The sequence below is a fragment of the Schistocerca americana genome, chromosome 1 (assembly GCF_021461395.2).
Source record: "Schistocerca americana isolate TAMUIC-IGC-003095 chromosome 1, iqSchAmer2.1, whole genome shotgun sequence".
NCBI classification, from domain to species: domain Eukaryota; kingdom Metazoa; phylum Arthropoda; class Insecta; order Orthoptera; family Acrididae; genus Schistocerca; species Schistocerca americana.
In genome coordinates, this window is record NC_060119.1 from 406,652,212 (window position 1) to 406,724,300 (window position 72,089).

General features: G+C 40.6%; 1 protein-coding gene across 1 annotated transcript; it reads left to right on the plus strand.

The window, feature by feature from the left end:
* Positions 1–2,005: 2,005 nt before the first annotated feature.
* On the plus strand, positions 2,006–56,755 carry LOC124623160 (scaffold protein salvador). The gene is made up of 11 exons (XM_047148955.1): positions 2,006–2,089; positions 3,292–3,478; positions 3,558–3,631; positions 21,907–22,025; positions 35,841–36,000; positions 36,704–36,859; positions 38,354–38,489; positions 50,897–51,083; positions 53,710–53,882; positions 56,120–56,285; positions 56,379–56,755. Exons 2-11 carry the CDS (start codon positions 3,388–3,390, stop codon positions 56,494–56,496), a joined length of 1,380 nt encoding a protein of 459 aa, XP_047004911.1. The 5' UTR covers positions 2,006–2,089; positions 3,292–3,387; the 3' UTR covers positions 56,497–56,755.
* The last annotated feature ends 15,334 nt before the right edge of the window (positions 56,756–72,089 follow it).

Below are 72,089 nucleotides of genomic sequence, written 5' to 3' on the forward strand. Positions count from 1 at the left end.
CTCCCCACAACAGATCATGAGAGTAGTGGAAGCAGCCATAGAGGGCTTCAACCACAGAGACTACTGTGGGATAGTGCTACTTGATGTAGCCAAAGCCTTCAACTCGGTATGATATAAAGGGCTACTACACAAGTTATACACACAAGGGCTCTCCAGGAGCATAGTCAGGTTAATCCAAAGCTATCTCACGAATAGAACCTTCTCTGTCAAGGGAGAAACAGCCACCTCCACCAAAAGGCGTATTCATGCTGGGGTGCCACAGGGCTTGATCCTGGGGTCCATTTTGTATAGTTTGCACACTGCGGGCACTCCCATGGCCCCCGTGGTGCACACTGCACAGCACGCTGACGACACCGCCTTTTACACTTGTACTGCGAATAAGGACCTGATCATTCATAGGCTACAAAGGGTTTTAGCTAACACAGAAACCTGGGCCCATCGCTGGCGCATCACCATCAATCCTGAAAAGCCACAGGCTATGCTGATCACCCAGAGACACGGGAGATGTGGACCCCCTCAAACGCCCCCCCCCCCCCCCTTCACCTGCACCTACATGGATCCCGACTCCCCTGGCGCAGATTCGCCAAGTATCTCGGTGTAACCTGGGACTCGAGACTAACGTGGAAACCCCATATAGACGAGATCCACAGGAAGGTCTGTGGCAGAATGTCCATCCTATACCCAGTCCTCAATACAACCAGCTCCCTTCCCTGCTCTGTTGGACTAAACATCTATCAGGCCCTCATATGGCCAGTAATGGAGTATATGTGTCCTGTCTGGGGATACACGGTGAAGCAACACCTGGACAAACTCCAGAGGCTGCAGAACTGCACCCTCAGGAGGGCACTGCCCCTACCCATGGGCTTCCCCATCGATGATCTGCACGCTGCTTCCGAAATCCCACTCCTTGAAGAAAGATTCCAAGATCTGGCAAGGGCTTTCTATGAGACCTCTTCCAGATCTGGAAATAATCTCATCCACTCCTTAGGTCGGTATGACATGTCCCGCGATAAACACAAACGCCCCATCACGATCTTCGACGACTAAGTCGAAGAGAAAAATCCCAAAAATCTCCAAATCCTAATACCAATTCTTAATCAAAAAAATGGTTCAAATGGCTCTGAGCACTATGGGAGTTAACATCTATGGGCATCAGTCCCCTAGAACTTAGAACTACGTAAACCTAACTAACCGAAGGACATCACACAACACCCAGTCATCACGAATTCTTAATCCTTAAAATACCCAACATCTCATCAACCTCAGGCAAGTACTAGACACCACCAGAACACCAACACAACACAACACACAGACAGCCAAAACAGTCAAAGACAATCACATACTCACAACGCAAACTGTGGAGTAAAAGCCTACAGGCTATAAACTCCTCCATACACTTCTCCAAGGAGGGTAAAGTAAAAGGTGAGAGGGAGATATCCCGACACTTCGCCTGAAGATCATGGAGACGCATTCAAACGTTGCTACGAGACGACGGCGCTACTCAGCTGACAACCCGTGAAGACTTCATATATGAAATTCACATGAGTTATCATTTGTTTTTGTGCATCTTTGTTGTAGTCACCTGGTGATAAGAGTACTTAAATAACTCAGGATTCAAATATAAGAAAGTAAATATATATATAAATTCTACCATATTTGCCAGATTTATATTTTAAGCTGTAATATGTATTTTAGATGGTTTAAGGCATTAGATTAAGCTGACTATTCCTATGCTGCAAGTCCACAAACTGTACATATTGTAGTCGAAGGTGATCAAATATAAATTTATCACTTTATCAGTACACTAGTTTTATCTCTTTTTCATACATAAGCAGATTTCCATTCAGAAATTTGATAAAGTAGTGGGAAAATTTGACATATGTTATTAATGTTTCTCGATCTAGGAATTCAATAAAATTTTGTACATGTTTGAAAGTCAAATTTCAGCTTGGTCTTTTATATTGTACCTTTGGTTGCTGAAGTTCACCTTTGATGTAGTTGTATTGATTGACAGATGTTTTATAGGCCATAAAAATTTGAGGTTGGAATTCGTGAGGAGATGAGAGAAGTGTTATTCATTGTCTTAACAGTGAGTTAATTGTTCATAATTGTTATGTGTACCGTCGCGCAAGCCTACCAGAAATTGTCTTTTGGAAAAATCCCCTATTCTTCAGTGCGATGTGTATGTTCCTAATTCGGAAAGGAAAGTGCTGTTGTATATTCCGTGAATTTACCAGATGTTTGACAAGTGTCATTAAAGGTGTAGAAACGTCTTGCTCACGTATGAGAGTACAGCGAGAGCCGCGCAAAAACGAATTGTCATATGGATGTCAGTGATGCATTAACCGAACTGTTAATGGAATGTTTGTGTGCATGTCTTCCATTGGGTCTGTTTAGTTGATTTAATGCATTTTGTTCTTCGTTTGACGTAGCTTAACCTGAACGAAATGGTAAGCAGCAGCTCTTTTTATTATTATTACTTATTTTGCGGTATCTTTTACCTTGAGACACATTGGTTTGTGTTGTGATCGAAGGTTGACATATCGTTAGCTGAGGACATGGAAGCATTACGTGACTAGTGTGGCCTGTACGCCTCCCCGAACTCCAGTTGGTACATGTGAGAGTAATATGAAATTTATCTTGCTGTCAGGCAATTACGAGTACGTAAGTTTAGTGTATGCGAAAACTGCAGGGCGTGTCATGGTTCAAATTAACGGCAGATGTCTATGTAATTGGCAGGGTAACAATGCTTTCATGTCAGAAGAAGATACGGACTTTCTAAGTTCCTTTAAGATCAGGCATGGAAGGTAAAGTTAAACATGTTTTGTACCAGACGTCGAGATGTGTTGCTAGCGCTCTCCATGCATTTTCGTAGTGCAGGTTGCGTTACTAAAACGAACGGTGCCATCTACTTGAGAGTATACGTTATAACATGACTATAAAGATCTTAACTTTGTGAAACATTTCCTCAGATACGTCCAAGGGGAAACAGTAGATATATTTGATGCGGTCACTTGAGTATGGAATGGCGTGCCACAAGAGGAAGCACTCTAATGTTTGGCATTTGCTGTAGGTCCTATATGATATGCTCTAAACTTGCATTATGGAATGTTGTGATAATGTGTAGTGAGAGAGCTTTTTGTGCAGCATAAACACCAAATTATTCATGTATGCAGTGTAATCATGATCCTTGTTTTCTCCTACTCTCATCCCCCTTCATCCCCCACACTCCGCTGTATATATCACATAATGTCATTTGCTCTCTATAACATTTTTAACTGTCTGTTGCAGGTATTCAACAATTAAAGAATGGTTAAGTGATAGTAGTGAATCACAGCTTCACACTAAGATTTTAACAGAAATATTTACAAATAATTAAATGTTAAAATGCTCTCGAGGAAAAACAGAGATTTGAGAACTATCAAGGAAGGTGTAGTTGGAAAATATGTCAAGAAAGAAACACCTCCAGAAATGCCCAGTGAGTAAATACCAATATGCACTTTCTTTGTACGTTTGTTTGTTGAGCTATAAGTGTGAAATATGTGGTTTGTTTGCAGTAATCAATGTATGGACGACGGAGCCCACCAAGAAGTCACATAGACGGATTAACCAGAGTCCTTCACCAACCACAGTAAGCAGACACTTTTGTATGAGCAAATTGTTTGCTAGCAATAGAAGCCTAAGTTTGTTCTGTATGAGGCTGCTTAAAAAATGTTTTTTTTTTAAATACTGCTTGTGGCACTTTTTACATTTCTTCTATTTTATGTGAAACAGTGTTGATTTGCACAGTGCACTTTCAAGATAGTTGTAGAAAAAATAAACTATACTCATAAATGTCTATGAGCGAAGGATAAGGAGAGCGTAGCACGCAGATGTTCAGAAAAGTAAATTGGAGATCATAAAACAGGAACAATAGAATACTTGCTTTTTCAAGACCAATCTGGATATGTGGTGGAGCTGTGATAATCACCAGAAGAGTATAAAAAAAAATTGAAATCTGTAACCAGTTGTAAATTATAGTCACATGACACATTTAAAGGATTAACTGCTCATTGTTAAGTACTATTTGTATACCTGAGGGTAAGACATTAAACATGTGATATTTTGTTTGTTCCTGTTAAGTTATTTGTAACTGGTTACAGATCCATTTTGTAAAACTGATGAAAACATTGTCTTGCCTGCAGGTAAAAGAGAGAAGCTCCAGCTTCTGCTTTTACAGTTATAAATTCTATTTTTTCCGTCCTCTTCCAAAATACTAGGGTGGAATGCCTGTGTGGTTACACACGTTTCATCAAGGAAAAAAATCATTGTCTGTGTACTATGGGTATTTCATTTTTCCTTTTTGGAAAAATGATCTCCATTTTGGTGTTTTTTTTTTTCCTGTGAGGAGAAGATGGAGAGAGTTATTCTTTTGTCCTTTTCTTCTTCTTCTTCTTCTTCTTCTTCTTCTTCTTCTTCTGTACAGCCAGTAATTCACACAGTTTCCTTCTATTTTTGTTTTTGGTGTCAGTGCCTTTGTACACAACAGTGTGTGTGTGTGTGTGTGTGTGTGTGTGTGTGTGTGTGTGTGTTTGTACGAAGGTAGTGTTTTTGTGTGTGTGTACGAAATTGATACCGCCATTTATATATTTTGAAGGGGTGCATGAAATACCAGAAACAGGTGTGGAGCAACAATTTTTTATTATTAACTTTAGCATATCATGTGAAATTCTAATTGTGCATACAGGACTGCACAGTCCCTCACTGTGATGGAACATTTTGTTGTGGCTACAAGCACTGGTCACTCTGTCAATTATGGTCATTAGTAATATGCATCATGGAAGGAAATGAGGCACCTGTAACCTCTCCCTTCACATTTCTTTTGTGAGTAGGTATGTGGTCACCATGGGGCCTCCAACCCATACAGCACTAATTTCCTACCCATGCTGTGAGTCTATCCTTCTACTATTCTTTTTTCCTCTCTGTCTTTTCATTGGATGGTCTTCTAGGTACCAATTGTGCTTGGATCTGGTTTGTGATTTAGGCACTGTTTTCTTCCCTCCGGCATTCTACATCTGTTGAACTACGTGGTCCCCTTGTTGAGTCTGACATGCTACTCCTCTCCGAAATTTTACAGAAATGCTGACCATGCAGAGAAGAGGGCCCTAGGATAATCATATTGATACAGGCGCCTCTACCTTAGCCTTTGAAGCGAATATCCTCCCGGAGACAGTTAACATCATAGTGTACAAATTGACATGAAACTGTTTTTCTCACAGCCTATGAGGTACTTCAGGCATTAAGACGTTGGGCATATGTCATTCTGCTGCACAACAGACCCTTAATGCTGCAGCTGTGAGTGAACACTCCAGAAAGATAGTCCTTGTGAACATCGGCTTTTGTGTGTCAACTGTGTGGGACATCACCCTCCACATATGCAAATTTGCCCATTTTTCAAGAAAGAACAGAAATTCCAGGAATACAGATATGTTGATCATCTGAGGCATGGAAGAACCATGAATGCCTAGACCCTGTGGATATGACGATCAATTATGCTAACATCATTACATCACCCCAATCTCAACCGTCCCCAAACCACATCTCCCACCACCCTCCCCTCTCATGGTTCCCACAGTACCTTCTGTGGGGATCGCTTTCCACACCCGGCTGAAGAAGCATCCTCCTTTGGCATTTATCGGTGACAGGGCTGCTCCTTGGATCCCTGTCCCCAGCAACACCTCAACTGGAGGCCTGACGACAAACAATGGCTGAAGGAGCCATGTCCTGTGAGTCCCAGCTCTGTCCACTCTTAACTTGTCGCTCCGCTTAATGCAGATAGTCCCTTGAATGAACTTTACCCTTCAAAGGTCAGGCCATCAAAGTTTACAAAGGAAGAGAATAAGAAATGATACAAAGGTCCTCCAGTGCCCCCAGAGGTTCCACATCCTCCCACATGGTCAGATTCTTAGCCCGTGTTTGTGGATGTGTTTTCATCTCCACTGGTGACAGGCAGTGATTCTACAGCACGATCAGTCCTCCTGGCCCTTTCACACCTAACCCGGCCACCGGTAACATGATCATTCGGTGGAATTGTAGTGGGTACTGCTGTCACCTGCTGGAGCTACACTACCTTTATTTCCTCGTCTTCTGTAGCTTGTATTGCTCTCCATGTAACATACTTCACTGATGACCATTATCCAACACTCCATGGTTATTGTGCACACTATCTGAACCATGCAGATCCCAAGGTGTTCTGTACTTTGGTTCGTAAAGATGTTGTCAGTGAATGGATTCTCCTTTGCATCTTGTTGGAGGCAGTAGTAGTGGGGGTGCAAACCACCTCAGCAATTACCATTTACAGTGTTTACCTATCTCCAGGCAGAGCACATACTTGTGTTTTTGAATTGACCACATTAATTCAAAATCTTACCATCCTTCTCCCCCCACCCCTGCCTCCACCCCTGTTCTCCTGCTTGGGGACTTTAATGCGAACCACTTCCTGTGGTGGAGTACCACTTCGCCTGCTTGGGCCGTCTAATTGACCAGCTTCTCATAGACCGTGGTCGTGTTGCCTCAGTTATGGTTTTCCTACTCACTTCAGTGCCGTGCATGACACATTTTCAGCTATCAATCTGATGATCTCTTCCCCTAATCTTGTTGGTTTGCTATATTGGTCACTACACGACAACCTTTGAGACAATGACAACTTTCCGCTGATCCTGTCTATTCCTTGCCATCACAAGAAAGATCGACTACCACATTGGGCACGTTACAGAGCCAACTGGCCTTTGTATGCCTCTGATGTTAAATTTGCTCTCTCTGTCATATTGCATTGATAAGCTTGTGCAAGGCATCTCAGATGTGATTATGGATGCCACTGGAACTGCTATTCCCTTTTCTACAGGGGATTGAGGATCTCCAGCTGTATGCTAAGTCTTGGGGTTCCTCAACCCTACCTCCTTGTCGAGGGTACTCTTGGATCCCTCTTCAATTGCTTTTATATTCAGTTTGCCTCCTTTCTGCTAAACCCAGTTTTCTATTTTGGGTGTCACACTTTGTTGAATAGTGGACACTCTTGACTGTAATGGATCAGAAATGGGACAGCTGTGGGTGAGACATTTCCTGCAGCATGCAGAGCCCTGGTAACATCCACATGCTGACTTCCCTATCTCCTCCATCTTACTTTGACTTATTGACAGTACAAACTATGTCCATTACATTTTTAGCATTCTTGCTTTTACTGTTACAGATATCCTGACTAGATCAGAAAACATTCTTGGTGGACATGTCTACTTCTGGGTGCACCACTCTTGGATTGAGAGACTGATGAGCTTCTTGTTTGGTTCCTTATCCTCCCTCCACCAACCAGCCAACCAACCATTTGGTTTAATAGTACCTGTTCATAGAAGCTTGGGGAAACAGTTTGTTACACTCTTGCTTCAAAAGAGAATGTAAGGAAATTAATAGAGGAAAGCTGACAACTTGTGCATACATAACAATGACTGTGTGTGGTATTATATCCGTAAGTAAATTGTAGGAAGTTCTGATTCTACATAAAGAGAATGGATTGATACAAATTTTCCATCTAGTTTGCCATTAGTCATTGTGATGAATGAAATTGAAGGCAACAGACAGAAACCAGAAATATTAAATACCAAATTTAAAATGCATACAGTTCTAAGACTCTTACTTGTAATTCACACATTGCCAAATGAGTGGTTTTGAAGCGTGCACTCCCAGTTTTGAAAAATAGTTGAGACTATTCAGAGAGAGAATGAGTTGTCAATTCCCTGTGGAATCCCTATTACATTATACAGTGAATGTCCCACTGAATTACCCATTTCCTGCTAAAAACTTATTTGGAAACTTGCATAGTGCAATTTTTGGTGATGGTAGAACAGGTGTCGGACAATCCCATCAAATATGAGTGATAAAAATACATCCACAGAATTAGCCAATCTTACCTAATATTTACATTTTGAAGAATGACCCATCATACTTTAAGCTCGAATATTGATATTTGTAGAGGAAGAAAAGCTTCACTCCATCAGTACTTTTTTACGAAAATACACTCATGCTCATGAATTAAGGATAATGGCAGATTGTGGTGCCACACAACATTAATAGCATAGGCACATAGGGAACACGCGACACAGTTCTGTAAGTCCATGGTATTGGTGATAAGTTGAGAAAACTGTCCCAAATCACATATGCTACAAAACGCCACTGTTTCCTGTGCATGTACCCCAACAACAATATGGGATATGATCACCGTGCACATGTACACAGGCTGCGCAACGGGTTGGCATACTCTGTATCAGGTGGTCGAGCAGCTGCTGGGGTATAGCCTCCCATTCTTGCACCAGTGCCTGTCAGAGCTCCTGAAGTGTCATAGGGATTTGAAGATGTGCAGCGATACATCGACCAAGAGCATCCCAGGCATGCTCGACGGGGTTTAGGTCTGGAGAACAGGCAGGCCACTCCATTTGCCTGATATCTTCTGTTTCAAGGTACTCCTCCATGATGGCAGCTTGGTGGGGCCGTGCATTATCATCCATCAGGAGGAATGTGGGACCCACTGCACCCCTGAAAAGGCAGACATACTGGTGCAAAATGACGTACCGATACACCTGACCTGTTACATTTCCTCTGCCAAAGACATGTAGGAGTGAATGTGCACCAATCATAATCCCACCCCACACCATCAGATCATGACCTCCATACAGGTCCCTTTCAAGGACGTTAAGGGGTTGGTATCTGGTTCACGCCGGATGAAAACCCGGCAAGAATCACTGTTCAGACTATACCTGGACTGATCCATGAACATAACCTAGGACCACTGTTCCAGTGACCATATACTGTGTTCTTGACACCAGGATTTATGGACTCTCCTGTGACCAGGGGTCAGTGGAATGCACCTTGCAGGTCTCCGGGCGAATAAACCATGTCTGTTCAGTCGTCTGTAGACTGCGTGTCTGGAGACAACTGTTCTAGTGGCTGCGGTAAGGTCCCGAGCAAGGCTACCTGCAGTACTCTGTGACCGTCTGCGGCCACTGATGGTGAGATATCGGTCTCCTTGTGGTGGTGTACACCGTGGACGTCCCATACTGTAGCGCCTGCACACATTTCCTGTCTGCTGGAATCGTTGCCATAATCTTGAGATCATGCTTTGTGACACAGGGAGGGCCTGAGCTACGACCTCCTGTGTTTACTAGGCTCCAGCCGCCCTAGTATTCTACCCCTCATAACATCATCAATATGTGTTCTTTGAGACATTTTCAACACATAGTCACCATTAGTACGTCTGAAAACGTCTGCACGCTTACTATCTGCACTGAACTCTAACATGCACCAACACACCTCTGCATATATGGACTGATGCCAGCGCCCTCGTGAGACGACCGCAGGTCAAATGCACCATATGGTTATACCCCGAGGAGATTTAAACCCACAAACCACGCTCCAGAGCATTGTTTCACCATGTATCAGCATTGCCATTAATTTATGAGTATGAGTGCAAATAGTTTGAAATGCATATGACTTGTCAACAGACGAAATTTTCCAAGTATTTTATGCAAGTGAATGGGGAGTTTGTCAGTCTGATCATACCAAGTTTTTTTTATGAATGTATGAGAGTGCTATACAACATGACAGATTTTCAGTTGAGACAAATAATATTTACTCCAATGGAAACATAGATTGTTCTCAGTATACCTAAATTATTTATCATATAGGGTCAGCAGCTCTGACAATATGTTCAATTATTATTCTGCTGTCTACAAGACAGTGTCGTCGTTGTATGACCCAAAGAGAATGCATGATGACATGGAACATATTTCCACTTGTACTGAATGGCGGTTATTTAAACATGGACCAATGACCATGACAGAGAGAATCCATATTATCCAAATAAATAATCAGTTGTTAAATTCCGGAGCTGGTCTTATCATTCAAATACTTTTGGATAATACAAGGTGTTCTGAAATCTCATGAAACACTTTTATTGGAATTTTTTGGAGATTGTGATGAATCTGTGAAGAAAATCATAAACAGGATGCTAGAAAGATTTATTCTAGGGTACCATAGAAAGATTTACAGCTCTTAGTTAGTAGCTGTGACAGCTGACTTCGAAAAAATTCAGACATTCTGCTAGGATTGTAATGGGTTACGGGGATTGTGGAAAAAATATGGAAGGGCTTTGGGAACTTACATACCAATTGTGGTGGAATGAATCTGCTTTTGAGAAAGACTGTGAAACAGTTCTGCCTTTGTAAATATGGTGCACTTGTGAGGAAAACATGTGGCAGATTAAGGTGCATACTGAAGAATACAGACTGTCATCTTTCCTCTTGCTTCATAGTATAAAATAATGTGGCAGAAAAGTTAAAATTGATATGAAGAACTCTACCACACACTGTACTGTAGCTTGCAGACTTTGTAAACAGTGTTCAGTGGCGATGCATTTTGTGCCCCTGGTAGAATTGTTTGTCTTGCCATGTACATTCCCATGCTTTTATCATTGCTGATTCCTTGGCTTTAGGGACACCACTTACCCAAGGAGCAAGAGTGTTCAAACATTCCTTCTCCAACCACTTTTTTGAAGCCTGTTTACCAAATGAGTAAGATTCCATCTCCTGAAAGTCTTTAAGTTGTCAATATCGTTAATCAAAATTGAATAAGTTAGATTGTAGGAGAATTAGGTTAGTACTAAAAATGCTAACTGCAAGACCATGGTGATAGAACTTGCAAACCATAAGTTTCTGTGTATATGCATAGGAAATACAGTCAGTCTAAGAAAATATTCTCATGTTCACTCAGATGAAAGCATATTATTAGGTTGACGCACAGGTGTGTAGCGTTTTTGTTTTGTTTTTTATGGTATCCCAGTTGCTATGGGTTTGCTTATCAGTTGTCATTTTTTATTTGTAGTTCACTGTTACTGTTTGAGTTTACATATTATCATGTGATGATAGTGATTGGAGTTGTAGTCACTAGAAAATGAGGTGCCAAGTGGAGAAATCTGAACATTTCTGACACATTCTTCTGTTTGAGTTCAACAGAGGGTGACAGCGGCGAAGGCAGCACCGTGTACGAGGATAATGCCATTGGACAGAGCATGGCAAGGAAATGGTTTCCTCTGTTTGAGGAGGGTCTTTTTGACATTAGTGACTCTCCACACTCAGGAAGACCTTCGGGGTTTGATGAATATCGTTTAACTGCGCTAATTCAGAATGATCCACGTCAGTGTGCTAGAGAACTGTCAAATGTGATGAACTGTGATCATTCCATCATTTGTGACACTTGCATGCAGTAGGGAAGGCTCAAAAATTGGGTGTGTGGGTACTGCATGCTCTAAGTCAGAATCACATAAATCAGCAGGTGGGCATATGTGTATCTCTGCTTGCTCGTCATCAGTTGACTCGTGAAAAACACCAACCATTCCAGTCATGTATCATTTTCGGTACTGGTGATGAGAAATGGTGCCTTTATGCTAACATAAGGAAAAGAAAGGAATGGTTGAACTCAAATAAAGAAGTAACTCGCTGTACAAAGGCCTGTGCTCATCCACAAAAGATAATGGTATGCATCTGGTGGAATAGCGACGGTATGCTGTACTATGATTGCTTCCCTGAGGTGTCATCACTGCTGACATTTGTTGTCGACAGCTGGGGTGTCTTGCAGGCACAATCCAAGCACAGTGTTGAAGAAGACTGCGTGAAGTGATGGTACTCCACAATAATGCCTGCCCACATTCTGCTAGACTGACAAAAAACACTATACAGGAGTTGGGTTGGGAATTTTTTCTGTGCCCTCGTTATTCACCTGATCTTGCACTCTGATTTTCACCTTTACCACTCTATCCAACAACCTTCAAGGAACTTCCTTTCTGGATGACAGTGTGCTCCAAACATCACTCAGTGAATTCTTTGCCTCAAAACCATGGGAATAGTTGTAGAATCAGAAAGTAATCCCTGTGTTGGCAGACTGTTGTAAATAGTGAAGGAGAATATATTATTGATGAGTAAAATCTGTTGTGTGTGTCTTTTGCTTTTATTAAACTTAATGGAAACCCCCACCCCCCCCATAAACGTGAACCTTGCCTCCGTGAGGAGGCTTGCGTGCCTCAGTGATACAGATAGCCATACCGAAGGTGCAACCGCAACGGAGGGTATCTGCTGAGAGGCTAGACAAGCGTGTGGTTCCTGAAGAGGGGCAGCAGCAGCCTTTTCAGTAGTTGCAGGGGCAACAGTCTGGATGATTGACTGTTCTGGCCTTGTAACATTCACCAGAACGACCTTGCTGTGATGGTACTGCAAATGGCTGAAAGCAAGGGGAAACTATAGCCATAATTTTTCCCGAGGGCATGTAGCTTTACTGTATGGTTAAATAATTATGGCGTCCTCTTGGGTAAAATATTCCAGAGGTAAAATAGTCCCTCATTTGGATCTCCGGGCAGGGACTCCTCAGGACGATGTTGTTATCAGGAGACAGAAAACTGGTGTTCTGCAGATAGCAGCGTGGAATGTCAGAACCCTTAATTGGGTAGGTAGGTTCGAAAATTTAAAAAGGGAAATATACGGGTTAAAGTTAGATATAGTGGGAATTAGTGAAGTTTGATGGCAGGAGGAACAAGACTTGTGGTCAGGTGAATACAGGGTTATAAATACAAAATCAAATATGGGTAATGCAGGAGTAGGTTTAATAATGAATAAAAAAATTGAAACGCAGGTAAGCTACAATGAACAGCATAGTGAATGCATTGTTGTAGTCAAGATAGATGTGAAGCCCACGCCTACCACAGTAGTAAAAGTTCATATTGCAACTAGCTCCACAGATGATGAAGATATTGAAGAAATGTACAATGGGATAAAAGAAATTATTCAGATACTGAAGGGAGACAAAAATTTAATAGTAATGGGGGACTGGAATTCGATAGTAGGAAAAGGAAGAGAAGGAAAAGTAGTGGGTGAATATGGTTTAATAATCATGAAAGAGGGTTTTAAATGTGAAAGAGGCATGGAGATACTGGAAGGTTTCAGATAGATTGCATAATGGCAAGACAGAGATTTAGGAACCAGATTATAAACAGTAAGACATTTCCAGGGCCAGATGTGGGCTCTGATCACAATCTGTTGGTTATGAGCTGTAGATTAAAACTGAAGAAACTGAAAAAAGGTGGGAATTTTAGGAGATAGGACCTGGATAAACTGAAAGAACCAGAGGTTGTAGAGTGTTTCAGAGAGAGAATTAGGGAAGACTTGACAAGTATGGGAGAAAGAAATACAGTAGAAGAAGAGTGCGTAAGCTTTGAGAGATGAAATAGTGAAGGCAGCAGAGGCTCAAATAGGTAAAAAGACAAGGGCTAGTAGAAATCCTTGTGAAATAGAAGAGGTGTTATTTAATTGATGAAAGGAGAAAATATAAAAATGCAGTAAATGAAACAGGCAAAAACAAGTACGAAGTCTCAAAATGAGATCGACAGGAAGTGCAAAATGGCTAAGTGGGGCTATCTGGAGGACAAAATAAGGATATAGAGGCATATATCACTGGGGGTAAGGCATATACTGCCTACAGGAAAAGTAAAGAGACCTTTGGAGAAAAGAGAACTACTTGTATGAGTATCAAGAGCTCAGATGGAAAACCCGTTCCAAGTAAAGAAGGAAAAGCAGAAAGGTGGAAGGAATATCTAGAGGGAGTATACAAGGGTGATGTACTTGAGGGTAATATTATGGAAATGGAAGAGGATGTACATGAAGATGAAATGGGAGATACGATGTTGCATGAAGAGTTTGACACAAAACCCTACCATCTGATGAGAAAGATGTATGAGACAGGCGAAATACCTTCAGACTTCAAGAAGAATATAATAATGCCAATCCCAAAGAAAGCAGGTGTTGACAGGTGTGCAAATTACCAAACTATCAGTTTAATAAGTCACAGCTGAAAAATAATAACACGAATTCTTTACAGACAAATGGAAAAACGGGTAGAAGCCGAACTTAAGGAAGATCGGTTTGGATTCCGTAGAAATGTTGGAACACGTGATGCAATACTGATCCTACGACGTATCTTAGAAGAAATATTAAGGAAAGGAAAACGTATGTTTCTAGCATTTGTAGACGTAGAGAAAGCTTTTGACAATGTTGACTGGAATACTCTCTTTCAAATTCTGAAGGTGCCCCTTGTGGGTCCAGGGTAAGAATAGGCCCGAGGTATTCCTGCCTTTCGTAAGAAGCGACTAAAAGCAGTTTCAACTATTTCGGCCTTCAATGTGATGGTCCTCATTGGGGTTTTGACCTACATTTTTCAAAATTCTACCGAAGTACGAGCCTTTTGGGGAAGGACACCTTACGTGGTGTATCACCGGTCCTCAGTGCACTTAAGGCCTTGGCATTCAGCATTGTAACGGCGTCGTAACTGCACCCACTGTTCATCAATTTGGGACTAAACACCTGATGGGTTGCACAAGTTACGCCCATAGTGCATCCCCATCAGCACCTACGATCATGATGGACTTTCCATGGCACCCAAAATCCAGCACGGTAGCCAGCCCGCTGTGGTGGGGTCATCATGTACCCTCTAGGTTGTAGCCCCCTAACACAGGGATCGTACTGCTGATACCTGAGCTGCACCCTCCCCATGTAAGCCAAGGAGTAGATGCCCGTCTACCTGGGGCATCAGGACTCCCGGCAACGGTCATCGTGCCAGGTGACCCTTGCTGAGGCTGGGTGGTGCCCGTGGGGAGAATCCCTGGTCTGAGTGGGTGGTATCGGGGCGGACGTTTCACAGATGAAACGTCAACGTGCATCAGGTCGCTCTGCGGCCGCGTCTTCTAAGAGGAAGCGTTCTGTCTCTGTCTCTGGTTTTGGTACTTCTGCCTTTCCCCCCTTGGCCGCTCCCTGGGAGGAAGGACAGGCCCGCCAGCTTGGGGCGAAATACTTCCCCTGCTATGTAGTCTGTTCTTGGACCAATGGGGCGACGTTCGCCACCTCTGAGCCCATGTTCTTTGTACAGCATATTGAGGATATCTTTGGAGAAATTGAGGCTCTTAGTAAAATGCATTTGGGGTCCATTCTCATAAAGACCACCTCCGCTACACAGTCGGCGGCGATCCAGGCATGTGACCATTGTCCATTGTCCCGCACCTGGTTCTCAATAGGACGCAGGGGATTATTTTCCATTGGGACCTCCTGCTGATGAGGAGCTCAGGGCCAACCTGGAGCGCCGTGGCGTGCATTTCGTCTGGCGAGTCCAGCGCGACCCCAAAGATCGTCGCGTCGACACTGGGGCCTTTATCCTCGCCTTCGAGGGGGATGTTATCCCGGAGAAGGTAAAGGTGATGCGCTACCGGTGCGTCGTGCGACCTTACGTCCCGCCTCGTATGCGATGCTTTCGATGTTTGCGCTTTGGGCACATGTCGTCACGGTGTTAAGCTGATCCCCTTTGTGGCGATTGTGGACATCCTCTTCGTCAGGGACGTACATGCATCCCACCACCTCAGTGCGTTAATTGTCGTGGCCTCCACTCGCCTAGATCTTTAGACTGCCCCGCATATCAGAAGGAGAAGAAGATACAAGAATTGAAAACCTTGGACCGTCTGTCTTATTCTGAGGCCAGGAAGAAATATGACCGCCTCCATCCCGTGATGTTGACAACGTCATTTGCTTCGGTTGTGTTCACTCCTTCTGCAGTATCGTCACCCCTATCCTGTCCCCCCTCCACCTCCACCTCCTCATCCCGTCCGGGGTCAATGCCTCATCCTCCCAAATCCTCCTCCCTCGCGGCCCCTGCCCCCTCTGCCCCAGGAGCCACCCTCCCTCCTCCTCCTCCTCCTCCTCCTCCTCCTCCTCCTCCTCCTCCTCCTCCTCCTCCTCCTCCTCCACCGCCTGAGGAGCCGTCCTCTTCTCAGGCGTCCATCGGGGAAACATTACGGACCCCGGCTTCCGAGGTCCAGCGTTCCAAAAAGAACCCTGAGCGCGAGGACTTTCTTTGGGTCCAGCCCCCACAGCCGACCATCCCTATGACTCATCAGTCTTCCAAGAAGGCCTCAAAGAAGAAGTCTTTATCCCCCTCTCCACCCTGGCGCGTTTCGTCTGATGCTCCATCTGACAGTTGCTGCTCCCGGCCGTCCTCAGTTTCGCCGGAACGCTCTGCTGCCAGGCGCTCAGCTGGCCTGTCGTCGGCAGACAATGCTGCCCCTCCTGTGCAACCCAGGAATTTTGCCACAGCTGGCAACGACTTGATGGAACAGGATCCGCCTCCTGACAGTTTTAGCGATGTTCCCTCGAAACCTGTCCCTCCACGGCCGTCGAGGTGACCAGCACTTCACCCGTTTCGTTCCCCCTTTCTCTGATACGCGATGGCTCTGTTACATTGGAACATAAGAGGTATTTGATCTAATCGGGAGGAATTACAACTGCTCCTCCGCCTGCACTGTCCACTTGTCATTGGTCTCCAGGAAACGAAGTTACTCACAACTGACCGTATTGCTTTTACCCACTATACCTCCGAGTGATCGGACCTAACCCCTGTGGATGGTATTCCAGCTCACGGTGGGGTCATGTTGCTTATTCGGGACGATGTCTATTACCATCCAATCCCATTGATCTCACCATTCCAAGCAATAGCTGTTAGTGTTACTCTTTCTGCCTTTACTTTTTCTGTTTGTACTGCCTACACTCCATCGTCGTCCACAGTTAGTCAGGCTGACATGATGCGCCTCACTGCTGAGCTTCCTCCGCCGTTTTTATTGTTTGGCGACTTCAATGCCCATAATCCCCTTTGGGGTTCTCCTGCATCCCATAAGAGAGGCTCCCTCTTGGTGTATGTTTTTAACCATCTCAATCTTGTCTGCCTCAATACAGGTGCCACAACTTTCCTCTCGGACTCTACTCATACCTACTCCCACTTGGACCTCTCGATCTGTTCTACCACTCTTGCCCGTCGGTTCGAGTGGTATATCCTTTCTGACACCTATTCGAGCGACCATTTCCCCTGTGTTGTTCGTCTCATGCACCACACCCCATCCCCACGTCACTTGAGCTGGAACATACCGAAACCTGACTGGGGACTTTAGTCCTCCCTGGCGACCTTTCCGGACCAAGATTTTCTCAGCTGTGACAGTCAGGTCGAATACCTCACGGCTGTTATCATCAAAGCTGCCGAACGTTCCATTCCTCGTACTACCTCTTCTTCACGTCACATTTCAGTCCCCTGGTGGAATGAGGCTCGCAGAGACGCTATCCGTGCTCTGACGTGCTTTACGCACCTTTCGCCGCCATCCTACACTGGTGAATTGTATTGATTACAAACAACTCCGAGCGCAATGTTGTCGAGTCATCAAAGAGAGCAAAAAAGCTTGTTGGCTCTCTTTCACAAGCTCCTTTAACAGTTTTACTCCCTCTTCTGTCATCTGGGGTGGCCTGCGCCAGCTGTCGGGCATTAAGGCCCACTCCTCGATACCTGGCCTGACTTCAGGTAATGAGGTACTTGAGGACCCTGTGGATGTCTCCAATGCCTTCGGCCGCTTTTTCACAGAGGTTTCAAGCTCCGCCCATTACCACCCTGCCTTCATTCCCAGAAAAGAGGCAGAAGAGGCTCAGCGACCTTCCTTCCACTCACTGAATCTGGAAGATTATAATGCCCCCTTTACCATGCGGGAACTCAAACGTGCACTTGCACTGTCCCGGTCCTCTGCTCCAGGGCCAGATGCCATTCACGTTCAAATGCTGACCCACCTATCTCTCGCAGGCAAATGCTTTCTTCTTCGTACCTATAATCATGTCTGGACCGAAGGTCAGGTCCCCATGCGTTGGTGTGAGGCCGTCGTCATTCCCATACCCAAACCCGGGAAGGATGGACACCTTCCTTCTAGTTACTGCCCCATTTCTCTTACAAGCTGTCTCTGTAAGGTGATGGATTGCATGGTTAATGCTCGGTTGGTTTGGATTCTTGAATCTCGGCGGCTACTTACCAGTGTCGAATGCAGCTTTCGCCAACGCTGCTCCGCTGTTGACCACCTTGTGACCTAGTCAACGTTCATCATGAATAACTTTTTGCGTAAGTGCCAAACGGTAGCTGTGTTCTTCAATTTGGAGAAGGCTTACGATACCTGTTGGAGAGGAGGTATCCTCCGCACTGTGCACAGGTGGGGCCTACGTGGTTGTGTGCCCCTTTTTATTGATTCATTTTTAACAGATCGAGTGTTTAGGGTACGTGTGGGTTCCGTATTGTCCGACGTCTTCCTCCAGGAGAACGGAGTGCCTCAGGGCTCCGTCTTGAGCGTAGCCCTTTTTGCCATAGCGATCAATCCAATTATGGATTGCATTCCACTTGATGTCTCGGGCTCTCTTTTTGTTGATGACTTCGCGATCTACTACAGTGCTCAGCGAACATGCCTCCTGGAGCGCTGCCTTCAGCGTTGTCTAGACAGCGTATACTCATGGAGTGTGGCAAATGGCTACCGGTTCTCTGAAGAGAAGACGGTTTGCGTCAACGTTTGGCGATATAAAGCATTCCTTCGACCATCCTTACATCTCGGTCCCATTGTTCTCCCATTCGTGGAGACAACTAAGTTTCTAGGGCTCACACTGGACAGGAAACTGTGTTGGTCTCCGCACGTCTCTTATTTGGTTGCCCGTTGTACACGTTCCCTTAATGTCCTCAGAGTTCTTAGTGGTTCATCTTGGGGAGCAGATTGCACTGTCCTGCTTCGCTTGTATCGGTCCATAGTCCGATCAAAGCTGGATTATGGGAGCCTCGTCTGCTCGGCCATCCCTCCTACGCCGTCTCAACTCCATCCACCATAGGGGGTTACGTCTTGCGACCGGAGCTTTCTACACTAGTCCCATCGAGAGTCTTTATGCTGAAGCTGCCGAATTACCATTGACCTTCCGGCGAGGCGTACTGCTTTGTCGGTATGCCTGCCGGCTGTTGTCAATGCCCGACCACCCCTCTTATCAGTCCTTCTTCGCCAATTCTCTCGACCGTCAGTATGGGTTGTACGTGTCTGCCCTGCTGCCCCCTGGAGTCCGCTTTCGTCGCCTGCTTCGACAATTGGCTTTTGCCCTCCCTACCACCTTCAGAGAGGGTGAGAGCCCGACACCACCTTGGCTACAGGCTCCGGTTCATGTTTATCTCGACCTCAGCTCGCTCCCGAAGGAGGGTACTCCGGCTGCAGTGTATTGCTCACGGTTTGTCGAACTTTGTGCGCGACTTGCCAGTCACACCTTTATTTACACTGATGGCTCCAAAACTGACGATGGTGTCGGCTGTGCCTTTGTTGTCGAGGCTGTCACCTTTAAATACCGGCTCCTTGACCAATGTTCCAGCTTTACGGCCGAGCTTTTTGCTCTCCATCAGGCCGTTCAGTATGCCCGCCGCCACCGCCATTCATCGTATGTACTCTGCTCTGATTCACTCAGTGCTCTTTAGAGCCTTGGAGCTCCATATTCGGTCCATCCCTTGGTGCAATGGATCCAGCAGTCCCTCCATTCTTTTGCTGAGGGTGGCTCTCCTGTCAGCTTTTTGTGGGTTCCCAGCCATGTAGGAGTGCCTGGGAATGAGGCTGCTGATACTGCAGCCAAGGCTGCAGTCCTCCTGCCTCGGCCAGCCTCCCATTGTGTCCCGTCATCTGACGTTCGTGGGGTTGTTTGTAAGAGGCTTGTAGTGGGATACTTGGTCCTCACTTCAAGAAAACAAGCTCCGGGCAGTAAAACCGTTCCCAACTGCTTGGACAACCTCCTCCCGACCATCTCGGCAAGAAGAGGTCCTTCTGACCAGGTTGCGGATTGGGCATTGCCGGTTTAGTCACCGCTACCTGCTCTCCGGTGACCCAGCCCTGCAGTGCCCTTGTGGTCATGCATTAACAGTGCGCCATGTTTTATTGTCGTGTCCCCGTTTTAGTCAATCTCGTGTTGTCCTGTCTCTGCCATCTATTTTACAGGATATTTTAGCTGATGATGCTCGAGCAGCTGCTCGTGTTCTTCGTTTTATTGCTTTGACGGACTTGTCCAAAGACATCTAACTCTTTTTATCTGCGTCTTTGTCAGAACTTTCTGGTGGTCCCCCACCCCCCCCCCCCCCCCTTGAGTTTTACCAGATTATATGTGCACTTACATTTGTGACTGGGTGCTAAAGACCTCAGTAGTTGAGCGCCCTAAAACCCAACCAAAAAAAAAAAAAAAAAAAAAAAATCTGAAGGTGGCACGGGTGAAAGGCAGGGAGCGAAATGCTGTTTACAGTATGTATAGAAACCAGATTGCAGTTACAAGAGTTAAGGGGCATGAAAGGGAAGCAGTGGTTGGGAAGGGAGGAAGACAGGGTTGTAGCCTATCCCCGATGTTATTCAATCTGTATATTGAGCAAGCAGTAAAGGAAACAAAACAAAAATTTGGAGTAGGAATTGAAATCTATGGAGAAGAAATAGAAACTTTGAGGTTTGCTGATAACATTGTAATTCTGCCAGAGACTGCAAAGAACCTGGAAGAGCAGTTGAATGGAATGGACAGTGTCTTGAAAGGAGGATATAAGATGAACATCAGCAAAAGCAAAATAAGGATAATGGAATGTAGTCAGATTAAATCAGGTGATGCTGTGGGAATTAGTGTAGGAAATACACTGAAACTAGTAGATAGATTTTGCTATTTGAGGAGCAAAATAACTGATGATGGTCGAAGTGGAGAGTGTATAAAATGTAGACTGGAAATGGCAAGGAAAGAGTGACTTAAGACGAGAAATTTGTTAACATTGAGCGTAGATTTAAGTGTCAGGAAGTCCTTTCTGAAAATATTTGTATGGAGTGTAGCTATGTATGGAAGTGAAACAAGGACGATAAATAGTTTAGACAAGAAGAAAATAGAAGCTTTCGAAATGTGGTGCTACAGAGGAATGCTGAAGATTAGATGGGTAGATCACGTAACTGATGAGGAGGTATTGAATAGAATTGGGGAGAAGAGAAATTTGTGGCACAACTTGAGTAGAAGAAGGGATCGGTGGATAGGACATGTTCTGAGGTATCAAGGGATCACCAATGTAGTATTGGAGGACTGCGTGGTGGGTAAAAATTATAGAGGGGGACCAAGAGATGAATGTACTAAGCAGATTCAGAAGGATGTAGGTTGCAGAAGGTACTTGGAGATGAAGATGCTTGCACAGGATAGAGTAGCATGGATAGCTGCATCAAATCAGGCTCTGGACTGAAAACAACAACAACAACACAGAAAACACTATGCACTTATTTGCGAACCTAATATGTTGATTCAGTTCTGTATACAAGATTGTTTTTAGGAAACCATTGCTTAAGTCATGTAGCAAGGCTTTATGGCGTAAGGAAATTGATTTTTTATAAGTCACTAGAAGTAGTTTTAAAAATGAACAGAAAATTTCCTTTTGAACTTACACTCCAATTAGATTAGACAGATTCTCAATTTAAGTAGGCCTGAGTATGAGGACACATAATAAAATAAAAATGTGATTTTCTAACACATAGTGTGGTTTCGTGGAGACGGTCACATATTTGTTACAGATTACTTTGTTTCTTTCTTCCCCACAAGCAAAAACATTTAATGTGTTTAATCATCAATGAGATAAGTTTCAAGTATGTATTTACTTTTGTAGATGACAGAATATGCAAAGAAATTCTCCTGCTGTAGATTTTATTGTGTAGTAAAATATTTGAAAATAAAACTTCTGGGCAGATTAAAGCAGTGTACCAGACCTGGACTTGAACCTGGGACCAGGTTTGAGTCTCAGTCCAGACACAGTTTGTCTCCCACGTCAGCACACACTCCGCTGTGGAGTGGAAATTCATTCTGGTTATTTGAAACTATATCAGCTTGTAAGACATAAAGTTCCCACTAAAGTACAAATTTATAGTTTTTATGTTCATACCAGTGGTATTTTCTTTGTTTTTCTCTTGTCTTATAGAGCACTGTGCAGGAAACCAGCATAACTCAAAAATTTGGTAATAATCGAATTGCTCCCAACCTAGGAGGTCATGAAGGAAAATACACTCCAAGCAGTTCCGTCCCAGATATTGCTCAGAGGTAAATTCTTTCCATTCTACAAATGTTTCTTAGGGACTTATGTACATTGGACTTCAGGTCACATTGAGCATGATACAATTTTAATGAAGTAGTATGCAAGTTTTCAGTCTGTTCAATGAAAACTTTATTCTCCTATCCTTTTTGTGTGTGAAAAAATTGCCACAAATTAGAGAGGATAGTTTCCACTTCATATTAACATCATTCTGTTTTCAGCTTTTGATTTGAAATGTAGTTGGTGTTGCCTAAATTTATATTTCCTGTTCAGGTAAATTAATGCACTGTAACATATTTAACAAATAAATTTTGTATTATTTACTAAGTAATGTAGTACATGGCAGTGTTCATGGCACCATGAACTAAATTGGCTTCATAGGTGTTTCAAAATAGTCATTTAATTTTAAAGAGAACATCGAATTGTAGGGAAGGCATGTCAATTGAGGCTACTGAAAAATGTGAAAAGTGTGTGTGTGTGTTTTATTTTTTTTTTTTTGGGGGGGGGGGGGGGGGGGGCAGGGCTCACGCGTGCTGCTGACAATTTTCGAAAAACCCATATATTTTGGAATGTAAAGAAAAGTTAAAAGTAGCTCATTGCTTCATAATCTTTGTATAAATACTGTTTTAAACTTGATACACCAGTGAAATATTAATTTAGTTTGTCTTACGTATCAGAAATTGATAAAATATGGAAAATTGGGTCATTCATTTTCTCATGATGTTCAGTAGATTTTGTCAAGATGGAAAACCTTCAGGGACATTGACAGGACCAAATTATACAGGGCAATAAGAAACAGTCTGAAAAGCTTATAAGGGTGTTGAAGCGGAGGTTCTGCAGAGAATAATTGTTAAAAAAAATTCAATACATTTTGTCATTTCAGAGTTATTTAACACTGAAGATAGTCAAGTCATCATGTGCACAATTTAAGCAGCCTGCTAGAGACAGCATTGCCAAACTTTTTCTTATTCAATTTCCTCAAACCAAACAAATGTAGCTTTTGCTCACCTGGTTTAAATTTATCATTTCCAAAAAAGGTACAAACTGGTAATGAGCATTTGAACAAGTGGTAAGTAACAGATGCACAAATGTCTGCTCATTACTGCATTTTATTGTGTGTGTGCAAGTGCTTCAATTTACACACTCAACAATCTGATTGGCTAATTTGGAAATGGTACATCATATAGAATTTTTTTCTTAACCTTTACACCTCACCACAACTTCCCGTGCAACATCCTTACAAGCTTTTCAGAGTGTTTCTTACCATCCTGTACACTAACAATAAACTATCACTATACTGCATAATGTTGTTATGCTTATGGGTCATTCTGTGCCAAGTAGTCTAGAAGTCCTTCATGAACATAACGGATTTTGATGAAATTTTGTATGAAAAATCACACGTTCCCAATGAACCCTGGTAAAGTTTCCTGTTCATTAAATCAATACTTCAAGAGATATAGCCCTTTGTTTGACCACATAGCACAGCTATCAACAGTGCACCCGTGGGTTTTTGGCAACTTTGGGACGTAATATCTTTGGTAATATTTCCGGGAAAGAAACAAAACTATGTCATCTTGTACATTTTGCACTCTCTTAAGCAAAATACATAAATAAAAAAGCTTTCCTGGCTGATTTGAGTATGGGTAATTTAAAGTGAAGTTGGTCAGAAAAAATATAGCCAGAAACGTGAAGTTTAACTCTTTGTATCTCTAGAAGTAATTACGGGATAAACCTGAAACTTTGCACGTAATAACTTACCAATACCAAGTTAGAATATAAGATTTCATTCTTCAACTGCTTTCTGATAGTTTACAAATTGACGGCAAAGTTGACGATTTTTTTAAAAATCGCCAAAAATGGCTATTTTTGGCCCACTTTTACAAGAAAATACCTTTTGCAAACTCTTTCATTAGGAATATCATGTTCTAAACCACCTAAGAAACTATATTTGGTTTTGCAATGTGAGTGTATAAGGCCCTAAAAGTGACAACGAAGTGGAGGTGCTTTGATAATGGCCCCACATTCCACTGGCACTCAAATTAAATCTGACATCTTTTATTTTGTTGTGCTATTGTGTAGTACTCTCTGGTGAAGGCAACACCTGTGTATCACGCACTGGTAGGAACTGATGTCACACACTAGCAGCTTCAATGCACCTTTGTAATCCAGACCAGAATCCTTTATAGCAGCAAACATCAGCTTAGCATTTTGATGGGTCTCACATACACAAACATTGCGTGTGCCCCTTGCTCTTACAGACACAACACATTTTGGCCGTAGATTGAAAAAAGATGATAAATCTACTTTGGTATTGGGCTACATTTCCTGAATTCTACATATAGTTCTGATATGTTGCATAGCAACAGTCTTTTTTGCATCTGTACCGTTACATAGTCTTTTTTTTTTTTTTTTTTTTTTTTTTTTTTTTTTTTTTTTTCCAGGCATTATTCGGGTGTAGTCATTATTTTCATTAAACTCCGACACTAGCACCTTAAGGGTGCTAAACTCTATTGCTTACCCTGAGCCTGCTGAAGTTGTGGAAGCACTCCTTGGGTTGCTTTTATTTTCCTAGCTTGCTTTACGATGTATGTAGAAACATTGAATTCCTTTGCAGTGTAGTCAATAGACCAGCTTGAAGGTGCAAGGGTAAAAATAGGTACTTTTTTTCTGGCATGTGGATATGGCACATTTTTCTTTCAAATCATGCACAATTTTGTCCAGATCAGAGCATTTCTGGCATGATTTCTGTTCCTTTGGAGCAGATAGTTCTTCCTCTTCCACCATCAGTGTGTCAGCTATTTTGTGTTTTAATTCCATTTGAGCTTCTTGTAGTTTTCTTCTACCATAGTTCTGTCTCTTTTCCCAACTTTGTGTGTCTTCATGGGAGACAAACCAAGAGCAGTCACTGAAGTATTTAATTGCTCATCCGCTGTGGTTGTAGGTGGCTGATACTCTTCGTCAATGTCATGTAAATTATCAGAATATTCTTCATTTTTTAGCAGTGTAACACACCTGGAACATAACTTTTGTCCTGGTTTCATGTTAAGTCCCATGCACTGATTAACTTTCAATACTGATTTTATATCAATTTTTCTGAGGCTACACTTCACTGTCGTCTTATGAATCCGAAATGGATCAAAACAACTTCTTTGTAGGAAAGAATACTTATCCAGAAACACTTTCATATGATGATAACAAACACTAATGTTTCCTGGAACTGTATTCTTGTGCCCACAGGGTGTATCCCGGATCTCCAAAGCAACAAATCTTGGTCTGATTCATCCAGATCATACAGTACAAAGCGAATGCCTAATTTTGTTCCATATGTTGTTTTATGACATTCAGACGCTTGTGCTCTACCAATACTGCAACTTGTTTGAACAAAAGCACCACTAGTACACTCTACTGCCTCCATACTGACTTTCCACAACAGTACTGACCAGTCTGAACTACTATCTTAAAAACATGAGTAACCTGTAATTGTTGCTTGTTTCCTTTGTTGTTCGTTCCTAACAATGACTCATTCTGTCCCAGAAAACTACCATTGGTTAACTTTCTGTTGCCTAATGGTTCCCAACAATTGCTGCAGCTTTATCTGAAACAAGCTTTCTGCATCATCACTATTACTTGCTAAATCGTGTTAAAAGAAACGTAACCAAATACATGTCTGTCAACTTTTATTGTACACAGATGCCTTGCAATAACAAGTTGAAATTTTGCCACATATTATATTATGGTCTACTTATGCAGTGTTTGAAATTTGGCTTGGATATCACTTGTCCCTTTTGTGCTACCACACGTAGAAAATCCACGTTTTTCAGGTAATTTTTCAAATTTTTGTATTTTTGTGTGCATGTAACTCTGTATGTGTGACTGATATGGGCAAGATGAGTTCTGTGTGTGTTTAGGCCACATTAAGCTTACCGCAAAAAAATTTATACCCTTTTTGAGTGAATTATATTTGGCATAGAGGGCACCTATAATATGTCCCTTTTAACGTATTACATATTTTTAATCACATTTTGGAATTTTTTATTTTCCCTCAGAAATATGTTGTTGGCGTTTTGATTTATAGAGTATGTTCTCTAAGTGGATGTTACTGGGTTGTAAAAATTTCACTGGACTGTGCGGAATAGTTCCAAAGTTATTAAGACCTGAAGTTGAGTCTGAAGATAGATTGCCAGATGCGGGTTGCAATTTCCGGGTCATGCCACCTTCTTTCACAGGCCATAATTCTGGAACAAATTGGCAGGGGAACTTCAAATTTTGTACATGAGTGTTCCACACTTGGTAGCATTGGTGTACTAAATTTCAGCCAAATCTGAGGCTGTCAGCTGAAACATCAGCCCTAACACACCTGCACTCAACCAGCTGCCACAATGAAAATGAATAAAGGAAATGCAGTTTCCTGTCAGAGGGCATTCATGGACAATGCCCACCACAGTGGCCCAGAATGCTAGGAAAACAGCAAGTGGCCTACTCAGCTTGTGTGGTATCAAAAGTTGTGTTATCATTAGGGGTCAGTTTCCCAGAACTTACGTTCAGCAGTCAACCATATAATCACTAAGCCGAGACATAACTTTATCGTATTATTTGTGGATAAAGATGATGTTGCTAGTTGACCTTCATGTCCTTACTCTTTCTCTTCAACCGGTGTGAAGTTGCCATAGCAGTTTAAGTACATGTTGGTATTCAGCAGTTAAACTTTTGCTCTCCTTCGATCACTGACATACCTAGAATTCAATGTGAATTGCGTTGTTAATGGTTGTGAAGCCTAGAGAGCATTTTTGTAAGAGGTGGTAAGTTATTACTGGCTGCTGTCAAACTCTGTACACTTCCTTTCACTGCAAATAGTTCAATTTTCCCTTTTTCATTCTGCCACTAACTACTTATGAAAACTGTCTCAACTTTTTCACATTAATACTTGTCTCAGAGAACCCTAATTAAAGCAATTATTGTGTGCACTCATTACTTAAATCACCAATATTTTCCTTCACTTACTCTTACAGTTCAAATTCTTTCAAAATTCAGCAGTGTGGGAGTATTATCAATTACTGCTTATTTTTTACTTCTTTTAACTTATGTTTCGGCAAAATGAAATCCATTTGTTTTGTTGTGTCATTACATTGTGAAATAATGAGTGCAATTGAACCTGACTTGATCCACAAAATTTTGCTAGTGAAAGTTGGTCCTAGTTCATAGTGAGATAATCTGAGGTTGGCATATACACACTGCAGATTTCATGTTTGACTTACTCAAAATTTTTCTTCTTCTTCCCCTTCTCCTTTTTTTTTCCTACTCTAAGACCTTATGTCACAAAATGTACCAGTAGTATCATAATTTAATAATGGTAGACTTCAAATGACAAACAAATCATACAGCAATGGCTAAGGTGTACGTTTGACATTAAACAAACTGTGCTACTCAGTGTGCATGGGTGTACAGGTGTGATATTGTTTATTATGTGATCCCATCCACCATGGCAAGGTCATTTCACATCGGATGGGAAAAATTGACTTTTAGTTGTCCTGAGGCCAAAAACAGCATAAAAAGCAGCAATGAAAATCAGATTGGATTATTAATTTCCGTGTGACTGGCTCAAAACATGTTCAATATGCTGTCCACCATTCCCTGCAACAAGTTGAAATCGAGAAACAGCATGTTCCATAGTTGATCATAGTGTTTTCTGGGGTCAGGTTCAGAATATGTTGCGCAATGTGTGCCTTCAATGCAACTAAGTTTGCAACCAGAACACTGAACACATCATCTTTCAGATAGCCCCACAGTCAAAAGTCACACGGATTATGGTCAGGTGATAGGTACGGCCAGGCTGTAGGGAAATGTCTGCTGATAATTCTAGTATTTCCGAAATGGCACTTCAGCAGCTGCTTAACTGGGTTTGCAATGTGTGAAGGTGCGCCATCTTGCATAAAAATGATCCCATCCATGCTGTTGGAGAGCTGTAATGACGTGGTTATGCAAAAGACACTCACAGCATTTACCAGTGACGGTGTAGGTAACAGGACCGGAGTCACCCGACTCTTAGAAAATATATAGCCCTATGATAAAAGATGCTGTAAACCTGCACTACACTGACCTTGTCAGGATGAAGTGGTACTGGTTGATTGGCGTATGGATTTTCCATTGCCTATATTCGACAATTCTGTGTATTGACATATCCTGTCAGATGGAAGTAGGATTCGTGTGGCCACAAAATCTTCCATGGCCAGTCATTGTTCACTTCGATGCGAGCAAGAAATTCTAAAGCAAAGGTCTCTCTTGCTGCCAGGTCAACAGGAAGCAACTCGTGCACATGGGTAATTTTGAATGAATAGCAAAGAAGGGTGTTTTTTGGGTTTTACCTACCTTGCTCACAGGCATGTCCAGTGTTTTGGCAATTTGCCATGCACTACATATTTGCACACCACCACTTGTCTCCTCCTGCATTCACTGCTTCCACTGACATCAAATCAGTTCGTTTCCTCCCTCTACCAGGTTGCACATCAAAAGAACCCGCCTTTTTGAATTTCCGAATCATTTTCTTGAGACCCACAGCTGTCATCAGACCAATGCTTTTTTTCAAACCCTTCAGTGTCCGGAACATTGGCTGAGCGAAGTGTGCACAGTCATCATTCTTGTAATACAGCTTTACAGGCAAGCGTGATCCTGCGTTGAGACAGTTATGGCGAGTGTCGCAAACATGAAAGGAGCAAAAGCCATGTACCTGGTGTGTTTATACCAACTTCTACAGGATCGTGCGCATGACAGGTGTTTTCATTTACATATTCTGACACATACAGCAGCATCTATTGATCAATTTTCACACTATTTTGTTTCTTTTGCCAGATGTTTTCCCCATTCTCTAATAATATTCCATTGCTATTTGATGTCATCCTGACCAGTGGTGTTATTTCTACAGTGTTTTGAAAGTTTAACTCTAATTGTGATCACCCTGTATATCAATACTGCAGCTTCCATTACACTTGTTTTCCCTATTGAGACATTTTAGAACTGAGGATAAGCAGGCAGTGAGATTCCTTATCCCTAAAACTACTCTCAGTAGAACTGAAAAAAGTTTTTGTTTATTTAAACTGATAAAATTAAGGAATTTATGTTCATGGAACATACCTGAGTTGCATTTGGTTTGCTGATGACAACATTGTGGTGTTACTTTCTAATGAAGACAAAATTCAGCAACAAATAGAACAACGTAACAGAGCAAGCTTGAAAGCAGAACTGTGAATCCACTATATTAAGGTAGAAATAATATCCAGTGAGTACATCAAAGAGAAAACAGCAGAAATTGACAGTGAAATCATAGATCCAGATGCTGGCATTTTGATTTATGAGAGACTTGATAATGACTGAAAATGACTGCATGGACAACAAAAGAAAGAAATAGAAAAGTAAAAGTGGTCTGGAGTGGAGTGGTTTTTATAAACTTAAATTGGTTTTCAAAACTAAGCTTCTGATGTGTCTTAGAAGCATAGTTCATTTTATATTACAAGTTTTAAATTACAGCAGTAGTTAGTGGGTTTTGAATTGAAAATCCATTCAGACCTGAGTTGCTTAGAAAACAAGGGTGACATATATACTTAAGAAAAAGGAACAGGAAAAAAAGACCACAAAACAGACTGAGGTGGTAGAAATAATTATTACCAAATTGAAAATGAAATGGTTGAGGATGAAACATATAGTCAGCCAAATGCATGGTAGATGGAACAAGGAAGTTATTTGCTGGATTCCAAGGTCGAAGAAAAAGCAATGACAACAGTCTAATGGAAAGTAGGTTGATGATATTACAAAACATCAAAGAGCAACATGGTTGCTTATAGCTAAAGACCATAGTGTATGAGAACTCCGGAACAAGCATTTACTCAGCAGGGATTGTAAAATTTTTGACAGTGATGGTGGTGATAACTCTCAATCTAGAATAATTCGTTGCCTTCTGCCTGACCCCCCGCCCCCTGCGGGTCTGGGGGTAAGAATAGGCCTGAGGTATTCCTACCTGTTGTAAGAGGCGACTAAAACGAGTTTCACACTTTTGGCCTTTTTGTGATGGTCCCCTGTAGCGTTTGACCTCCATTCGTCAAAATTTTCCCAAAAAGGGAGCCATTTGGGGAAGGGTGCCTTAAATGGTGCATTGTGTACATAGTGCATTGGGATCTTTAGCCCACTTTCTCATCGTCGCATTTCAGTCCCGCTCATTCTCCATCTCTTGGGCGAGGGCACCTTCCTCGGTGCATTTTCCACCATGCACTATGCAGTGTCGCTTTCTGCGTTGACGATGATCATGGACTTCTTTGCACCTGATATCCAGCACGGTAGCCAGTCAGTTGTGGTGGGGCCACAATGTATGTTGTTGGTTGTAGCCCCCTGACCACACAGGGATCGCTCTGCTGATGCCTGCATTGTTAACTCCCCACGTATGCCAGGGGGTAGATGCCCATCCCCCTGGGGTATCGAGACTCCCAGCAATGGTCGTCCAGCCAGGTGGCCTTTGCTGCAGCTGGGTGGCGCCCATGCAGAGGGCCCCTGGTTGAAGTTGGTGGCGTCAGGGGGGATGGCATGTGATGAAGCGTAGTCCATTCAACGCACAGAAGTACGACCGCAAACCGTTCCCCTCCCTGGCCACACTATCGGAGGAATGTCAGGCTAAGGATGGTAGCGGATCTTATTCGCCCTGGTACCTTGAATGTTAGAGAGCTGATGGGGAGTCTTTCATGACGAAGAAGCCTCAGTTTCTTGTTGAGCATTTAGAGGACAAGTTTGGGGAGGTGGAAGGATTGTCCAAAATAAGATCTGGCTCAGTCTTGATCAAAGAAGCATCCTCTGCCCAGTCAAAGATGTTACTCACTTGTAACAAGCTGGGGGATGTTTCTGCAACCATCATGCCTCATAAGAGCTTAAATATGGTCCGGGGTATCATATTTCACAGGGATCTTCTTTTGCAGTCTGACGATAAGCTGTGCACCGATTTAGAGCGACGAGGTGTACATTTCACCCGGCTTGTCCACCGGGGTCCGAAGGATAATCAGATTGCCTTCGGTGCCTTCATCTTGGCCTTTGAGGGTGATATATTGCCCGAGTAGGTCAAGGTGATGGTCTACCGCTGTGATGTAAAGCCCTATATCCCTCCCCCAATGTGGTGCTTAAAGTGCTGGAAGTTCGGCCTTATGTCTTCCCGCTGTACTTCCAGCGTCACATGTCGAGATTGCGGACACCCATTACATCCCAATACTCCATGTGCCCTGCCTCCCATCTGTGTCGACTGTGGAGAGCACAATTTGCATTGCTTGCCAGACTGCAGTATTCTCCAGAAAGAAAGGAGAATCATGGAGTACAAGACCCTGGACCAACTGACCTACACTGAGGCAAAGAAAAAATTTGAACGACTACATTCTGTACGTATGACATTGTCTTACACCGCCGTTACAACAGTTCTGACACCATCAGCTCTGCCAACCCAAGTCACGTCTCAAAGTGGGAAGACTACACCTGCTCCGTTGATGGTGGTGGGCATTTCCCTCCCTGTTGCTCCCGCACCACCTACTTCGGGAGCAACACTCCCCCAACCATCAGAGAGTTCTGTCCCCACTTCTAAGCTGGAGAAGCATAAGTCTTCTTTGGCTTCTCTCTCGCTAGGAAGGGGTCCCTTGGGTCACTCACTTCCCAGTTTTCTGCTAGTGGGAAAGATTACACCCGCCAGTGGCTGAAGAGCTCAAAAGTGTCTGGTCGTAGGCTTCACGCTTATCCTCAGTCCCGGAGACTGAGCCAGTGAAGTCCTCCCAGCCAGGGAAACCCAAGGAGCAGTGAGAGAAATCCAAAAATAAAACCCCTAAGACCAAGGAAATTGCGGTGGCACCCACACCACCACTACAAGCTCTGCATCTTGAGTATGGGGTGGAGATTCTGGCGTCCGCTGAGGACCTAGATCTCGCCAGACCCTCAGACGCAATGGATATAGACTGCTCAGGCAGTAAGTCGGTGGCAGCTGGTGACTCTGAGGCGTAAACTGCCTCATTGAATGTTCCATGCCTTCCCAGTCTCACGATAACGTCATCCTCCAGTGGAATTGCAATGGTTTTTTCCACCACCTGGCTGAGCAATGGCAACTGTTAAGCTTTACACCTGCTATCTGCATTGCCATCCAAGAAACCTGGTTCCCAGCAATGCCGACCCCTGCCCTCTGCGGTTGTAAGGGATATTACAGGAACTGTAGTGACTATAATCGAGTGTCAGGTGGAGTTTGCGTTTATGTCGTAAACTCAGTCTCTAGCGACACTGTGCCCCTTCAAACCCCTCTTGAAGCTGTGGCTGTCAGAATAAGGATGACATAGGAAATAACTGTCTGCAATGTATATCTTTCTCCAGATGGTGCAGTAACCGTGAATGTATTAAATGCACTGATTGATCAACTCCCTAAACCTTTCCTACTTTTGGGAGATTTTAACGCCCATAACCCCTTGTGGGGTGGCACCGTGCTTACTGGCCGAGGCAGAGATGTCGAAACTTTACTGTTTGCCTCTTAAGTACTGGTGCTGCCACACATTTCAGTGTGACTCTGGTAGTTACTTGGCCATTGATTTATCAATTTGCAGCCCAGGACTTCTCCCATCTATCCACTGGAGAGAACATGACGACCTGTGTGGTACTGACCACTTCCCCATCTTTCTGTCACTGCCCCGGTGTCAGTCCCACAGACGCTTGCCCAGACGGGCTTTAAATAAGGCGAACTGGGAAACTATCACCTCTGCTGTCACCATTGAATCTCCCCCTCATAGTAACATCAATGTGATGGTTGAGCAAGTGACTACATCCAGTGTTTCTGTGGCAGAAAATGCGTTCCCTCGCTCTTTAGGGTGCCCCCGGCGTAAGGCAGTCCCTTGGTGGTCGCCGGCATAAGTGGCACTCTTCCCTGCAGCACCTTACAGCCTTTAACCCTTTAACCGACTCCGTGCCCGCGGTCACCAGCTTATCAAACGACGGAAGCAGGAGTGTTGGTAGAGATACGTCTCGACCATTGGGTGCCATATGTCACCTTCCCAAGTCTGGGCAAAGATCAAACGTGTTTTTGGGTACCAGACCAACAGTCATTCCCGGTGGTACCATAAATGGTGTGTTATCTACCGACGCAAATGTGATTGCTGAGCACTTTGCTCGAGCCTCTGTGTCGCTGTGTCGGAGAATTTCCCCCCGGCCTTTCGCACTCTGAAACGGCAGCTGGAAGGGAAAGTCCTCTCATTCACTACATGCCACAGTGAATTCTGTAATGTGCCATTTACAGAGTGGGAGCTCCTCAGTGCCATTGCACATTGCCCCGACACAGCTCCTGGGCCTGATCAGATCCACAACCAGATGAGTAAACATCTCTCATCTGACTACAAGCAACATATCCTCGTCATCTTCAGTCAGATCTAGTGCGATGTCGTCTTTCCATCACAATGGCGGGAGAGCACCATCATTCCAGTTCTCAAACATGGTAAAAACTCGCTTGATGTGGATAGCTATCAGCCCATCAGCCTCGGCAATGTTCTTTGTAAGCTGCTGAAATATATGGTGTGTCAGCGGTTGGATTGGGTACTGGAGTCATGTGGCCTATTGGCTGTGTGCCAGGGTGGTTTCCGCCATTTTCGTTCTACCACTGATAATCTTGTGTCTCTAGAGTCTGACATCTGAACAGCCTTTTCGAGAAACTAACACCTTGTTGTCACCTTTTTGATTTACGAAAAGCGTATGAAACCACCTGGTGACATAATATCCTTGCTACATTACACGAGTGGGGTCTCTGAGGCCTCGTCCTGATTTTTATCCAGAATTTCCTGTTGCTTCGTACTTTCCGTGTCCAAGTTGATGCCTCCTATAGTTCCTTCCATATCCAGGAGCATGGTGTCCCGCAGGGCTTCGTATTGTGTCTCTCTATTTTTAGTGGCCATTAATGGTCTACCAGCAGCTGTCGGGCCCTCCGTCTCACCTTCTCTGTATGCAGACGACTTCTGCATTTTGTACAGCTGCTCCAGTACTGGTGTTGCTGAGCATCGCCTACAGGAAGCCATCCCCAACCACAAGGTGCAGTCGTGGGCTCTAGTCCATGGCTTCCAGTTTTCCACCATGAAGGACAAATGTCGGCTTCGTACCGTTCATCCGGAACCAGCACTTTACCTAAATGACGATCACTCTCTGTAGTGGAGACATATCTATTCTTAGGTCTGGTTTTTGACACTCGTTTGACTTGGCTTCCTCATCTTTGTCAGCATAAACATAAGTGTTGGAAGCACCTTAATGCCCTCCACTGCCTGAGCAACACCATCACTCCATGTTGCTGCAGCTCTACAGAGCCACACTGTTTCAAACCACTTACAAGCCTTTAGCTTATTTTTCTCTATCCTAAGAATTGTGTCAAAACCCATGATGAGACATCATCAAGTTGCTGTAATTTCTCACTTAGTGTTTTACAATATACATGAAAGGAACAGAACTTGCCATGAATTTTGAAATTCACGAAACAATTGCTTGTGAGCAGAGAGAGATTAATCGTTGTCATCCAAGAGATTTATGAGCTAGCACTGCTGTTATAGTCTGTTTGTTCCATTACACGAACTGCTCAAACAAAGTTCAAGTTTTGCTCATAATTCTTGGTGGCAGAATGATGTTGCCGGTTCTGGTAGGTCAACCTCTTCATAACATTGGAGAAGTGCAGAAAAAGCAGGAAGCTCCCATTTATGTTCATAACCCTCCTGTATCTGAGGCCACGCCTTTTGCAACTGCACAGCATAATGACTTGTTCAGGATCATTGCATCTGTTTTGCATTCTGCTAACTTGTCACATCTTTCTAATTCCCCACACTGAAGCTATTACCGTATCACTCTTTATTTTCAGATAATTTTCACAAATATATTATATGTTTATCTATATCTGTCTAGTCCATTATCAGGAACCAGTAGCAATATGATAAATGTAAATATTACACATGAACTTCATATAACTTACAATTTCTTTATAATAGTCATAAGGATAAAAATATCATCTATGTTTATAGTGTAGCAAAATTTTCACATTAAAGCTAGTACGCATTTGTATCATGTATGTTTAATATTTTGTTGCTTATATGAATTTGTGCAGGTTCTCCGAAGTTTTTATAAAGCTTTGTATTTTGTGATTGTGTCTCCCTGTGGAGGATTATACAACATTTGAGCTTAAAAGTTAATTTTTTTATGCAGACTTTTTATGAACAAATGTCCATGTCTGGTACGTACTTTGTTGTGACTGTACATGAAAACTAATTATTTGTGCGAGCTAAAGTAGCTATTCAAATTGAACAGCCCAAGTGGAAATTCTTCTGTAAGTCACTGAATTTATCAAGGCTGTTGCAAAAGAAAGGGTAGCCGTAATGATTCATTACTTCTTAAAAATCTTCAGTAATGTGTCTCTGTGGAAGGAATTGACTGTGTTTTATATTAGATAATGAGTTTCACGGTATATAATGCGTTTCCCATACCACTTTTAGGTTACTGACCAGTTTCACAAGACTGCAACTGATGAATGTGAATACTCTTACAGTTTCTATGTCACCTGCCAAATTTTGTGATGTGCAGATGTTCTATTTACTAGAATTGAATAACTTATATTTGAGTAATGTATTTTCAAAATTCAATTCCAATTAATGTGACATATTAAGAGCGTTTTCCACTGTTAAACTAAATGGGATAAGTTGCTCACTCGTATACAGATGTAGGATAAAAATAACTAAATAAATAGCATATGGAAACCATAATTTTTCTTTATGTATGGTATTTTAGGAATGTTTAATTTTCTTGAACAGGTTTGCAAGCATGTCTGTGGGTAGTGGAAGTGGCAGTGATGGAAGTGGAAGTAATTCACGTTTGCCTCCCACGACATATGGAACAGCTTTGGTTCCTTCAGTAAGTCATACATATTTCAACCAGTACACTGGATCTGAGTACAGCCTGAATAAAATGCAGGTAAGCGATTCAACAGTAGGAGCATAATTGTGTGCACTTAATTGTGAAGAGAGGTTACTTGGAAAAGAAAAAAAAATCTCTGATAATGAAAACTTCAGGAAGGAATGTGGACAGTGTTGGAATAGATAGTTGCTGCTTACCATAAAGAAGACACATTAAGTTGCAGACAGTCACAGTTGAAAGACTCTTACATAAAGCTTTCAGCCACCGCCTTTATCAGCAAAGGGAAACACACACAAGTCATACAAACAGGCAAGCAAACCTCATGCAGTCATGACTGCCAACTCCAGCAGTTGGTAGTCATGTGTGCATTGTGTGTGCTTATGTGTATGAATGGTATGTGTTTCTCTTTTGCTGATGAAGGCTGTGGCCGAAGTCTTTATGTAAGTATGTTTTGAGTGTGTCTCTCTGCAACTTAACGTGTCTTTTCTACAGTAAACATAAGTCAATCTTTTCCTACATTGTTAAAAAAATCTCTGAATTAGATAAGATTTCTGTCAAAATTAGAACAACAGATTCTTCCACACTGATCTGTATAATAATTTTCTTGGCTTGTACATTGTACATTTGGAGTCTTTGGAACTATGATTGAAGGTTTCAATGTAATTAGTGAATTAAAGGGTTCACAGTTATATTGTACGTAATTTGCATGCTTGAAATTGTTAAGTTTCCTCATAAAAGTGCATATGCTTATTGGTTGCAGTCACCTCAGCTGAGTCCCAGCTATATTTCTGTACGTGGATCAACAGAAGCTACTGACTTGCATGAACGTATTCCAATCCACCATGAAGTAAACTATGGAAATTCTTCAGTTTACCATTCTCGTGTGGAAGAATATAGAGTATCACCATATCAACAGGTATCAGTGACTGTAGACAGAAAGCACTGGTTACATGTATCCAAAAAATATAGTAGTGATTTCTGAACAAAAAAGTAAAGAAATGAGAGTACAATTTGTGTGTGTGTATGTGTGTGTGTGTGTGTGTGTGTGTGTGTGTGTGTGTGTGTGTGATGGTTGATAGAGGTAAAACGAAAGAAAGTAGAGCATGACAAGGAGAATGTTGTCATGCCCTTAAATGCCCACTATCCTTCCCAACCCTCCACAGTTGTATTCCACCATCCGCCAAACCTACACAATATACTCATCCATCACTACGCAACTCCTGCTCCCAACCCCTTAATTCATGGCTCAAACCCCTGTAATAGACCTAGATCCAAGACCTGTCCCATACATCCTCCCACCACTACCTACTTCAGTCCGGTCATTAACATCACCTATTCCGTCAAAGGCAGAGCTACATGTGATCTACAAGCTAAGCTGCAACCATTGTGCTGCATTCTATGTGGGTATGACAACCAACAAGCTAAATTTCCACGAGTGGCCACTGACAAACTGTGGCCAAGAAACAAGTGGACCACCCTGTTGCTGAGCACGCTACCCAACACGACTTCCTCCATTTCAGTGACTGCTTCACAGCCTGTGCCATATGGATCCTTGCCACCAACACCAACTTCTCTGAATTGCACAGGTGAGAACTTCCACTGCAATATATTGCACAGGTGGTCTCAACCTTTGTTAGTCATTGCCCTCAGCCATGCAGCCCCATCCCTGTTCCCATTCCAGCACTACACAGCCCTCATTCCACCATCACACCCAGTCTTTTTGCTTTTCTCCTTTTCCACTACACCCTCCCCCCCCCCCCCCCTCCCCCTGCCCTCCCCTCCCCACCTCTTGCCTGCTCTCCATCTAACCTGCAGCACTTCACTGTCTGTCTATTTTTGACAAAGGCCTTACTGGCCAAAAGCTTCATTTGTGACAGTCTTTTTGTTGTGCCTATCTGCAACTCAGCATCTCTGCTATATGGTGAGTGGCAACTTTCCTTTTCATGATATTGTGTCATTGAGATGTGAATAGTGAGTGAGAGAATGGAGTTTTTGTTTAAATGGAATAATATTTGTATCAGACTTCACTACAAAATTCTGCAATGTAAATAACAGTATTCTGCATTGGTGAAATGTACCAAGGTGCTTTAATGTTTACCGTAAACGTTTTTTTGTTCCAGACACTACATATTAGTGGCTCAATTTGGAAATGCTCTGTATATCCATAACTTTTTGCTATGTAATTGTATATTTCTGTTTTGCACAAAGTTTTTGACTCACTTACAATTAATAACAAAGTTAATAAAATTCAACATTGTCATATTGTTTTTGTTTCAGTGAATAGATTCAGTGTCATTAATTTGTTCTCTTTTAAACATTCCTAACTTGGTTGTTATTTTAAAGGTGTTAAAAGATAGTTAAATGGTAGGTTGTTATTTTAAAAGTGTTAAAAGATAGTTAAATGTCATAGGTCCCTGTGCCATATAATCAGCATGTGAGCATCCATCCTCTGCACACACCTAGACATTCACACCAGAGCTTCCACAATGCACCAGCCCATTCATCACCACACCAGCAAGCTCAGGGAGACCAGAATTCCTCACAAGGTACTAATTAGTGTAAAGCTTAATTTCAAAATATGGGAAATCCTGTAGAATTGCAGAGTATATTTCCATTTATTTCACATTCATAGTGTAGTTTAAGGTTGCCAGCCAAATGAATCTGTTGAAATATCAAATACTTCATGTTTCTTAATATAAACAAAATTGAGCCGTAATTTAAGATGACACTTCATTGGATAACCAAAATTGGAAAATAAATATACATAATTTTTGTTTTACCGGGTGTATATGCCCTGGGACAAACAGGTAAGCTGGGAAAAACCGAGAATTTTTTCATCTGGAGGAAAAAACTCAGAATTTTTAGAATTCTGGGAATTTTTCATTGGTTTAATTTTCATTTAAATCTTTGTAATTTTAAGTGGTAAGAACTGATACTCTAAGAAAGAATTTTACTTTAGCCTGGTACTGCATAATAATACTGCAGCAATAAAATGTAACTGAGAGACAAACACCACACTACAACTTTGTTTGGAAAGAAAATGTGCCATTTACAACAAAATACATTGCACGCACAAGCATCTGCCGACAGCAAAATGTGTCAAAGGCTTTATGGTGAAGACTGTGCAATACTTCGTAACAACAGATTGCTTTCGATTAGCGTGACAGCACAACGGTTTATATTTCTAATAACCCGTAGGTAAATATTGTGAATGGTGGTTTGAGAAGTGTTACTTTCAAAGTAAGTTTCCTTTAATGCTAGATGAATTGTGTTACATGTCAGAATGTGCAATGAATTTCTTAAATTACAGAGCGTTTGAATTTGATTCAAAACTTAAAACTTTGAGGACCAGCCACTTAGAAAAATTTTGGGCCCAGAAGACCAGCCATTTACGTCATTATTTAAAATTTTACTGGCACAATTTGTGTTTGATATATTTTAAAGGGTGAAGGTTAGTTCTTTCATTGATTGCAAATTTTGTAGGAACAATGGCAAAAAGTATAATTATCATTAAAAAAAAAGTGCAAGGTGAGCTTTTGAGCAATTTTACATGTTATTAGCTGTTCTTTGGAAAAGCTGAAGTGCTCGACTGAACATTTATTTAACCAGATGACCCAGAAATGTTCAGTGCACAGCAGTGAAGTTTATAATCACGTTTGTCAGAAATATTCAGCTGCTGGAATTTAAGCTGTGCTTCTAGGATCCTGTCTAACCGTGCCCTTGGAAAAAACAGCAAAAAATTTTTCACAACCAATATTATATGTGAATGCTTAGCTTTTTGTGTAGCCACACTGCATATATATTAATTTAAACCATTAACTTCTCCTTTTTGTGTGTTTGTTCTGTTTAATGGTGATGTTGCTATAGGCTGATTACATCACATGCCCTGTGCTATGAATATCTGCTGTCACTGGCTCGTGAAGAGGGGCAGCAGACTTTTTAGTAGTTGCAGGGGCAACAGTCTGGATGATTGACTGATCTGGCCTTGTAACATTAACCAAAACGGCCTTGCTGTTGTGGTACTGCGAACGGCTGAAAGCAAGGGGAAACTACAGCCGTAATTTTTCCCGAGGGCATGCAGCTTTACTGTATGGTTAAATGATGATGGCGTCCTCTTGGGTAAAATATTCCGGAGGTAAAATAGTCCCCCATTCGGATCTCCGGGCGGGGACTACTCAAGAGGACGTTGTTATCAGGAGAAAGAAAACTGGCATTCTACGAATCGGAGTGTGGAATGTCAGATCCCTTAATCGGGCAGGTAGGTTAGAAAATTTAAAAAGGGAAATGGATAGGTTAAAGTTAGATATAGTGGGAATTAGTGAAGTTTGGTGGCAGGAGGAACAAGACTTCTGGTCAGGTGAATACAGGGTTATAAATACAAAATCAAATAGGGGTAATGCGGGAGTAGGTTTAATAATGAATAGGAAAATAGGAGTGCGGGTAAGCTACTACAATCAGCGTAGTGAACGTATTATAGCGGCCAAGATAGACACGAAGCCCATGCCTACTACAGTAGTAAAAGTTTATATGCCAACTAGCTCTGCAGATGACGAAGACATTGAAGAAATGTATGATGAGATAAAAGAAATTATTCAGGTAGTGAAGGGAGACGAAAATTTAATAGTCATGGGTGACTGGAATTTGACAGTAGGAAAAAGGGAGAGAAGGAAACGTAGTAGGTGAATATGGATTGGGGCTAAGAAATGAAAGAGGAAGCCGTCTGTTAGAATTTTGCACAGGGCATCACTTAATCATAGCTATCACTTAGTTCAAGAATCATAAAAGAAGGTTGTATACATGGAAGAATCCTGGAGATACTAAAAGGTATCAGATAGATTATATAATGGTAAGACAGATTTAGGAACCAGGTCTTAAATTCCACAATCTATTGGTTATGAACTGTAGATTAAAACTGAAGAAATTGCGAAAAGGTGGGAATTTAAGGAGATGGGACTTGGATAAACTGACTAAACCAGAGGTTGTACAGAGTTCCAGGGACAGCATAAGGGAACAGTTGACAGGAATGGGGGAAAGAAATACAGTAGAAGACGAATGGGTAGCTCTGAGGGATGAAGTAGTGAAGGCAGCAGAGGATCAAGTAGATAAAAAGACAAGGGCTATTAGAAATCCTTGGGTAACAGAAGAAATATTGAATTTAATTGATGAAAGGAGAAAATATAAAAATGCAGTAAATGAAGCAGGCAAAAAGGAATACAAAGTCTTAAAAATGAGATCAACAGGAAGTGCAAAATGGCTAAGCAGGCATGGCTAGAGAACAAATGTAAGGATGTAGAGGCTTATCTCACTAGGGGTAAGATAGATACAGCCTACAGGAAAATTAAAGACACCTTTGGAGAAAAGAGAACCACTTGCATGAACATCAAGAGCTCAGATGGAAACCCAGTTCTAAGCAAAGAGGGGAAAGCAGAAAGGTGGAAGGAGTATATAGAGGGTCTATACAAGGGCGATGTACTTGAGGGCAATATTATGGAAATGGAAGAGGATGCAGATGAAGATGAAATGGGAGATACGATACTGCGTGAAGAGTTTGACAGAGCACTGAAAGACCTGAGTCGAAACAACGCCCCAGGAGTAGACAACATTCCATTGGAACTACTGATGGCCTTGGGAGAGCCAGTCCTGATAAAACTCTACCATCTAGTGAGCAAGATTTATGAGACAGGCGAAATACCCTCAGACTTAAAGAAGAATATAATAATTCCAATCCCAAAGAAAGCAGATGTTGACAGATTTGAAAATTACCGAACTATCAGTTTAATAAGTCACAGCTGCAAAATACTAACGCGAATTCTTTACAGACAAATGGAAAACTGGTAGAAGCCGACCTCGGCGAAGATCAGTTTGGATTCCGTAGAAATATTGGAACACGTGAGGCAATACTGACCCTATGACTTATCTTAGAAAATAGATTAAGGAAAGGCAAACCTACATTTCTAGCATTTGTAGACTTAGAGAAAGCTTTTGATAATGTTGACTGGAATACTCTCTTTCAAATTCTAAAGGTGGAGGGGTAAAATACAGGGAGCGAAAGGCTATTTACAATTTGTACAGAAACCAGATGGCAGTTATGAGTCGAGGAGCATGAAAGGGAAGCAGTGGTTGGGAAGGGAGTGAGACAGGGTTGTAGCCTATCCCCGATGTTATTCAATCTGTATATTAGGCAAGCAGTAAAGGAAACAAAAGAAAAATTCAGAGTAGGTATTAAAGTCCATGGAGAGGAAATAAAAACTTTGAGGTTCACCGATGACATTGTAATTCTGTCAGAGACACCAAAGGACTTGGAAGAGCAGTTGAACGGAATGGGCAGTGTCTTGAAAGGAGGATATAAGATGAACATCAACAATAGCAAAACAAGGATAATGGAATGTAGTCAAATTAAGTCAGGTGATGCTGAGGGAATTAGATTAGGAAATGAGACACTTGAAGTAGTAAAGGAGTTTTGCTATTTGGGGAGCAAAATAACTGATGATGGTCGAAGTAGAGAGGATATAAAATGTAGACTGGCAATGGCAAGGAAAGCGTTTCTGAAGAAGAGAAATTTGTTAACATTGAGTATAGATTTAAGTGTCAGGAAGTCGTTTCTGAAAGTATTTGTGTGGAGTGTAGCCATGTATGGATGTGAAACATGGACGATAAATAGTTTAGACAAGAAGAGAATAGAAGCTTTCGAAATGTGGTGCTACAGAAGAATGCTGAAGATTAGATGGGTAGATCACGTAACTAATGAGGAGGTATTGAATAGGATTGGGGAGAAGAGAAGTTTGTGGCACAACTTGAGTAGAAGAAGGGATCGGTTGGTAGGACATGTCCTGAGGCATCAAGGGATCACAAATTTAGCATTGGAGGGCAGCGTGGAGGGTAAAAATCGTAGAGTGAGACCAAGAGATGAATACACTAAGCAGATTCAGAAGGATGTAGGTTGCAGTTGGTACTGGGAGATGAAGGAGCTTGCACAGGATAGATTAGCATGGAGAGCTGCATCAAACCAGTCTCAGGACTGAAGACCACAACAACAACAACTGAAATATCAAATACTTCATGTTTCTTAACGTAATCAAAATTGAGCTATAATTTAAGATGACATTTCATTGGATAATCAAAACTGAATGGTGACAGGAGCTGTGATTGGCTGACAAAAGTGCATCGCAATTTAGATTTCAAGGTGTCAAAAGCTAGTGTGCTGTACTTAGTGGAATTCATATTTGTACTTTTGTAGTGTGAAAATACACAATGTACTGTACATGGTTCTGCACATCAAAGATAAGTCAGAAACACGTTGTTTTTTGCTAGATTTCATTTCCTAAAGTGCCGGGAATTTCTATGCCAGTATATAAAATCTGTACCATTCAAAAAAAGGATTGATAAGTTCTAAAGCTCAGATGGAAAGTATATTGTCACTCAAAACAAAAGAAAAATGTTCTACCACCTGGGATATAGTTCATTTTCACCCGGGGGAGAAGTGTGTTTTCACCCAGGAAAAAGTGTTTTTCCACTGTATTTTTAATCGGGAAATCTGGGAAAATGCAGAAATTGTTTTCCGTGTCCACATATATAGGTTGGTTGGTTTGTGGGATTAAAGGGACCAGACTGCGACGGTCATCAGTCCCTCCACATATATACCCTGTACATAAGAAGCTAGATGTGTGATGTGCTATCACCATGGTTCCAGATACGATACCTGTAAGAGGAATTATTGAGCGACTTGTTAAAGGACGTGGATTGTGATCTTGGCCCAAAGTTTTTCCATACTGCAAATATAACCTTTCGCTATACCACACTCTGCCATCACTGGCTGAGACCCCCAGGGGACTATACAGGTCTGTAACTGTTTGTGGTGACATACGTGGATCCTCATAAATGCAGAAACAAATCTTTCAGTGATAGGTCAATGAGAGGTCTGAGCTCCTGCCCCGGCCTGTGGGCCGTGTAGGTTCCTAAGTATTCGTGGCAACATATGTGGGTCCTCATAACACAGAAACAAATCTTTCAGTGGTAGTTTGGCTGTTAGAGATCTTCAGTACCCAACTAAAATGGGTTGACAGAATAGTCCCCCTGAAAATGAATTGGAAAAAATCAAATGTTGATTGTTATAATAGGCCACATTAGTGTCAAGATATTTTTGTGATGGAAAAGAAGTATACTTCGAGAAAATGTCCCTCTTATTTGTGAATAAAACTTTGTAAAATATTGCTGCTTTGCATGGGGAACACTTGTGATTCAGATTGCTGTGTTTTGGAAAGCTACCTCACTTCTGAACACTAAGGATTTGGGTCAGTATTCAGTAAGCATAAAAAAAGCTTTGAACTTCAATAAGGATATCATAAGTTATAGAGAAGTCATGGATATGGATAATGTTGAACTTCAAATGGCATGGGAAGTGGAAAGTGTAACAGAAGCACATTAAAGCTCAGATTTATGTGACAGAAGGTAAGACCTTAAGAATCAATCTATAGTAGTACTGCAAATGCCAAATATATAGTCACTCAACAGTAGGTTTTAATGCTAAGGCAACTTGGGTAAAATGTGGGAGAGATGATCACTTAGCAGGCCGGAGTGGCCGTGCGGTTCTAGGCACTACAGTCTGGAGCCGAGCGACCGCTACGGTTGCAGGTTCGAATCCTGCCTCGGGCATGGATGTGTGTGATGTCCTTAGGTTAGTTAGGTTTAATTAGTTCTAAGTTCTAGGCGACTGATGACCTCAGAAGTTAAGTCGCATAGTGCTCAATTTTTAGATGATCACTTAGTAGAATAATCATGGTCAGTGCCAGACTTCAGTGTAGACTGCTTAAGTGAACACTCTGGCATAGGAATTTCCAGGTATATTTAGAAGAAGAAGAAGAAGATTGGTGACCAATAGAACTTTGTGGACTGAGGCACAAAAAAATGAATAACAGACTTCGTAGCTCACTGTGTACTGTATTCCTGTGACTACCACTCTGAGAAAATCTGTAATGAGTCAGTACTGCCGGCAAATACCGGCAGCAAATACACACACACACACACACACACACACACACACACACACACACACACACACACACACAACAATGCCCATGTTAATAAGACTGTAGCTACATTGGTATTTCATATATATACAAGCAAATGTTAATAAGACGGCAGCAAATAAACACACACACACACACACACACACACACACACACACACACACACACACACACACAATGCCCATGTTAATAAGACTGTAGCTACATTGGTATTTCGTGTATATACAAGCAAGGCAATGGCAATATTCCAGCAGAGGTCACTAATAAATTAATGGCACAAGCCTGGGTCACTAAACTTCGGGCACGGATGAGTTCAACAGTTCTGGAATAGCCAATGTAACAACAAAAATAGTAGTTATTCACAATGAGGGACAAAATCATCAGTTAGAAAATCAGCAGTAACTGATATGGATTACTCTGAAATTAAATTGGAAATACATGTCATTTTCCAACACGCCTAACCAAAAAAATAAACTGAGTAAAAGAAAATTTCTTCCAATTAATGGCTTCACTTTTAAAACAGGAAAGGTGCATGTCAGACCTTCAGAAAAACCTGTTTCTAACACTTCAATATCCACAAGGAGGAGGACTGTGTGTGGACTGGCAGTATTCACCCATGATACATGCCATTCTGTAGCCATTATCCTCACCACTCAACTTCAGGCAGTAGCTATTGAGGTAGGCACATCATTAAGAATAGCCCTATGTTTCCTTTATCTCACTCGTTATGAATCTATGAATAACACAACAAACTAAGTTGTCACTTTCTCCTCCCCAGAGACTTCAGTGCACAGTGCATTCTGTGGGCAAATTGTCTATATTCAGACACAAAGCCAACATCGACAACACGGTAGAACATATCATTACTGTCATCCACAATGCTACTAATATCCTTGGAGCCCTCTTAAACCTGGAAGATGAGCAACGAATGTCATTTATCCATCAGAACAAGTGGGTGGCATTGTGCAAGTTCCTTCGCAGTCCACCTGCTTAAACCTCTGCAGCATTTTACATTGCTCAGACAAAAATGCACATAGCCAGAGAGAACAAATAGCATTCATGACAAAAATTAGTACAATGATTCACACTTTCATACTTAGAGGGAAGCAATTACATCTCCTTCCTGAATCTGGGGAAGGAGCTCTATCTGATTCTCTTTGTGAACATATTTTTTGTTGTTGTCTAATCTGGAGGCTATAGCTTAGTAACAGTAATTAAGAAAGCAGGAATTAAGGGCTAAAAACAACATGCTTCAAATTTCTCTCTCTCTCTCTCTCTCTCTCTCTCTCTCTCTCTCTCTCTGTGTGTGTGTGTGTGTGTGTGTGTGTGTGTGTGTGTGTGTGTGTGTGTGTGTGTTTTCTTATGCTGAGCCTGGGAATCACCATTAACCAACAGGCAGAAGTTCCTCATGGTGTGACATGCACATAAGGTCTGGTCAGTTCCATTATCCAGCCTTTAATTTTCATTTGTGCCAGTAGAACATATGCATAAATTCCAAAGGAGCAACAAGACAATTTGGCAATAGAGCAAAGGAATAATTTAACAGGCTTGGTTCGGTGGAGCTGAATGTTTGGACCAAGTATCCTCCCTCGTAAGTAGTGAAGCATAGGCCAGTTTTAAAGTTGACAAAGGACAATAAATCCTGTACGCTAGATTTTATTTCTAAAAGCAAAACTTTACTCCTTTTAGATTAGCTGCAACATTTTACAATTATTTACAATATCACTTTTAATAAGAGCCCTACTGTTGACTGCTCGATAATCTCCCCTGACCGTGTCATTAGGATTAGATTTTCAGACAGGTTTATAGTTCTTGATGTGGAACTGTATACAATCCAAATGTACTGGAGCATGTGGGATAAAATGATCTAATAATTATCTACTGTGAATCCAGAAGTGCCCTACTGAAATAAATATACCCAGCAGACATAATGGTGGGACAGCTTGAAGGTATTCTTTACTTACTGCAGTGGGAGGGAAGGAAATATCATTCTATTGGATACCAAGCCATGTTGGAATATTGGGAAATACCAGTCTGAGAAGGCAGCAGTGGACACTTAAAACGAAAATAGTGATACTACAAAAACTTTTAAAATATAGAAAAAGATTATCAGGGTGATAAAAAAAGCTAAATGTAAGGATTCCTGTAGACCCCTTTTTAAAACTCTGAAAATATTGCCACTGCCTTGCTTGTATATATACGAAATACCAATTTTCACAAAAGGGAGCATCTTAAAAAAGGAAAATCGCTTCAAACACATCTATGATACACACACATATGAAACTAGACGGAAGATGAACCTACAAAGGAACACAGTAAATACAAACTTATGCAAAAGAGGAGTGTATCATTCTGGAGCTATGTTATATAACCATATGTCTTCTTACCTAAAATGCATACCAACATTAAATGCATTTAAAATAAAGTTAAAACAGTTTTTGCTTGACCACTGCTTCTATTCTTTGTCTGAGTTTATGGAACATCATAATAAGTAAACCTCATTTACCAAATTTCACTAATTGTCAATTCATAATATAGTTTACATTGTGCTTATCATGTCATCTCACTTAATAACTGCTATTATCACATGTAGAAGCAATGTAGTACACCAACCTACATTATTATGCACTTTTGTTGTCAACAATGTAGTGAAAATGACTACTGTATTGTAAACTAACTAGGTTTACCACTATCCTATATCACATGTGCAAGCAGTGTACGCAACTGATTATTGGATCAATAAATAAATAATACCATGTGCTATCCCAGGTGTTATTACTTTTTTTTTTGTAGGAGAATCTTGTGACCCACAGACACCTCCTCTGCTGCGGAACCCAGCAGTATCATCACATTTTATATTCTGACAAGAGAGCAGCATTTTTCTTGGTACTGATTATTTCTTTGTTTTAAATAACTGTGAGATGAGTGTGGGATAGGTTTCAAGTTCTTGTGTGTTATCTGGACTTCTGCCCAAATTTTAATGCCTGTTACTGGCTGTTTCTTACTGTTCTTAACCTTCGATAAAAACAGTCATGTTTAACTGCAAAAGTTCTTATGTTAACCACCTTTTCCTTGTTCTCAGGGTGGCTTGCTCCTTCCATGTTTTTTGTTAGTGATCAGCAGCCAAATGTGTCAAGAGAAGCATTTTTTGCACACTCAGTCAGCTACTACTTCTTTTATTTAGCTTTTACTTTCGTAATAGGAAGAGTTTGAGTGTACACACACACACACACACACACACACACACACACACACACACACGTTATTCTTACCTGTTTTAATATACTGATAAACAACTGCTCATTTTAGATACACCAGACCGATAATTTTTCAGGTCACCAGTAACTTATGTAATGCATTCTGCGACTGTGCATTGACGTCAACTGTTTGTAACATGTTAAAATTTGTGCCAGACTCAAACTTAAACCTGGGTTTCCTGTATACCGTGAGTTACTACCATTTTGGCTGTCCAAGCATGCCAGCTGGGCTGGTCAATCTTCCATTTGCCATGTAGTCACAGTTCTTATGCTCACACAGTTTGTGATTCCCACACAAGGAGGCAAATATCATATTGCCATTTTAATCTGTTGGGGAATCGCAAAGACTGAAAGTGTAAGGGTGTGTGACTCAGTGACATGTGGAAGTTTGGATCAGTCCAGGAGGCATGCTTCTATAGCCAAAGTTGTTAGGTGACCACTCATGATACGTGACCACTCACTGGTTTGACTTCCGGTCCAACAGAAATTTTAATGTGTCACAAGCAGCTGATGGCAGTGCATAGTTGCAGAACGCGAAACTATTTCCGGATGTTTACCACGTGTGTAACCGGCAGTAACCACAGAGGGACAGTATTTTGGCCCTCAGGTATGACGTTATTGTCAGGTGTGCATATGAACTGACCAGGGTGCAAAGGCTGACTTATATCCCCTCACCCCACATCTCGTGTGGGTCACTGTACACTGTCTACGCTGAAGGTGGCTACATTGGTGAAGAGAATGCCATGGGTTTGTAGTACGGATGTTGGCACTCTGTCCATCCTGGCTGCCAGTTCATTTTCTTTAACAAGTGTCTTCTTGTCTATTACCTCAGCAGTGCTTGGAAATCAGTAGTGAGATGCTGACCACACTTGCCAATACAACCACCTCTCTGGCCGCCTGATGTGCACCCTCTGGCGCAGACTGTGTACAGGGCACATCCTGCAGGAGATGGTGGGGCAGGGGGTGGGGCTTTCAGTTACTTATACACTCGTCAAAGAGGTAATTTTGTCAGCACACTTGATGATGGGGATGTGTGGTATAACTGAAATAGTGTGCTCGCTTGAGACCGTGACTGTTAGCACATCAGTGGACAGTTTGATCAATTAATACACTGGGAGAAATTGGAGAATAACTGTCGATAATAATCAGTGTCAACAAGAAGATTACCTATTTTTGCAAGAGCAGTCACATAAGGTTATAGATCCATAAACAGTGTGGAGTGGAAAACAGCTCTGAAATATTCTGCCAAGTTTTCATTGTAATTGAAACATAGATATTTGTGGCATCATCCTTGATTTTTGTTGAAGTATGCCACTTCTGTTAAATGTCTCTAGATGCATCTTCCCCGTGCTTATTAACTAATGTGGGAGTTTCACATTTGGGAATAAAACTTCAGGTACAGTCTGATCACAAGAGTAATTCATGGATTTCCGTGGTAATTGATTTGTTTCTGTCACCTCTTTGGATGGATATGAGAGAATCTAAAACTTCCTAGTGGATTATACCTGCTGCATAAGGATTTGAACCTGGAAAGCTGCTTATCAGTGTTTTCAGTAATTGAGCTATCCAGGCATGTCTCGTGAACAGCCCTCACAGCTTTACTTTCTTCACTACTTATCTCATACTTCCCAAACTTCACAGATGCTCTCCTGCATACCTTGATGGATTAGCATTTCTGGAAGGAAGGATGCTGCAAAGAACTGACTTAGTTACTCAATACAAGATTGTTTCCAGAATGAATCTTTCACACTACAGGGGCAAGTGCACCTTATGGAAACTTCTTGACATTAAAACTATGTGCCAGGTTGGGACTGTAACATGTATCCTTCTGGTCTAGTACACTGTTTTAATCTGCCAGGAAGCTTAAAACAGGTACCAATAAGCCATAAAATCCAGTGTACCTGCCACTCATCCCATGCTGTGAAGATATGGGGAAGCATTTAAGTTTTATTGTTTCACCTTCAGTAGTTGTACACAAAGCTGTAAAACAGTAAAAATCATTTCAAGTGTGGCAGACATATTAAAAAAATATTTTTTGCAAATATTTATTAGCACCCAGAAATGGCAGTGACTCTGTGTGTGTTTTTTACATGTGATGAAAACCTTGGTCCTGTTGGTGATAATGTCTAGCTCTCTCTCTCTCTCTCTCTCTCTCTCTCTCTCTCTCCCCCCCCTCCCCTCCCCCCTCCCCCTCCCCTCTCCCCCTCCCCTCCCCCCTCCCTCCCTCTCCAGAAATCCTCAACTCCACATATAAATATAACATCAAGCAGTACCCTTTAGAACTATAACTAAGATACTGGAGCCACTACATTGTTTTTTGTTGGTAAAATATCAAGAAATACATCCTAACGAATTCTAAACGTGGTTTTTTGCTTCCACAGGTTCATGTATTTTATGTCAGATAATTAATGTTTTCCTTTAAGCTTAATTCATTTAGCTATAAAGTTTATAAACTATTGAGTATCAGACAGCAGATACTTATATTGTTGTGAACTCTGAGTCTCATTAGTTTAAATTGATGATTTTATTTTATCATTATCAGTTTGAATTTTCAGTTTAACAAAACACAGGGTACAAGATTTTAAAATCAGTGTAGCTTTTAAGTATCATATTGAATAATTCATATAACTTTCATTATTTATAATGAGTTAATTTTTTGCTTTGTTACAGCAATTGATCAGACAGAAGAGTTGCCACTGCCACCTGGATGGTCTGTTGATTATACAATGAGAGGTCGAAAGTATTACATAGACCACAATACAAAAACAACTCATTGGAGTCATCCTTTGGAGAAGGAAGGGCTCCCAACAGGTTGGGAGAGGATAGAATCCCCTGAATATGGTGTTTACTATGTAAAGTAAGTTTATTTTACATGCACTGACTGCTAATTTCAATTTTTAGTACTTAAATTTCTTAGCCTTCCTGCTAATATAATCAGCACATAATCAAATTGATATTTGAAACATTTGTGCAGGATTTTGTGTTTTTTTTTTGCTAATATGTGCTGTATAGCTGTATGAGAAAGTTTAATTTTTAATCTTGATAGTTGGTTCTTGAGATAGGTTAAGACTTCTGCTTAATCCTGTGGTGTAGTGAAAATGGTGAAAATTTACAAATGGTTCTCTATGCTCCAACCTCAAATTGTATGTTGGCAATATCTGTTGTGAGTGGTGATGGGAATGAAGTATAGCTGAATAGCCAGTGACATTACCATATTTGGTCCGCCTAAAACAAACAGATGTGCATTAGTATATTAAAATAGGTAACACTAACAAGTGTGTAGTGCCTAGACTCAAGTTTGTATATATTTCCCATTATAAAAGTAAAGGCTAAAAATAGTAGTAGTAGCTGACTGATTTAGCAAATAATGTTTCCCTTGGTACATTTGGTTGGTTGACCACTTATAAAAACATGTGGTTAATATGTGAGCTCTTGCAGCTGTAGAGTTTCTTCCTTTTACTTTTTCTTTCCTTTCCTCCCTGCCCCCTTTCCATTTACATAATACGTATCATAGCTGTGGATTCTGAGTGACGTCTGTTCTTTTGGACATGTCTGAAAGAACACACACCATGCAGTGATGTAATTAATTCACTTTGCTGGACAATAAATCCACAACCTTCATTGTAGATGCACATTTACATTCGACCTCCAATGGTAATCTAAAATTAGTGGGCATGGAGGACATGGACATGGATGGGGACTGTTGATAGGCAGTGTTAGGTGGGAATGTGAGTCGGGTGGTGAGCATACCAAGATAGGCTGCACATTTGCAATAAGCATTGTGTCTGGGTTGTGCAATGTTTAATGCAACTGCTTAGTAAGCAGGAGATCCCGGGTTTGAGTCCCGGTGCAGTGCACATTTTCATTCATCACTGCTCATTCCACACACAGTTCCAATGCAGCTGATATCATTAGTTCATTACCTTTTTCTCTCCTTTGTTCCCCCTTCCCCTTCAATTTACATAATCAGTGATGTTGATTTATCATTATTGGTATTATAGCCATCATTTGGTTATGGAGTCTCACTTGTATTGTGTTAGAAGGTTTTTATGTATATCACATTTTGACATGCGAAAAGTTAAAACGCTGATACAAATTAGTGTTTCAAAAAATCTGTTTGGGAAAGGGATAGAGTAAGAAATGAAACTGGATAAATTTCTGGCCTTCTGTATGCAAGTATGAGTTGCTGAATTATCCTAGCAGTTATCAAAAGACATCAGTTGGTAACTAATTGTGTAGGACAGCAAGAAACAACTGAAAGTAGAAACATACTTCGGAAATAAAGGAATAAGTATGCAACGTGTAGTGGTAGAAACAGTTACTAGTTCAGGAAAAGTAGTCATATTAGTGGCCATTTTTCTCACCCAGTAATTACCAGCAGTACTTCTACACATTATGCCAAGGGCTTCTTTCCATGCCATGATGTCTTAACATGATTTGTTTACATCGTGCAAGTGTGTTTTCCACTTTGGGATGCACTCATTTATATATGTAGAAATTGAAATGCCATGTGGCTAGGGCCTCCTGTCGGGTAGACTGTTCGCCTGGTGCAAGTCTTTCAAGTTGACGCCACTTCGGCAACTTGTGTGTCGATGGGGATGAAATGATGATGATAATGACAACACAACACCCAGTCCCTGAGTGGAGAAAATATCCGACCCAGCCGGGAATCGAACCCGGGCCGTTAGGTATGACATTCCGTCGCGCTGACCACTTAGCTACCAGGGGTGGGCTATGTAGAAATAAAGAAATGCTGTTAATAGTTTTCACATTTTTGCAGAACTTTTGAAAAATGGCTGTGAATAAATACTTCGTTGCATTTTAAATGACATGTTAACTGCTGTATATTGAAGTTACGAAATGTTTCCATGTTTTCTCAGAGATTAGCTGGACCTACAATATTATAAAAAATAGTATTGGAGATTACTTGTAGTTTACACCCACTCCTCCCTGGATAAGTAATAGCTTCTGAAATTTAATTACAGTATAATTTAATTAATCTAATGTTGATAAAGTGAAACTATTGCTGAAATAACTACACTGGTTTTATAAGGTTATAAAAAAAGAGAGCTAGTAGTTAAACTTAAGGTGGGAGAGAAAATTCTTTAAATGGGATTAAAATGTCACTGAAAAATAGTTTGTGTTGTGAATAATATAGCTCTTTCTCCATGTCAGTGAGATACTACCTAATTCTATCATTTACAAAGTAGTGCCAAGCTCAATATTCAAATGACAGTATTCAGGGAATAAATGTGTGTCCACTGATGGTCAGATGAGTTACATTTTAAAATGTTAGAATTGCATTCTGCGAAGAGAGAGATCCTGTGTAGATACGAAAAATGATAGCAATTGTAATGTACATACACTATTGAGACAACAGAAAACATTGAGAACATTTGGCATTTGAAATGTAAATATTGTATTAGAATGTGATTTGACTGGATTTGTTTTGCTGAATTTCTTACATAACTCATTTGTTTCAGTCATATAACCCGACAAGCACAATACGAACATCCTTGTGCACCACATTACATTTACCAGCCAGAGGCAAGAGTTCAGATGGAAGTACAACCACGAATGCTTGCACCACCACCAAGACATACTCATTTTCATCCTCACAGTGTACTTGTTCCTGCAAATCCTTATCTGAATGAAGGTGAGTCAAATTTGAATATTTTATATGGGATGAACACACTGTGTAGATTTGTTAATTGTGAGGATACTAGTGAGTAAAAGAAGTAGAGTTACTTTTCATTGTATCAGTCATTTAATTTTGCTGTGTCTACTTTTTCTGTTTTCTAGAAATTGCTTGAGGTGGTTTTTTCTAGAATTGTGTTTGTCTGATGTTTCAGCCCATTTAGAACTTCCAGTGGTTTAGTAACTTCTAAACCTTAAGAAGCATACCACCACCAGAGGTGTATGAAAATGGATAGGCACCTCATTGCCCGGGCATCTTTGAAAGATGAAAGTGCAGTGTTCCAATGATCTATCAACAATTTTGGTGTCCATTTGCATGCAGCTTTTGATACTTCAATTCACCTGTTACAGTTTGCTCAAATGTCGCCAACAGCAACAATAGTGGAGGTTCCATAATCCGAGCTCATTCTTATTTTGCTTGTCACTGAATACTCATAAATGCCAAATACTTCATGGTGAATTTAAGCTGAGTTTCTCCTTTCTCAATGAAGAAACCCTTCTCATGTGGCAGGATCATTTACTTTTCCAACCACTTCAACTAAATATCGTTAGAGGCAAGATGTCTGAACCAGATGACATATCATTTGAAGTACTGAAGATGCTAGGATGAAGAACAGCTGAAACTTCTACTGTGCTGCCCAATAGCATCATTGATGGCAGTTTATCTGAGACTGACAAACTAGTATCACTATTAAAATATATCAGGGTGACTACACCAGTCACTACGCAGCCCACACACTATGTTAAATGAAACTTTTTGTGTGCATTTTATGGCAGTTATCTATGAAATATTGTCCAAATTTCAGAAGCCTCAGAAAAACAGATACAATGCATGCAGCCCTTCTGCTAGCAGAAAAATGCTGATAAACAAAATAACTATTACATCTGAAATTTCTGGACCTCAAGAAAGGTTTTGCAAGGTTTCTCTCCAACCCATATAAAGCACTCCAGAAGCCTATGAGCATTGTCCAGTCTCTGTACCACAAGGTTAATAGTATTGTTCACTGCTCAGCTGGAATTTCACCTTATGTACCATTCAGTGTTGGTGTGCACCAAGGGTCTGCATATTCACACCTCCTGTTAATTATGTGTCTGGACACAATAACAGTAGATATTAAGACATACCATTCTTGGATGGTATATACTGATGATGGGATTTTTTGACAGTTGGGGAAAAAAAAATCAGACCCTGACCTGAATCGCTTAAGTAAAAAAAAAACTTGAATGTCTGGGATGGGCGGCCAGAGTGGTTGAGGGGTTCTAGGCACTACAGTCTGGAAATGCGCTACCGCTACGATCGCAGGTTCGAATCCTGCCTCAGGCATGGATGTGTGTGATGTCCTTAGGTTAGTTAGGTTTAAGTAGTTCCAAGTTCTAGGCGACTGATGACCTCAGAAGTTAAGTTCCATAGTGCCCAGAGCCATTTGAACCCTTTTTTTTTTTTTTTTTTTTTTTTTTTTTTTTTTTTTTTTTTTTTTCTTTTCCCTGGAATGTGGGCATTTAACTACTGGCACCATTGTTATATAGAACTAACCACTCAGCAAAAGTACACAGTTTCAATACTTCAGCTATCTTACAACTTTTAACAGAGCCTTGAGCACTAGTTACTTGTGGCTGGAATAGTGCCAAGTCACTGGAGTGCTGTGTAAGAGGAAAATGCCAAACCACTTACGGGTGTTCATAGATCAGTCATTTGCCTGGTGGATGTATGCAGCTCATAATACTTAGCAACCAAAACAGGATATGAACAAGCACTGCATGGGGTGGAAATGAAAATGTGGTGCTTTGTGAGTGTGAAAAACGAACATGCAAGGGAATGTATAATCACTAATAAAGTAAGAGGAACATACCTTAGGTGGTGATGGTATGTCATCAGAACAACAAACTCCAGGAGAAAAACCATCTTCCATTACGACCAGAAAAGAAGTCAGCCCTGTGTGTGGCCATCCCAACAAACAGCACTTTTCCTTCTTTATGACAAGTTCCTGTATTTAGAAGACTGGAACTAAAATGTACTCAATTTCAGTAAACATTTGCTTGCTGTTGTATTAATTTTTGGTATACGAAATTATCCATAGTGTTTTGCATTTGATGTTTGTCATGTAAAAATAACCCTCATAATTAAATGGGTGTGTTTTGTATTATACATGTTTGCATAAAATTATTTAATAAATTTATTCTAATTCTCATTGGCAGAAATACCGCAGTGGTTAGTTGTGTACTCCAGAGCATCAAAAGAATTGGATCACAAGTTGAGATGGGAAATGTTCAGATTACCTGAATTGGATTGTTTTAGTGCCATGTTAACACGTTTATATAAACAAGAACTGGAGGAAATAGTAATGCGGTATGAAGCATACAGGTTTGTATAGTAAATTTTATTCTTGGTATAACTATTGTGGGATAAATTGAGCCGTATATTGTAATAGGAAGGATAATGTATATCTGCTTGCAGGGCTTCCTTGGTGCTTGAAATTGAGCGACGTTTGACGGCTGCTGCTGAACAGTCGGGAGCTACCACAGAGCTATTGAAAGAAGCAGCTTTGTCTCAGCATGTAGAGACCAAAGTATAACATTAAAAAGTTATTTTGTGACATTTTTCAGTGAGAGAACTAGTCACCCTTATATTTTGAAGAAAGTATTGAAACATTTTGTATATTTTAAAATGCAGGACCACTTGTTAGGTTTCTATTAGTGATTATTTGTGTATGTGGTATGTATATATGAGTATATTATATTATGTGGACTTGAAGGGTTGATATAAAGTAGAGAGGAAAAAGCATTACTCTGGTATAAAATGGGAACTCTTTGATGTAACCACTATTTTTATAAATAGCATTGTTTAAAACTTTGATGAAACAGTTGAAATGGTTTAATTGAAGATAAAACTTTTTATGATGGGAAGAAATTATGCAAGTGTGAATGGAGAATTGAAGAGGAGGAGAAGGGGTGAACATATATAAACCTTTGCACATAAAAAAGGTTTGTTACTTAATGATGTTGGTTCAGGCTGCTGATACATATTTTAGTAAATTTTAAGCAGGGGCTGTCCAATAGCTTATAAATAAATGAAGTTTGTCATACTCACCAAGATAAGCTGCTGGATAATGAAAATTTTATTTGCTACAAACTCAATTGCAGAGATCAGATATCCTGTACAATAGTGGAAAAGAATGAAAATATTTTACCAAATTGATGTGAAAGTAATTCCTTAGATACACATGTTGTTTTACTAAGTCATCAGAACACATCACTTCAATGAGTGTAATGTACTTCCTGTTGTGATAAACAGAGATTCACTTCTGCAGTGTTTCATATCTGGCGCTATTGGTTCTGCAGTTTTGGCTTTGAAATGCAGAACCAGTAGAAGTTAAAATATTTGGTGTTGATAAATATTGGTTTGTTCAGCACCATGAAATTTCATACATGATCATGACTGTGTCTTGTAATAGTCTGATCTGATTATATAGTTCTGTTGGCAGATTCACTGAATTGTTCCAAAGGGCTGAAGTTCTGGTATGTCGTATGTAGGTTATTTCTAGTGTAGAATCAAAGTTTTCCACCCCAAGAACCCTGTGCTAAATTTTCGGGATTCAAAAACCAATGAAATTTTGGCAATTTTTACAATTGCTCTAATTTTTCCCTTTACATCCTACAGCAAAAAGCACTTGGACATTTCTTGTAAGTGTTAACACTTCCTATAATTTTCATTTGTCAAACACATTTCTCAATTACATACTGTAAGGTGGGGTTAGTTTAGTACAGTTTTGACATATTTTTGAGCATGTGACGCTGTTTTTCTTAGAAACACATGCTTTCTCTCTCAAATTAAGTATCCCACTTCCTCAAGTTATTCAGCTGTTGTTATTACCATTATGTGTATTACGTATGTTTTGAAATAGTTTTCTTTTTGTACTAATACTACCCCTAAAGTGGGGTCATTTTAGTATTAGTTGCGAAACCTCTGAAAATCATAGCAGAGATCCAGTGTACCGTTCCCATCCCACCAAGATATGTGTATTAAGATCCAAGACAGCTGGCGAAATCGTGTCAACAGAAAAATATTTTTTCTTGAGTCCGTTAGTTGCTTTTGCTTTAGATAAAATTACTGAAAATTGTGCTGAAATAACACTAAATCAGCTACTACTAATGTACTTAACTCACTAATAGTGTTAGAAAATAAATCTAAAGTCACAGCATCTGAGGAATACCCTTTCAAAGTTTCGTGTCAACAAGAAATATCTCCCTTCTACATATTTGTCTGGAAATTGGAAGCTTGTGTACTATTTGCTCTTGAGAGTAGCAAATTTCGTCAACTGCAGTTGGCCGCTTCCAGTATTTGCTACATTTTTCTGTACATGACACGTTAAAGTCCTTCACTTAAAACAACATGGTCTGGGTAGTGTGGTCCCTTGTAGCTTACAACAATGTGATCAGCAACTTCTGTGATTAGATTTGGACTGTTGTGAGAAGACAGGCTGGCAGTATAAATGTTTTCACCGAGTTTATTTTTGTCATCCCCTCTAGCACTTCCTATGCAATGCTCTTCAGTTGTTGGCAGTTCATCTCCACTTTCTGTGTAGCTGATACAGGAATCTCCATCTTCAAAGGAGCTGTTGTCATCACTGATGATTTTCTTTTTCCTGTGAGAAATGTTCTGCCTTTTCCCTGAAGAGCTACCAATACTGATAACTGGGGGAGTTGGGTCTTCCTGAGGAAAGTTATCGGTTGTAAAGCCTTGACCTGGAGGAACATTTACTTTCACACCCATCTTTTCAGTTATGCCCAAAGTGTCTTCTTGGGTTTCTTATAAATGCTGCAGAAATGAACATATGGGTTTTCAAGTTCTCTCTATTTCAGCTTCCAAGAAGCTACTGCTTAACTTATTGTTCAGATTGAAGGTATATATTTTGCAAGATCTGAACCCAAATTTTATATCTGCTTCAATTGTGGTGCTGATCCTCTCAAATAACTGGTTCACTAACTTGGGGAAGGCCACTTTAATAGCCGTTGCACATCGTTCTTCCATTTCTGTCTTTTTCGGTTTGTTGGTATCATGAGCCCTTCATTGACCAAAACACAGCCATGTCTAAGAATTGCATCAGATGGGTAGAATTAGGAGGTAGGCACAAGAAAATGATGATATTGTCTCTGCATTTAATAATGACTTAATAACTCACATGGCAACTTAAATTGTGCCCAATGAACACCTTTTTTCCCCAGGGAGTTTCTGGAGCAGTAGTAATACTGTTTCCACAAACACTTCTTCAAATGTTCTTAAATCTATCCAGCCAGATTTGGTTCAGTTATAACAAGCCTTGGGCAATCCACCTCTTTGCCATTATTTGTAAATAATTTCTTCCTAGTTAATGAACAGTGGAGCCATTAGTTTTCCTGCAGTGCGTAATAGTTGTGAGTGTCTCACATGCATTTCATATTCATTATGGATATTTGATACCATATTTTATTAAAACTGCTTTGACACCAGAATCATCCACAAGGTTTGTTTTCTCATAATTCCACAAGTTTGAAGGAGGGACATCTGCAGTTGCTTCCTTCAGGTTACCAGAATAATGTCTGATATCCTTTGGCCCCACAGGCTTTCATTTAATTGTTATATTTTTGATGAGTCTAGGGCTGAGCATCTGCTTGTGTCATATCTGAAATGAATAAGCCCAATCTTCTACTGGATATAATCCATTATTGAATCTTATCCTCTTAGTTAGTGAGTTACATTTTCCATAGATCATTTGAATGATTCTTTCAAAAGGATGGCGTAGAATGAGCCAGTGTATAGGATATGAGTTGTCCAGGAGAAATGATTTTAGGTTAAATTGAAAACTTACTTTGTTACCTCTCAGACATGTTATGTTATTAGGCAAATGGTAAAAAAATTGAACTATTTTCTGAGGCACTGACGCCTTTAACCCTTCCATGTGACAATTGGGCTGAAATGGCCCATAGCATTATAGGAAAAACAACATTTTACCTTACCTTGAAACAGCTAGGCCGCAGCCACTACACCAGCCACCCAACAACTCACTGAAACATATTTACATTGGTCCTCTGGGCTCTCATGACCTCCAGTGTTGACAACACATTCCCTTCAACTTCCCACAGGGGCTGCAAATGCCTAGATATCATGCAAAGGGGGTTATTACCTACTTTTTACCTCTTGTGTTGTAGGTATGGATGTAACCATATATATCAATTATACAAAGAGCAAAAGTAGCTGAACTTAATTGTTCGAGAAGCTCAATGGGATCCTGATTCCTGCTGAGGCTGAGTAAGAGTGTCAAATAATGCCTCTAATTGTCAAAGCATAACATCCCGAGCCCAGCTTCTCAATATCAAGATAATTCCTGGCAACACAGGAAGACCTCATATCTCCTCCGCAGTATCAAGATTATCCCTGGTTACACAGGAAGACTTCATAGCTGCATGTTGTTCAGATGTTTCTGAACATAGCTCAGTGAACCTATCAATTTCTTCAGATGTGTTTTGGGCTTACTACTAGTTATGCCACAGCCATACCCTTCACTGCCTTCATCAGGATGTGTTTATGATTAATTATGATTGTCTGGCCAGATGCCTGATGAGTATATTTCGGGAAGATAAATAGTTAAGTACCAAAGAGCTGTGAACTTGTAAAATTCCTGCGTATTTATTACGTCTTTTTGTTGATCATGTTCAGATAGTACAGATGTGCACACTTGCATATATCAAATGACCTGTTGCACGGAAATAGGTTATCATTTCTTTGACACATTTGATGTGCTGGTTCCCATCCTCCATCCACTCAGTTTAGAAGTAGTTTTTCATCATAGTGCACATGTGGCAGCACTGCATCTCTAATGTAGCAATAGGACCACAACTTTAAATTTTTTTTCAGCATTTCTGAGAATTTGGTTTTCATAACATTGAATGCTGCATTTGCCCCCAAAATTTCTTGAAATAAATAATTTTTCTGTGTTGGATGTTCATTATTTCCATTTAATTTTTATTTGGATGTGGATTTGCCATGAGAATGAGTAAATCTTTTCTATGAAGAAAAATTATGTCATTCAATAATTAAACCAGCCAAAGCATCACAAATGAGGATGAGGCATATGCACAACCATAATATCCGATCAACACTGTTTGCAGCATTTTTCATGCGGAACTGTTCATTCAACGCAAACCCACTGTAATTGTTCACACCTCATCCTTAAGACCTAAACAGGCGGAAACCACCTAGCCTAACGATAACATTGGATAGTTCCAGAAGTGAATAATTTGCTACCATACCACAAGCCTTCCAGTATAATACCTCGTTGAAAGTGACAATACTTGTTTTCTGATTCAGTAATTTGCGGCAGGTGTGGATGATATAAATACTGTGTTGTATTTGCTACGAGATGTGTTGTTGAAAGGAAGGCGTACTATTTTGGACCATCATGTTGCTCATAAGGTGTTCCTTGCTCAAGAAAACCATTAATTTTAATTCTGCTTTGGTACAGCATTGATATTGGTTTACTTGCACACTGCCAGCTTTATTGATTAAGTCCAATGCTAAGCTCACTTTAAAATGACCCTTTTCTTTTTTGCAAATTCCTGCTTGTTCAGGGATCACTGTCATTACTCCTCCCATGGCATATGTAAAGTCAGCACTGTCAAAGGTAAACTGGATGAATGGACTGGTTGACTCTTTGAATTTGGTCTTCTCAGTCTGCAGAACATAGACTCCTTCAAACCTTGCAGCTTCCACGTAAGTAGCAGCAAATCCTAAAGGTGCTAGAAGATTCAGCAGGAGTCACTAGACCAAGGCAGCTATTCTTTTACAGAAGTGTAGCCAGTTTGTTCGTCAAAATCATAGCGTAAAATAGGAACAGCAGTATTTGAGGCAAAACACACTGAACCATCCAAAAACTTATCAGTGGATGTGTAACCATTTGTGGTGAAAATTTGTGAGCGAATATACTCCAGAGTTATCTTGCCAGCAGTTTTACCAAATCAAAGCATTTCTTCTAAGGGATCTCTGAGTTTTCATTCAGGCACCAGTCATACAGAATTTTGGGAGTGTGTTCTTGAAACAGATGGTACACCCTTTGGGTGAATCTGAGATAATTATATTCTCTCCCATTGAGAAGACTTTTTGGAGTTCTCACATGTAGATGATTGTCTTAATCTACCTGATCAAGTAAATACCCTAGGGAAAACTGGCATCATCACTATTGTCTACAAGAATGGTGATATGATGTCCTTTGCTTCAACAATACTGTAGCTGTCTGGTGTCCTCTTATTGCCATTTGAAGGGGGTTCATAAGATCCTCCTGCTTTTGGTTGTATTTTATGTTAATTAAGATTATGTCTGTGTCCAAATTACCCATCTGGGTGAATCACGCTATTGGCTAGTGCACTGTGTGGTGCTCTGCTCCTCCCTGCTGTGCGTTACCCAACACCAACTGCTTTCTTACATGGACACTGCTATAAGACAGGGTTCTTTTGGTAAAAAACTTGGACTCTACACTTCAAACGTACACACAACATACTAGAAGTTCCGAAAATTCAGACAATTTGTAAGGTCTCCCGCTACCCCTCTTGTAGTACCTGCCAACTCGTTGAATAATTTTTTTTGGTTTGTTTGTTGTAATGTTTATAAGTAAGTAAAGATCATAACAAATAAAGCTGCCATTCAACCTAGATGGTTATATTGGGGCAATAAAATTTAAAGTTTGCGTGCATTTGTTGTGACATTTTCTTTCTACTCCTGATCAATAAAAATCAGAAGCTTTTTGGCAACTCATTTGTCTACGTGGGCTACCAAGTAACAATGTAGTTTAATAGCAGGCAAAATGCCATTGATGAATGCTTTTGTGTGACAGGCATCATCCATTATAGTCCTAGGAAAAAAGTTTTAACTTTGATGGCATGAAACATTTAAATGAGATGAAATGTTGGCACTTTTTAGCAAAGGTGTGCCATGCCAGAACTTGAGACCAGATCCAGCCTAAGACATTTGCAGGTTTTACTCCTCTTCATGTCGGTTTTAACTTGGTGCTTGATTTGCAACATCATAAGTAGGCCCCCTTTCATTAGTAGATCTGTCAGAAGAAGTTCCATCTTATTTCTTGTCCTCTCCACAGCCTTCTTGTGAAGGGTGTAAAGTTCTGTCCCCACTTTGTACATAGACGCCCTTAGAATAGGAATGAAAATGTTTCCCATTTGGAGAATTTTACACATTGAACAAGAACAGATAAATATGTAATACTTGATACAAGGATGAAAGAACTATTTACTTTACTAACAACACCAAACGCTCTGGACAGGAAGTACAAATACTTTTTCTTTAGTCCTTCAACCCCCACCACCACTGTCCTCTGTTCCAGAAAAGTTAAAGTGAGCAGAGACTTTTGTTAATGTTGTCATGAGGACCACTCTCAGCTGATAGTTTTCAGTTAGTCTGAATTGTGTATGCCACACTGTTTGGAAAAATTAATGTATCACTGTAACAAATAATATATATCCTGCGATATTTATATTAACTCCAATATCAAATCAGTTCATAGAATACTTCACTAAGATCAGTACTGTGTTAGACATTTCTGTAACTATTTATTTTTGTGTTGTTAATGTATGGTGAAATATTCAAAGGATGAGGGGGGATGGGGGGGGGGGGGGGAGGGTTGGACATACCATGTACCAATACACAGACATTGTAACATAAATAATTTTTTGAGACTGGTATGTATCTTGCTAATTGCAGTATTTTATTGTCAAAGTGGCCATCAATTTCTGAGAACTAAAGCCTACTTCATACTGAGTGGGAGAATGAATGATGTGTGGATAATATGTTATAAGTTTAGAATTTACTTCAGAACTTATGTCAGAAAGTAAAACATTATATTATACAATGAAGTTTTGTATGTCTGCACAAAGCTTATTTCTAGTACAGTGGAAACTCGATTAACCGTCATCTTCGGGACCGTGGTCGTGATGGTTGAGCGAATAGACGGATAACAGAAACACTGTATTCCTCCAAAAGACACATATCACTCTCACAGTAATATAATAATATTTTGGAGCGAAAACAAATTAAACACGATTGTAATAGCAAATAAAACTATTTATTACATGATAATAACATCCGTACAGTAGCTACAGAAGTTGCAAAATATGAAATGTACAGTACTGTACTGTACTATAAACTTACAGGTGAAATAGTTTATCTAGCTTGGAAATAGTCAGTCAATTTCTTCTGCCTTTTTGATGTTCGAGCTTTCAGCGCGACAATATTTCGTATTTTTCGGAGCAGTAAATTAGCCTCTTCTTGACTTTCAAACCATTCTGTACACTTGGACAGCATTGTTTCGGCCTCTGAATGGCTAATAGTTCGTTTTTCTTCATGGTTTGAACACTCATCTTCATCAGCCCCTTCTTCTTCTTCTTCTTCTTCTGCTTCTTCTTTGGTGGCACTTACGCTGGCAACAATTTCGTCATCACCCAAAATTTGAAAACCCCCGTCCACTTTGTCACACTCTAACCACTCTGATACTTCTTCTGATGTCAAATTTGTGCTGATTTGTAAATTATTGCACAAATTAACCATCTCGTCAACTGTCACACACTCAGGTTCCTCCGATTCTTCACCTCTAGGTTGAGGCCAAAGTTTATTCCAGCCGTTCTTGAGATTTGACACTGACATATCACTCCATGCACTGGCAACATTGAAAATGGCATACTGTAAGACCTCCAAAACTGTTTTACAGATGTTGATTCATCAGATGAGAGCAAACTTTCGATAAATATTTTTCTCTAACGCCGTTTCATGTTTTCCTGATCCATGGGCTGTATAAGTGAAGTTGTGTTTGCTGGAAGGAAGAGACATGTTATGTTGCCGTCATCACTTTTCATTTCACAAGTAGGGTGCGTTAGGGCCTTGTCTAATAGCAATAGCACTTTCTGTGGCAACTTTTTTTCAGCCAAATGTGCTCTAACTCGAGGTACAAATTGTTTGCGAAGTCAGTCAGAAAAAAATGATTGATCCATCCAAGCACTCTTCTGGGCGTAGTATTGTGCAGGGAGAGCATTCAAATTTAAATTCTTGAATGCACGAGGTTTTCTTGATTACCAAATCACAAGTAGGGGTAGCCTATGATTGCCGGTCGCATTTGCGCAAACCATAGCCGGGGTGCGATCTTTTTGTACTTTGAAACCTGGAGCAGCTTTTTCAGAGAGTGATGCTAATGTCTTTTGTGGTAAAGCCTTCCAATGAAGCCCAGTTTCATCACAGTTGGAAACTTGCTCCCTAACAAGATTCAATTCAGCCATTTTTTCTTTAAATTGTTCCCGGAACTCGGCAATTACAGAGCTATCCGCACTGAGTTTTTCTCCACTGATATCAAATTGGTGAATGCCATGACGAAATTTAAACTTGTCGAGCCATCCGATAATTGCTTTAAAAGACGAGTCGCCATCAGTTTGTTGTTCATTTCAACAGCCTTGGCCATTATTATAGGCCCTGAAAGTGGAATCCCCTGACTTCTTGCTTGTATAAACCATCGGTACATTGCAGTGTCCAATTCATCATATTTTGCAGGTTTCATTGTCTTTCTTGTTCGCACATCTCCATCCATGCTCTGCATTGTTGACACATGTTGTTCTATTTTATCAGCATCATGTTTTATATCGTTAACTGTTGTTCTTCCAATACCATAAATCAGTGCTACACTTGTCGCAGTTTCGCCCTTTCTTAAGCGTTTTATAATTAAGTTTTTGATTAAGTCCTAAAACAACACGTTTACGTTTTTCAGAAATTTTATCAAGTCACTGTATCTCACACGCCTGCACTAAGTACGGTAGTGTAAAATATTAGTCAATAAAGCTTATTCAAGTGGAAAACACGTAACATGGCACAGCCCGCTAGATGCACTGCGACAATTACAGTCTTCTCGCCACAACTGGAAAACGATCCAGTGGTGATTGTTGACTCACAAGTGAGACAAGGACAAGAAAAGAGGGAGATGTGTTAGCACGTCAACTGAAGGTCATATTTTATGTACCATTCTACGGCGGGCGGGTACATTCACTTCCCATTAAAATAGAGTAAATAAACAAAGCAAACGCGTCACTGCACCTTAGAGCATTCTGTTATTACAGTATTATTATGCTGTTACAGCAGTGATGGTTAACAGAAACTGACAGTTTAAAGAGTGACGGTTAATCGAGTTTTTACTGTATGATGTTTCAATGGAGAAAGAAAGATTAAATGCAAGGATTATACTCTGTGTCATATTAGGTTGAGAAATGTTGGCATCTTCAATTTATTTTGATATGTAAAAACAGATTGCTTGTTTTTGTCATCATCATTCCATTAATTTAATTCTTCAATTTTCCTTAAAACAGAAGTGACTTAAAATGTAATACTTTTAATACTTACATGAGGATCCAATTTTACTGATGCCTTTGTGTCATTAATAGCTCCTGCTTTGTTAAAAACAAAAGGCAGAAACATAAAATTGTTAGCTTTAGTGGAAAATTTGAAAGTTGAATTATGTTATGGACACATTAAACATTCAAACTCTCAGATATTTTGCACAGAGACAGAGTAGATACAAAAAGCATACTCAGTAGTGCCCTTTGCGAAGTCACTGATAGTCAAATGTGAAATGAAAGAATTCAACAATCCCAAATTTATTTCATCATCAGAAACTCCATTTTATTCTAGGTGACTTGTGTTACTGTTGGAATGGTCCTTCAAAGACCAATAGCCTTTTCAATGTAACTGTCTCTGTTTCTTTGTCTTATGTTACTGTATGCAGTTATTTCATATGTTTCCTGAGACATTCTCAAAGAAAAAACTGTAATGTGCATATACGTTTTTGATTCCATTTACTGGTAAATTTCTGAGGTCAAAAGAAATTTATACACTTGAAATTAAACTTAGTAGATGTTCTGAGATGTATTTCAATCTCATGCCCTCTCTGGAGATTTGTAAGCCACATTAAAGTGTTTCTATGGCATTTTTCAGATCAGAGTAAAATGTGTGAAATTTTTGGACCTAGATTGTAAAGAGAAAAAATTAAGCCATCTAACATGTAAAAAATTGAGTGTGAGAAATATCATTGATGTGATGTGTTTTTGCGTGAATCGGTGCAAGATTGAGTGCCTTAATATGAAGAAGTTGAAATTATGTATATTTGGTACCTCAAACAGTAGGGATTTATTTTACTTTTTGTTTAGCAGTAATTTTTTACAAACAATATAAAATAATTTGATTTGTACAGTATCTCCAGACAAGAACTGGCATATTAGTGCTTATTTAATGGCTGTGAAAATCTTTTCCTACTGAGAGTTCCTTAGTCACACAAGTTGTGTAAAGATTTCATATATTAAAGTGATGTATTATTTTTGTAGCTGTGGTGCTTGTATACATGCTCTCTTTGTAGTAAATACACTGCTTGTACCTGAATGTACTGTTTTGAATTAATTTTCCAACGGGAACCATTTACTTGACCCTGACTGGAATAAGATATATAGTAGGCAGCAGAGGATCAAGTAGGTAAAAAAAAAAGAGGGCTAGTAGAAATCCTGGGAAAATATAACAATGAGTAAACGAAGAAGGCGAAAAGGAATACAAACATCTTAAAAATGAGATAAAAAGGAAGTGCAAAATGGCTAAGCAGGGATGGCTAGAGGACAAATGTAAGGATGTAGAAGCATGTACCACTAGGGTAAGATAGATACTGCCTACAGGAAAATTAAAGAGAGATTTGGAGAAAAGAGAAACATCTGTATGTATGGAAAACCCATCCTAAGCAAAGAAAGGAAAGCAAAAAGTTGGAAGGAGTGTGTAAAGGGTCTATGCAAGGGCAATGTACTAGAGGGTAATATTGTGGAAATGGAAGAGGACGTAGATGAAGAAGAAATGGGAGATATGATACTGCATGAAGAATTTGACAGACCACTGAAAGACCTAAATCAAAACAAGGCCCAGGGAACAGAAAACATTGTCAGAACCACTGATAGCCTTGGGAGAACCAATTATGACAAAACTCTTCCATTTGGTGAGCAAGATGTACGAGACAGGTGAAATACCCTTGTACAAAAAGAATATAATAATTCCAATCCCAAAGAAAGCAGGTACTGACAGGTGTGAAAATTACCAAATTATCAGTGTAATAAGTCATGTTTGCAAATTTCTAACACGAATTCTTTACAGACGAATGGAAAAACTCGTAGATGCCAACCTTGGGAAGATCAGTTTGGATTCCATAGAAATGTTGGAACGCCCAAGGCTGTACTGACTGTATGACTTACATTAGAAGATAGATTAAGGAAAGGCAAACCTACGTTTCTAGTGTTTGTAGAGGAAGCTTTTGACAATGTTGACTAGAATAATCTTTCACGTTCCGAAGGTGGCAGGGGTAAAATACAGGGAGCGAAAGGCTATTTACAATTTGTACAGAAACCTGATGGCAGTTGTAAGACTTGAGAGGCATGAAAAGGAAGCAGTGGTTGATAAGGGAGTGAGACAGGGTTGTAGCCTGTCCCTAATGTCATTCAATCTGTATATTGAGCAAGAAAAAATTGCAGTAGGGATTAAAATCCATGGAGAAGAAATAAAAACTTTTGCTGATGACATTGTAATTCTATCAGACAGCAAAGGACCTGTAAGAGCAGCTGAATGGAATGGACAGTGTCTTGAAAGGAGGATATAAGATGAACATGAACAAAAGCAAAACGAGGATAATGGAATGTAGTCGAATTAAATCAGGTGATGCTGAGGGTATTAGATTAGGAGATGAGACACTTAAAATAGTAAATGCATTTTGTTATTTGGGGTGCAAAATAACTGATGATGGTCGGAGTAGAGAGGATATAAAATGTAGATTGGCAATGGCAAGGAAAGCGTTTCTGAAAAAGAGAAATTTGTTAACATCGAGTATAGATGTGAGTGTCATGAAATACTTCCTGAAAGTATTTGTATGGAGTGTAGCCCTGTATGGAAGTGAAACAAGGATGATAAAGAGTTTAGACAAGAAGAGAATAGAAGCTTTTGAAATGTGGTGCTACAGAAGAATGTTCAAGATTAAATGGGTAGATCATGTAACTAATTGAGGAGGTACTGAATAGGATTGGGAAGAAGAGGCATTTGTGGCACAACTTGACAAGAAGAAGGGATCAGCTGGTAGGATCCGTTCTGAGCATCAAGGGATTACCATTTTAGTACTGGAGGGAAGCACGGAGGGTAAAAATCATGAGGGAGACCAAGAGGTGAATACACTAAGCAGATTCAGAAGGATGCAAGTTGCAGTAGTTATTCAGAGATGATGAGGCTTGCATAAGATAGAGTAGCATGAAGAGTTGCATCGAACCATTCTGTACTGAAGACACAACAATAACAACAACAACAACAGAGATGAGTCTTTGAACTAACATAAGAACTTCAGGGCTGCAGATATTTCTTGTGGTATTTCTTCCTCTATGTCTTGTTCTGAACAACATATGCATATTTCATAATAATTATTAATGTTACTTAAGATTCTTTCTGTATCCCTCCCCTTTCTCTCCTTGTCAAAGATCTACTGAACTTTCTTACCTTCAGCACTTATACACACTAACACCCTTTCTTCTTGAAACTTCTTGGCAGATTAAAACTGTGTGCCGGACCAAGACTCGAACTCTGGACCTTTGCCTTTCGCGGGCAAGTGCTCTACCATCTGTGCTACCCAAGCACGACTCATGGCCTGTGCTCACAGCTTTGCTTCCGCCAGTACCTCGTCTCCTACTTTTCAAACTTCACAGAAGCTCTCCTGTGAACCATGCAGAACTAGCACTCCTGGAAGAAAGGATATTGCGGAGACATGGCTTAGCCATAGCCTGGGGGATGTTTCCAGAATCTCATTCCAGCCTTCTTCTTGTCTCCTAACTTCTTCTCTTTGTAAATGCATTAGTTTGGGCTATTCACATTGTTAGTCCGCCTCTGTAGTGTAGCAGTAGCATTTCCGCATACCACGCAGGGGGCCCGGGTTTGATTCCTGGCAGGGGACTGGTTGTTGTGTGTCCTTCATCATTTTCATCATCATTGACCTGCAAGTCGCTGAAATGGCTTCAAATGAAAAGGACTTGCAATACGGCGGCCGCAATCCCCCCGCATGGGGCTCCCCGGCCAACAATCATTTCCATTTCCATATTGATTTCTTTGGAACAAAACAAGAAACTTTCTCAAAAATTAAGACTCTCAGACAAGCAATAGTTCACATTCATTGCTGCCCTCTGTAATTTAAGATTTGCGTAGAGATAATTGTGATGTATCGACTTCTAAAGATGGGTTGTTCCTTTGCTTGATTTAAAGTCAGCTTTTACTTATGCAGTTGGTGATAACTGTAATGGGCATCTTGGAACTTGTGGAGAAGAGGCTCTGATAGGTCCAAGTTCTTTTTTTTTGTGTCCTTTAGAAGTATAAAAATTTCAGCAGTTATCTAATTTCGAGGATTGCCTTCCTCTAAAGGTATACTGTGAATAATTTTGTAAGTTCCTTTTACAGTACTTCACCTTTAGCTTTAATCAATTCCACTGAACTGCAGTCATCTTCTGGAAGCCTATTATGTTGTAACATACTCTCCTCTACTGTGGAGCTGTGTCACTCGTAATGACTGTGCCAGCGTAGCATTCTGGAACCATTACACAAATAAATTAGTCGAAGTATGAGGCACATCCAAAAAGTAGGTTTTCTTTTTTTTTTTAACAAAGATAAGATAGTTACATGAAAAACTTTATTGGCGACTGGTACAGCAATGTTTGAGCTATTTTTCAACATAGTCACCAAGAGAATACACACCCTTGTCATATCGTGGGATCAACTTTTCTATATCTGTGCCACTTGTGAATGGAACCAGCATGTGACAATAGTCTTTAGCTATTTGTCGTTGACAAAACAATGGTCAGAGGACAGGAATTCCTTGAGGTGCAAGAAAAGATGGAAATCACCAGGAGCAAGAATCAGTACTGTATGCTGGATGATCAAACAACTCGTAGCTCTGCAAAACAGTTGCTGTGCACTGATCAGTATGGGGACCAGCATTGTCATGGGGCAGCACAACACCTGCAATAAGCATTCCTCGCCTCTTGTTTTGAATGGAATATTGCAGTTTCTGCATTGTTTCACAGTAACCATCAGTGTCAATGACCTCAGTGCTCCAGAACGCCGTGCACATCACTTTGTGCACCAACATAGTCTGTTTGAATTTCGTCTTGACTAGAGATCCTCTGTGATGCCAATTCATTGACTGCTGCTCAGTAAGTAACAAAAGTAGAATAGCAAAAGTCACAATTTAACAAGTACTGGGGCAAAATTGGTAATCAAAACTTTGGCTCCTTTTGGACAGTTTGGAATACATTATTTAAAACTATAACTGCTAGTATTTATGTCTAGTGGTGTCCCTATACCCAGAAATACTCTCTAAGACAGGAAAATGGACATGCATCATGAAGGAGTTATGCAAATTGCTCACAAATTGATATAAAGGTTTTGACTGAAAACACAAAATTGTTAACTTTGGCAGCCAGTGAATGAATGTTTGGTGCTGCAGTGGAATTTCACTACGCAGCTGGCAAGGATAGTAAACAGGGGCATGTCAATAACAAAGCATAAAGTCTTTGCAAATTTCATTTCAAGTACTCAGTTGTAAAGTAACTATGCCTCACAGATAGACACGTGAACTATATACGCAGATATCAGAATTTGAGAGAGGATGTGTAGTTGGGCTCAAAAAAAGCCGCATGGAATAATCAGAGAGTCGCGTGACATTTGAATAGAAGCGAATCATTTGGTCCAGTGTGACCAATCCATTGTTCAGTAATACTTTGGTTTAAAAATGCCAGTGTAGTGGTGCCTCATCCTGATGGTAAATAAAGTCATTTGAATCAGTCTCCAACTGTGGGAAAAGAAATTTCTCAAGCATATCAAGATACGTGCTTCCTGTAACAGTGTTATCAGCAAAGGAAACTGGACCATACAACTTTTCTTGGGAAACTTTAAATTTTGGAGAGTCCATCTCATGTTGTACGACTTCACGTGGTTGTTCCGTGCCCCATATTTTCATATTATGACGCTTCACCTTTCTGTTTAAATGGAATGTTGCCTTGTCACTAAACACTAAGCTGGAAGAAAACTGTCATCCTC

Excerpts from the sequence above, each read along its gene's own strand:
- LOC124623160 (XM_047148955.1), top strand. The coding sequence starts at position 3,388 with ATGCTCTCGAGGAAAAACAGAGATTTGAGAACTATCAAGGAAGGTGTA. Across the intron at positions 3,632-21,906 it reads AGAGTCCTTCACCAACCACA|AGCACTGTGCAGGAAACCAG; the intron begins GTAAGCAGACAC and ends CTTGTCTTATAG. Across the intron at positions 53,883-56,119 it reads AAATCCTTATCTGAATGAAG|AAATACCGCAGTGGTTAGTT; the intron begins GTGAGTCAAATT and ends TCTCATTGGCAG.